Here is a 71,029-nt window from a genome sequence, read left to right as displayed (position 1 = left end):
TTTCACTCTCTTCTCTCTCTCTTTCTCTCTCTCTCTCTCTCTCACCCCAACCGGTCGAGGCAGATGGCCGCCCACCCTGAGCCATGGTTCTGCTCGAGGTTTCTGCCTCTTAAAAGGAAGTTTTTCCTTGCCTCTGTCGCCTAGTGCTTGCTCTTGGTGGGAACTGTTGGGCTTCTGTAAATAGCATCATAGAGTACGGTCTAGACCTGCTCTTTTATGAAAAGCGCTGTGAGATAACTGTTGTTGTGATTTGGCGCTATATAAATAAAATTGAATTGAATTGAATTGAACATACACGACTGGAGATGTACACAGCATCGAACCACACTGGCATGCTAAGTATCCGTGGACAGAAGATCCAGCAACCCTGCCAAACAACAGGAAAGCAGTAGAGGCAACATTCCTCAGAACTGAGAAGCAGCTATCAAAAGAACCTGAGTGGAAGGCGGCCTACGCTGCACAGATCCATGAGATGGTGAACCGCAGGGCCGCAATGAAGCTGTCCAAAGACATTCTGCAGAGTTGGACCGGGCCAGTGTGGTACATAAGTCATCTCATTGCACTAAACCCACACTCAGTCTCCACCCCAGTCAGACTAGTGTGGAACAGCAGCCAAAAGTGCAGAGGTCTCAGTCTGAACGACATCCTCATCAAAGGTCCTGATGTCCTGAACCCAATCCGAGCTGTCTTATTGAGGTTCCGAACTGGTGTCTACGCTGCCCTTGGAGACATCCGGAAGATGTACAACTCTGTCTGGCTGGAAGATCGAGAGGTCCACCTGCACAGATTCCTGTGGCGTGACAGTGAAGATGCCGAAATAGAAGATTTTGCCATAACAAGAGTCAACATCGGAGACAAACCTGCCGGTTGCATAGCCCAAGTCGCCATGCGAGAAACTGCGAACTTACCTTCATTCAGTCACTTCAAGGAAGAGAGACACGTACTGGGAGAAGATGTATACGTCGACGACATCCTGACTTCACATAACGACCTTGACCATCTGAAATGCCTCACAGCCAACATCAAACACATCCTGAAAGCTGGAGGATTCCACATAAAGCCCTGGGTTTACTCCATTCAAGGTGGGAGGAAAGAACCCAAGGATGAGATACCAAAGACTATGATCCTACCAAACCAGCTGACAAAAGACGACAACAAAGCCCTTGGCCTTGGTTACACCATCAATGACGACAAACTCCATGTCATGGTTGCAGTTAACTTCTCAAAGAAAAGGAGAAAGATGCGCCTTGGTCAAAACCTGCTCAGGCAGGAGGTCAGAAATCAAACACCTGATCCACTCACCAGACGAGAGCTGCTAAGCCAGGTTTCTAGCCTGTATGACCCACTCGGCCTTGTGACTCCTGTCAAACAAAAGGGTGCCATCTTGGTCAGGAGAGCTTTTCAAGAAGCCAAGGTAAAATACTGGCTAGAAGACTCGTGGGATGCTGCTTTGTCTGAAGGTCTCAGAGAAGACGCTATAAAGCTATTGGAAGAATATGCTGACCTGAGCCAACTTCGTTTCACCAGATCCCTGACTCCACCAGATCTCTGCGCAGAGCCCAGTGCAATCACATTCTCTGATGGCAGCCAACACGCATATGGCGCAGTGATGTATCTTCGCTGGAGTTGCAGCCGTGGTGTCGTTGTGAGACTGGTCGAATCCAAATCCAAGCTGACCCCCCTTGACCACAAAGGGGATCCTGTAAAAGCTGAGATATGCGGAGCAGTCTTCGCAGCCCGCCTCAAGACCTACTTCCAGAGACACTGCCGACTCCAGGTCAAGAAATGGTATCATCTTGTCGACAGTCAAACAGTCCTGGGTGCAATACAGCGTGAGAGTTATGGCTACCAGACTTTCTTCGCAAATCGCGTTGGTGAGATCCAGAGCAGTACCGACGTCCAAGACTGGTGGTGGATTCCAGGGCCAGCAAACATCGCAGATATCATCACTAGAGGGGCTAGTCCAGATGCCCTAACTGAGGACTCCGAGTGGCAGTCGGGTCCAAAGTTCCTCCAACTTCCTGACGATGAGTGGCCAAAGAAATCCGCCAGAGACGTCGCAGCCCAAGCTCGAGACAAAGTCACAAGGATCCAGAAAAAAACATTCGTAGCACTACTCTCCAGATGTCGCCTGAAAACGGCACAAAATCCAGCCCAGCTAGAGTATGAAAGACCACCAGCAGGAGCAGCAGTCCGGCATCTAGTCGATGGAAAGCGCTTCAGCAACCTGAGAAGGCTGATTGGGACTGTGGCTTAGATCTGGAGAGCAGCTAAAAAGTTCTTAAGTGCCGAAACCAGAGACCAAGAAAAGTGGGAGGCAGTACCATCCTCGGGTATCCTTACAGTCAGAGAGAGACGGGACGTGTTTCGAGACCTTTGCCTAGCAGCACAAGAGGGCGTCAACTTCCCAGGCACCACAACAGACAGATTAGTCGTCTACAGAGACCAAACAAGTGGACTTCTAGTTTGTGGTGGGAGAATCCAGACCTTCAAAGAAGACCGCAGAGCTGTTCCCCTCCTACCTTTCCAAGCCTGGTTATCTACCCTGCTAGCCAGAGAAGCACACAGTAAGGGACATGAAGGTGTGGCGGGAACCCTGCTGCGGATGAGGATAAAGGCGTGGGTCATCAGAGGAAGGGTCATTGCCCAAAAAGTCGTTGACAAGTGTATCGTCTGCAAGAAAGCAAAAGCAAGAACCTGCAAGCAAATAATGGGAAACTTACCTGATGAGAGGTCTAGTCCGGCTGCACCATTCGAGTTTACGTCCGTTGACCTGTTTGGACCTTACCATGTGAAGGATGATGTCAAAAAGAGAGTGACCATGAAAGTGTGGGGCGTCGTGTTTTGCTGTATGTCCAGCCGAGCCATTCATGTCGAGCTGGCAAACACACTATCAACAGAGAGCTTCCTGCTTACCTACCAGAGATTCACCGCTGTCCGAGGCCATCCCCGTAAAATCTGGTCTGATCCTGGTACGAACTTTGTCGGAGCGAGACCTGTCCTAAAAGAGATGTACACTTACCTGAATCAACAGAGCAAAGAGTCACTTGAAGAGTATGCTGCCAAAAATGAGACGACCTGGATGTGGAAAATCCTCCCGGCCGATTCACCTCACCGAAACGGAGCCGCCGAAGCTGCTGTCAGAGTCACCAAGAGGGCCCTCCAAAGCCTTGGCAATGTAGAAGGTCTTACCTTCTGTGAGTTCCTGACAGTGCTCCAGCTAGCTGCTAATCTTGCCAATGAGAGACCCATTGACGCCAGAGTCCAAAGCCGAGAAGAGCGCATCCAGTACATCACGCCGAACAACTTATTGCTTGGTCGAGCTACACAAAGTGGAGACTTCAAAACTGTCGACTACACCACCTACCCATTCAAGAGGCTCAAAGAAGTGCAAACGATAGTAAACAACTTCTGGAAGTCCTGGAGCCAACTTGCTGGCCCGAACCTGTTCATTCGCAGTAAGTGGCATACTGCTGAAAGGAACGTTACCATTGGAGACATAGTTTGGCTCTGCGACCAAAATGCACTGAGAGGGCAGTTCAGGCTTGCAAGAGTCATCGGCGCAAATCCTGATTTCAGAGGTGTCGTTCGAGATGTTCATGTGAGAGTCTCCCCAAGTTCCAGCATCTCTGTGAGAAGCTCAAGACCTGGTGCCGCAGATCCTGGATCAAGTACCATACTGCATCGGGACGTCCGGCGCCTTGTGGTCCTCATACCATGGGAGGATCAAGTCAGAGACCAGCCCACCTGAGAGTACGATCTTTCCGGGCGCCGCCACGTAAAGATCGAGTGGGAGGTGTCGCGCTGATCTGGCAGAGGTGCGCCTGTCTCCCGTGTGCCCGCCTCCTCCTGCATGCCGTCTCACCTGCGTGCCGCCCCGCTCTGCATCGGCAGCCGCGTGTGGCCGTGCGTGCGCGCCCTGGCGCACCCTCGACCAGGTGAATTAGATTGAGCAATCAGAAGCTCGCACACACTTCAATCAGCGGGAGCATATAACGCAGTCATTTGGCTGGTGGAAAGGGACTGACACGACGGAATGAGCAGCACACATCCACTGCGGGGAATGAGACTTTTGATTTTGACGGGCTATCGGGTTTTCACCTATACTGTTCAACTCCTGTTCAATTATTCAAATAAATTATTCTGAGTGAAATCCGAAGTCTGGTCCTTGTCAAGTGTGGACACCTCGCAGTTAAAAGAAACACTTGACAGTCACCAATTAAGTCTGCGTGTCTTTGAATAGCGGGAGGAAGCCGGAGCACCTGGAGAGAACCCACGCAGACAGCTGTGATGCCCTATTAGAATATTACATAAAATTAATACTTTCCTTATTATTTTCCTTATTTTCAAATCCCAGCGTTGACAGGTATGGTTCTCGGGAGCAAGTTTAGCTTAAGAGTATGAAGGATTGACAAACTCTTTGTTTTAAAGATCTGTATGAGGGTGTGAAAGGGGAGTTATGGATCAAGCTCCGCCCACTCTGGTTAAATTTCTTAGGCCCTGTGTGTTAGGGCCTGTCTACACGAACACGGGTATTTTCATAACCGTGACTTTTTTTATACTTTGTTCATACAAACGGAAATGCAGTATCAGGTCACTGAAACTGATCATTTTTGAAAACCCCTGCCAGCGTGAGGATTTTCAGAAACGGCGGTTGTCAGTGTTGTCGTGTGGAAAGTAAAACCAGGGTTTTTGCCTTGCGACTTCAGAGTGTGCGTCGTTATCTGCTGTGTTTGATGTCAGATTGTGCATGACTGCCTGCTTTGTTTACAATTTTATTAGGCTCTGATAGGCCAACGTGGGTTTACAGTTAGGGCCATATCGCAGCCAGGTGGTTTGGCATGCTCTTGACAGCGCTTGATAGAGTGTGTTTGCGTTTTCATGTGGACGGAGATTTTTTTTTAAACAAAGGAGGAAAAACTCTTATACTCTTTAAAATACCCATGACCATGTGGATTAGGCCTTAGAAGAACTTATTTGCAGTTACAAAATTTGGTTTTAAATGTATACATTACGCATGTGACCTTATCTCCTTTCATGAACACACTCATTATAACATGGCAGTTATACATTCAGATGATATCTAGAAAAAAGAAATGTAATTAAGGGAACATATTTTATTAATGAAAATATTCTTAAACAAACCAGTTCTACATATAATTAGGCTATTATTATTATTATCAAACACAAGTCCTAATGATAAAACAAGATAAAAAGAAAAGCTTTATTAAGCAGGTCAATATAAAACACAGATTAAAGTCTTAACTTCAAAATAGTAACAAGAGAAATTGGGAGGAATTTCCACCACTTATCAACCCTAACTACTTCTTGGGGTCAAATATAAATTCTAAAACTATAAAAGAAGAAATGCACAGCAACAACAGTCAGATGTGCGGTAGGTTGTTTTTGATGAAGACTCTTAATAAAAAAAATGGAAAATAAGATCAACTAACTTAAAGCTAAGCTAAACTTAAAGGAAGGTTCACTTCAAATGCGAGAATCTAACATTACAGAACAATGAAGGAATACATTCACAGGCAATAATATTTTAACTAGGATCCATAAAATTTTTCACACGTTTATCAACTTGGGAAAGAAAGATTGGTGAAGACAAGATACAAGAGAAGATTAACTAACACATTAATGCAAACAAATAGATGGGGATGTAGTTCCAGAGTGAATATGAAGCTGGTTGACAGAATTCATAACCTTTTCAATTTTGGCCGTATGAGAACAGAATTTGGACTATCAATATCATAATCAGGGTGTGAATTATACAGTGACAACTGGGGGGGGGTCATCAAGTATTCTAGAGAAAAACTGACAGCAAGTCAGACACACAAGAGCAGACCATCATGACCGCTCAAAACAAACCCACAGAGTGTTGATACAGAACTAAAGACACATAAAATACAGTCTCTCTCTTTTTTTTTTTTTTAGCAAATATCTCCTTTCTTCTTGCTCATGTTGACTGTGAATGATGTAATCTGTGTCCAATAAAGCAGTAGTCTGACAAACACTGTTGTTGGGGATTTGGGAATTTTTGGGAATTCCAGAGTTAAAACAAATGTCATGTTTAATGTGAAAGGACTCACAAAAGACTTTAAATGAAATAATAAACTCTATATTGATGTAAAAATGTACAAATGATGTATATTATTTCTTACTGTGCTACAATTGTAATTGTAAAAATGGTACCTTGAAAATGGGCGGGGTAGCAGTGTATAATGTATTTGTTTTGATAGTTTTGATAGATAGGTTATTCTAGATAATTTTCTATCTTATTTTAGTGTTTATTCACTGCTTGAATCTGCTCCCCTTCTCTTCACCCCACACAGATAAACACACCTGTGGTCTCTCAAGGCAAACACACCGGCTTGCCTAGCCTCTTTCTGTCTCCCTCCCTGTATGAGTCTCTGCTCTGCTCACTTTCTCTATCAGCAGTACTTTTATAAAGTTCCTGCGTTTAATAAACTCAATTCCACAAAACACAATTCCGTTTTCGCCGCATGTGGATTGAAACCAACGTGGTACTGAGCGACATCTGCAGTGCATTCAGTCGCTCTATAATGTAAAATTTCCACTGTGTCTGCTGTAAGGCTATTGCACCATAAACCTTGAAAGACAATAAAATTGTATTGTCTTCCAACTGCGTGTGTCATGTGAATTGTGACAGACTACTTTAATTAACCCAAGATGGAAAATAATAATGATAATGATAATGATAATAATAATGCCCCCCCACCCCCACCCCCATTTAAAAGTGAGTGTATTTTTACCGAGAAAATCGACTTCCAAAGAACATACTGGAATGGAAAGCACAGTGTTACTCTTTGTCAGTATGAGTCTACTGTATTTGTCCAGTTTTTCAACAACAAGCATTCTCAGTGATCCCACACGTCCTCGAAAACCTGAATAACAGTTGACCAATTTTCATGAAAAAACACCTGGAAAATGAGAGAAAAAGTAAAGTGTCCTGTAAAATCTTGTCTTGTCCTTGAAAATTATTTCAACATTATGTTGCAGCATCTTTACATCCTTTAGTCACTTTACAAGGTATCACAGATTGGATGACATTAATTCAAGTTGACATTAATGTAAGTTGTATTATCCTCCTAAGATAAATATCAGTCACTGCTGGCTGGCAACTGTGGTGGTTTTTATTAGGTTTATAAATTAACATTTTCTTCTCAGCTTGTTTTAAACAGTTGAATAATGTTAACCAACATGTTTGGTTGAAATGCCAAAGTTGAGGTGCTTTCCTAGCTTGATTTGCCTACAAAGGTTTAAAGTTTGTGTTTCAACTCTGGCTAGGGGCAATGGTTTCATATATACTAGGTATAGTTGAGAAGAAGAATGACCAGGAAGCTGGGCTCAAAACAATGAATGGGAGCTAATAGCACTTCTTTTACTTCGCTAGCATTGTCTTTTCAAGTACAATGCTACATTATGATAAAATGGACCATAACATGACATGAAACGTTTTAGCCGTAGCTCACAGTGGGTTGTAATTAGCTTAGATAATGAAGGTAACAGTGGTATACATTCCATAACAAAAGCACTTACCAAGTAACACAAAGGGCTTTCCAAAAGAAACAAAAAAACACAATGGCAATACTATAAGAATTAAAAACAATATTAAAAGATTGCATCAAAACAAGGCAAGATCCGGTTGTCACAATTTCTATGCATGTAATAGATGATTTTTTAGATAAATTATAGCCATAGACTGCACGTCTTAAAATCAGACGTCCGCAGTGACATCACATCATATTACTGTATGATGTGATGTCTGTCTGTCATACCAGCTAGATCATCACTGAAAATGTCCTGGAAATGTCCTGTGAAATAATCTAAATGACATTTGACATGACAAATGATAGAAAAGACAAAGAAAAGGTAAAAAGGTTGTACACTGCTCCTCTATGATTTTATCTTGCATGAAATGAGACCAACAAAAAATTGGTCTTGAGGTAAATTTTAATAGAGCTTACCTGGAAAATCTAACCCATAGTGATCTCCTGTGAGTAAGGTTTGAATTTCAGAGATTTACATTCCTCATAGTAGAAAAACATTGCTATTCAGTGACAAATAAGATACCGATTGGCATCAGCTGTTTCATGCATGCTTCACAGTCACTGGCTTATACTCTGTGTGAATGATACACCAAAGCTCCCTCCACCACTGGACCTCCTTTTTATTTTTTTTGGTATTGTTAATTTAACTAAGATTTAGTGTTAATTTAAATTTAAGATTTTTTCTACCAGCATAATCCTCAATGTTCCTTGTGTTGTATTAGACCTCTTTCAAAGTGCAGAGCCTTTTCTGCCAAATCTGTATACCATTATCATTTGTTACAAATGGTAATTTTGTTGACCTAAGTGTTCCTAATCTAGTCACAAAGAATGTCATCAGTTATGTCATCATTGCACATTACGCATTTAGGTTTACCTACATACCTTTTCTCTGGTGGAGGTGGTCTCATTGAGTCATCAGAGCGCTTCCTGTTGGTTAGGAAAAAAATGTCATAAGAACATTTGCTAATAAATGTTTAACTACATTCTGCAATAGACACCTAATAGCATCAATAGCATTGATATTACACACCTGCAGGATTGGCACATAATGAATCGATTTGATTGATTAAGTTTACTCTACCTTTTCCTGTAGATGACCACTCCAAACACTGCAGCCAGGATGATTACAATCAGGAGAGCTGAGACTGGAATGATCACTGGGAGAGAGCTTCTTAACTGGTACATCAGTGATCCTGGTGATGTAGGAACATTTGAGGTATGAAAGTATTAGGGAAAATACACAACCCAATATTTAATATAAAAACAGAAAATAAATTGAGAACACGTAAATTTTGTGTTCTAACCCAGGGGTATTCAATTAGATTTCAAAGAGGTCTAGTTGGAGAAAATTTCCTGAAGCAAAGGTCCGGAACATCAAAACGACGAACTTGCGTTATCATTCAGTACTATAACCTATAGTTGTATCAACACATGTTTTTAGTCAACAACGGACTGTCAAATCAAATAATATTTCAGTGAGGTTTTCACATCAAACTGGAAGGATAATAAATAATAACTATTCAAATAATAAATTCTAAATTTAAGTAAACTAAATTAAAGTGCCTAATTTTTAGAAAAAATTTAATAAAAAGTGTAGCTTGAAGTGATGAAGTGTAGTCTTAACCAATTTTATAATAAACACTCAACACATCATAACAAATTAACATGCTGTTGTGAATTATTTTTGAGCATTATAGCCTAAATTGTTATCATTTATTACTAGAGCAATGGTGGTCTACATTGTCATCATTTAAAGTGTTATTTTATAGTGTAAAGTTTAACTAATGAGTGTTTAACTACTGAGTGTTTAATGAGTGTGTTCAAACTCATATTTTATTCTTATACGCTGTGTGTTTATCATATATTATTCTTATTCTCTGTGAACGTGTGCTTTTTAATGTGCCTACATGAGCAGAGAAGCTGCTCAGGCCGCGCAGGCAAAACCTAGCCAACCGTAACCCACTCAATAGAAGCAAGGCACCTGCAGTAAGTCACGTACGCAAGGGCTGAGATCATCGCGAACTGAATCCAAGAATGAGATCATGACATGTTGTGATTTATGGCGCCTGGTACGGCTAGGTACTGCATGAAACCAAGCTCTGCGCTGCCAAAAGAAAACTTGTATGAGACAAAGCACTCTCATGGTTGGCGTTGTTAAATCATGTATTTGTTCATTGAATCACGTTATATGTTATTCCTTATTAATTCTTTAAAAAAATACGATTGTAAGTGTTTAAGTTTTAATGGTGTCAAACTATGCCTGTATAACTTTTAAAAAAATACAGTGGGACTGAAGTTGAAACATATTGGTGGATTTCTAATCCAGTAATGTAAAAAATATAACGAGAGATAAATGGTAACAATAATTACATGTAATAATAGTTAAAAAGTGGAAATTGTAACATTAATGAAAGGGTTAATTTGGTAAAACAGTACAAGAAGGCCACTAGATGGCAGTAGAGGATAAGAAATCCACCAAAGGGGAGGAATGGTCAGCGAACACCATAGGTGGAGTTAAGGAGTAACGCCCACCTAGAAGGAGGAGATATGGAGGAGTTAAGATGTAACGCCCACCTGAAGGGAGGGACAAGGTGGAGCTTAAGGTGAATATAAGGCGATGTTCGCTGACCACCAACTCGGTTCCATCCTAAGGCCTGCAGGGATGTTGCTCGGGTTTATCGGTCCTTTATTGGAATAAACTCTTTTGCACCGACTCTTGACCGTCTCCAGTGAAGTTTTTGACTACGCAGTTTTTTGACTAAAGAAGAAATCTAATAGAGTAATTTTATTGAGTTTATTACGTTGGTTAGGGTAGGGACCAGGTCTTTTACTGGCCCGGCCGGTCCTTATTTCCGACCCGACAATGCCTCCTCTTCTCTTTCATTTCCTCTTACAGAGCTACCACTTTCCTACTTTCTGTTGTTCAGTGAGAAACGTGAGCTCCAGCTAGCATATTGGAGATCTATGAGATATTCTGGTTTTGAACTACCCGTGGGAGGAATGTACATGTAAAAATCTGTACATTCTTGATTAAAAGTCATGTGAAATCTCTTTTATCTTTCGTCTCCTCAATTCGGGTGTGTTTCCAAAACGTCTCTGGTGAATCTCGCGGACTCGACTCGCAAGCATCGGTAACAGAAAGTAGGAAAGTGGTAGCTCTGTAAGAGGAAATGAAGGAGAAGAGGAGGCATTACAGCTGTTAGTTTGTTATGATGTGTTGAATGTTTATTATAAAATTGGTTACATTTTATGTAACGTATTGACTACACTTCATCACTTCAAGCTACACTTTTTATTAAATTTTTTCTAAAAATTAGGCACTTTAATTTAGTTTACTTAAATTTAGAATTTATTTTTTAGATTAGTTATTATTTATTATCCTTCCAGTTTGATGTGAAAACCTCACTGAAATATTATTTGATTTGACAGTCCGTTGTTGACTAAAAACATGTGTTGATACAACTATAGGTTATAGTACTGAATGATAACGCAAGTTCGTCGTTTTGATGTTCCGGACCTTTGCTTCAGGAAATTTTCTCCAACTAGACCTCTTTGAAATCTAATTGAATACCCCTGCTATAGAGTTTTAACACTGTGATCCTAACTTTACACTATAAAATAACACTGACAATGTAGACCACCATTGCTCTAGTAATTAATGATAACAATTTAGGCTATAATGCTCCAAAATAATTCACAACAAGAGATTCACAGACTCACAAAAGAACGGTCAAAATCATTGTATTGTATTGATTGCTAATCAGTCCTCTTTAAATTGTCAAAGTCAAAAACTTTTCCTTGCAAGTCAGAAAGTTTTGCAGGTTACTAAGTTTTGCAAGTGAAATAGTTTTGCAAGTCGAAATGTTTTGTCAAAAATGGTCGAGATAAGAGTTTCTATTGGTGGGTTTGACCCACCAATCATGAATTTGGATCGACCACATGGCCACACCCACAAGCCACATTTATCATGTTTGAAGCACATTCATGTACACAAGGGTTCAGACACACGACTCCACGCAATTGCAAACCTGCACCCTTTGATCATCACCATGGAGTGCAGATCTTACAGCCTGCCCTGGACTCAAACCTGCTGTTTCCGACTATCAAAAAAAACATAGCTAATGCCAACACAGTAACAAATCAACACAAAGTAGCTGACACAGTATGTAAATAACCACAGAACAAATAGCAATCAAGAAAAGGACAACAACTCATAATGCCAACACAGTATGTATGACTGGATGAAGGCATTCGGTCACGATCCACGTGGCAATTGTGAGCCCTTGTAATCAGCTGGGCCCTGGTAAATTGCACCTCTTGCGCCGTAAGGTTCTTACGACACTGCCTGTGCACAAGGAAGAACACCTGCCAATAATGTGTACACTATTCCAGTGATCTACAGGTGGCAGTAACACAGCAAGATTTGCAGTAATGCCCCAACAAAGGCAGGAAAGATGACGAGTAGTTGCTTGTGAACATGGATGGAAACAGCTTTGGGAGTGTTACCAGAGAAAAGAAGTGCATTCACATTTGTTAGGTTTCTTTTTGGTGAGTAATGTCATGTGACATGGTGACGTTTTGCAGAAAGTCAGAAACAATTTCTTACTAGCATGCCTTATGTTGAGTCCAGCATTCATCACGTTAAGTCAGGGCTGCGTAGCGGCGTAGTCAAATGCACCTAATGACTATAATTCATGTGTGATGGGTAGGCTTTTGCCTAGTAATGCCACCATCTAGTTTCTTCCTCTCTGGGAAGCTCCACTCTCTGCCTCTCCATTAGCAGGCGCACACCTGGAGAATACTGTCTCATTTAGAACTGATATACAGGGAGCAAGGGTCTCTCTCTTCTAGGGAACCTAGTAGTTCATGCAATTTTATTCACATGTAGGTGTGTGTGTGTTTGTACATTGCCTGTGATAACATTGGTTTACATTGCAGTTGCCTTAAATGTTTCGTTGTTGCATGAGGTGGAGTCAGATCTTTGTTGTTTATGTTCTGCATTGTTTGAGGTAAATAATAACTGTAAGGTATTTAGCAGATATATTTTGTAGTGTCTGTCTTTGTAGTGTCTGTCTGACTAGCTGATTTTAGAGTTGTAAAGCCACTGCTGTTTTGCCTGCCTGATCATCTGCTGCTATTTGTGCCCTGATTTTATGTGGATTTTCATTAGAACCAGATGGATTTGTTAAAGGTACTGCAAGTTCTTTGGGCTGCATGACCTCAGGCCTTTTCCCCTCTTTTTCTAGTGTTCTGCCAGACAGACAGGATGGTGGACTGTGGGAGCCCCTCTCCCCTTCACTGCATGTGATAGCTGTGTGCGCACATTCAATTCTGCCTTATTATGTGGTTTTTGTGTGAGTGATTTGCTGTGTTTAGGTGACGGCGCACCAGTATATGAGTATGGCGGTTTCAGGTCATCCTGGGCCCTGTTTCAGAAAGCGGGATTAGTTATAATTAGAATGTTCAGCTCAAGATGAGGGAAGCTCTGGGTTTTCTGTTTCAACAAATGCTGAGTTTCTCTCTTACTCCTCCCCTCCTGCAAAGCCTGAAGCTGCCTGACACACTGTTTCATTTTCTCATTCATACACTACTGATATCAAAGCGAACACTGGACTGCCTTTACATCTTTAGAAGCACTGAAATCCCGGTAAGAGCCTATTAGTTATTTACCCAGACATCTTGAACATGACCGCTTTTAGGATCAATCTGCCACTGATGAGAGTTATCTTTGGACATTGTGGATTTATCCTCAGCACAGAATAAATCTATAGGCTACACTGTCATTCTTTATAACACTGTGACTCTATGGACACAAGGCAACTTGGAAGGTTGGCAACAGTTGTACTGAAACACTTACCATGGGCTATATTTAAGAGTGGGCGATATGGCAAAAATATCATATCACGATTAGTTTTAGGCAAGATCACGATTCACAATCTTATCACGATTAATTTTCATGTTGGCTTTAAGAATGTTTTGCAAGTTATTGGTTTAAAAGAGAAAAATAACACTTTATTAATCGTATAAAATGTAGCCTAATGATTCATTCACAATAAATAACTGATTCATTTTGTTCTTATAACATTTTAAAGATTTTAGTATACATTTATTGATTTGATTTCAGGAATGATCAGGAATGTGCTGTTTTCTATGGAACATCCAAAGTGTCAGAACTGAATGAAAGAATAAATACATAAATGGGGAAATATATGTAAGAAAGTCCCTGGAAGAGTGTTATGATTGGTAGAAAGTTTAGAAGGAGTTATGCTGTTTTCGAGAGCACTCAGAACAGGTATCTTTCCCAGTTGAAACTGCCGACTTCCTACATCAAAGCGTTCCAGGTTCATGGTGGTGAATGACGCCAAAAGTGAACGAAAACCATGGCTAACTGTGACAACGTGTACACACAGCTGTACCCTCAGAAGTGTTTTAGGTGTGAATTAAAAGGATGGCAGTTTGACTGCAACAACTTAATATAACATAAATAGCCTATAGTTACTAGTTAAATGTTCAGCGTGTAATATTTCTGAGGATCTATTGACAGAAATGCAATTTAATATCCATAACTATGTTTTCAGTGGTGTATAAAGACCTTGCATAATGAACCCTTATGGTTTTATTACCTTAGAATGAGCTATTTATTGCTACATACACTGCTGGCACCCCCTGCTGGTTGACATATTGTGTCATCATGTTTCTACCGTAGCCGACAGCAAACAAACAGCGCTACAGAGCAGAAGAAGTTAGCGGGAGCAGCAGCAGCAGCAGAAGAAGAAGTTGTAAGTTTCTAACTACTAGGTAGTAGTAGAAGCTCTCCTTTATTAGTGGTGGAATTTTGGACAAATAGAGGACCACAGCTATTATTTAGCACAAGAGCCGACGGAGGATGAATCTGCTTCGAAGAAGCGAAAGCATGATGAAGCCAGACTTATACGGGAGCGACGCAGGCAGAAATCACAGGTAAACATTGGTGTGGCTTTTCCCAGATAGAAGGGTCTAATGAGGGAAAAATTTTTTCAAAGCGACGCCGAAGTTGCCTGTTTTCTGATGGACAGGTAAGGTATTCCAACTTCAGCATTGCAAATTAAAACTTGTTTGATAATGTTACCATGGACACCGTGAGAAGTGACTTTCCCCTTGTCAGCGGTGTAAAATATGTAGTTGGATAGTTTCATGTGGTTCTTCTCCCTCGCTGTGTTATGGCTTTGCTATGTGGGGATAAATGTGCTGGTTATGTTTGTGAGACAATCAGCTGATTGGTATTATTGAAACCATAAGTTAGCCTACAGCATAACAACTCCTATTAGCCAGCTAAACTTTTACTACCCTGTTAGAAGAAATATGTAAAGTTAGTTGGATTGTTATTTCGCGCTTCGGCTTCGTTTAGTGGACAGAAATGTGTCTTTTGTGTTTGTCAGACAATCAGCTGATTATTACAATTAGCTAAAAAAACGTAACATTGCATGGAGCATGGTGGCTCAGATTAGCAAACTAAATTTTTACTGCCCTGGTGGAAGACATTTATTTTTACTGCTAACAGCATTACGATAACAACACTGTGTGCCTATCAAGTGACTAATTATGCTTATTGTCAGAATTTACATTAGAAACAACATATTTGTTTGTATTGCTTCTACGGTGCATACAAAGGTTACCACAAGCTCAAATTATGGCACTCAGTACTTATATGTGTTATATTGTAGAGCACCCTTGATCCTCACCTGACTATGGCTTTGTAAACTTACCCATGATGTGGTTTATAATGGACTGTGGTACAGAAACAGTGACATTTTTACACACTCTTGGCTTACGTTTTCCATGTTGTCTGTCGGTGATCATACTTACACTAGATGTGATAGTTTTTGGGATGTTCAATTTATTAGGCCAGATGAGCAAACCCTACCAAGATGTAATACATTGTGGATTACAGTACAGTAATGTATTACAGTCATATGCGACTGTGTCATGTAGCACTTCATTTATTGATGCTGCTGTTTCTCCAGCTACAAGACAGGTCCTGCAACATCGACACCCTTGAAGAGAAAACCTTTGCAAATCCCAGCTCCAGCATTGTCTAGCATTGGTACTTCTAGTGGAACAGACCGGTAAGTCATGCATAACAATATATTAATTTTGTCCTAATAGCTTTGATTAGAAACATGAACTTTATGATTAGTGTGTAATTTTATTTTATTTGTGGTCTATATCTACTGTGGAATGAGCATGTGTGGGATATACACAACTTACTCTGGTTATTCTTTACAGAGATGAGCATCTTGATGTCATTCCAGAAGCCACAGAAATTTAGGGCCTTGAACAAAGGTAACATGTACACATCATAACTTTTAGCCCTGTATTGCTTTTCTCCAAATGTTCATAATATATATTTGTAATATGTTTTTTGCAGCTTACATGACATGAGCATTGTTGAGGAGGACTTGGAGGAAAATGTTTTCAATGACCCAATGAACAGTGTGTAAGTAGTACTTCCTAATTACATGTTTTATATTTCAGTGATATTATTTGAGAACTTGTTTTAATCTGAAAGTTGTCATTATGTAAAGAATTGATTGGGCAGATGAAGCTTCCCCTTACTCCCTTGAAAGAGATGATGGTTTCAGCTCTGATGAAGAGGATCTTCCACCGATTTCTATATGGTGTGTTATTTTTCATTCTCAATTTGAAATTGTTTTGTGGTGTTTGTTTACTACAGATTTTTGTGCTACAACAGAATGGGTGGAGCACTGAAGAAAGCACACTCTATCGATGGACTTCCTTGCCTGCACATGAAGACCCTCCTGGGGGGGGTTGAACATTTATATTTTCACCTCTACACTCAGACTATAGTTGAATGCCTGTATTTTACAGTAATTCTTTTTCTCTTTTCAAGGCAGCAAAGATGAAAGGATAGTCCATCCTCTTCAACTGGCTGAAGGACATAGTCAACCATTTTCGGTGGTGTTGCAAGACTGCCGACACACGTGGGCAGTTTCTTGTAAGCACACAATTTTGTTATATCTTTGAGTAATTTCATTAATTGCTATATTAAGGACATATTTATAGTGCATTTTTATGTTTTGCAGGCATTATGGGTTGGCATCCTTCACTATGTCTGCAACATTCACACCTGGACTATGGGAAATTGCTAACACGGGCACCTTGAATCGGAGCAAATGCGGGGAAAGTGGATCCAGAGAGACTCCCAGTGCCACAAAGCTTTAGTGGATATAGTTCTCAATAAGAGGTGGCAGAAAGATGTTCACAACTATCTGCGATTCAGGTAGTGTGGCTATACTTTTTCACACTGATGTATATTAGTAATATTTAGTAATAATTAGTAATATTTATGCTTACTGCTCATGAGGCAGGTTTGTGAGTATTTGTGTGAAACTGTATGACCATGCCAGAGGGCCTGGAAGGAAATTCACAGTCCAGGAATAAAACCCGTGTAGTGTCCTTGAGGATCAGGGAACTTGTCTCTGATCCTCCAAACACAACAACTAGGGATGACAAGTTGGTTTCCCTGGCCTAAAGCTCCATGTTGCCAAGAGATGAAGTGTCTATAGGCACCATAGCGGGACTCCCTGTTGTCATCCCCAGGCTCCCTGATGTTGCCTAATCCCATAATGTCCTCCCGGTACTGCCTGTGAATGCGAATAAAGCCTTCTTCAAGGCAGTACTGGGAGATGTGTGGCAGTAGGCTCACACAGTTCGCTTTTTCCTGGCCACAGCATTTCCCTACAGTTACCACAAGTACACCAAGGTGCTCCTGCCACTCCGGCAGAAGGTGGGGCACCATGTCTGCGCTGTTGTTTTATATTTTTATGTTGTCAGTTTATATATTTATATGTACACAATTCTCTTCCGTTACGTTACTGCACAGCACAGACCCAGAATAATGCACATGTATATATCTGCAATGTTGTTCTTCAATTCCATATTTATATATTTCCACATTTATTTATTTATGTTGACTGTATGTTTGTCTACGTGTAGCACCTTATCACCACACCATATTCCTCATATGTGTAAAACACTACTTGGCAATAAAGCTCCTTCTGATTCTGATGCATCATCAAGGCATCAAAGACCAGGCCTGGCTGCCTCTCCAGCAGAAGGATGGAGAGCTCTCTGTGTTCTTCAAGGGTCATCTCCTGAAGAAGTCTCTGAAGAAAGAGGACACGGAAAAATACTCAATATGCAATATTCTCTGCTTCAATACTCTGGTTACTCTGTCTCGATGTTGTTTTTAAGATTGTATCGATTCCAAATGAAATATACTGGTACTCATTATTACTGTTAGTATTTAATGCACTACTACTATTTATCATTACACTTCTGTTGATGCTGTAAATTACTTTACATGTCCACATTACCTACATTTAGATTTAGATTTTATAATTTGTATATTTAATTGACATGCAAGCTTAGCAATTGTGACCAAGAATTTCCCCTTGGGTATCAATAAAGAATTTGGGATTCTGATAAAATAAGGCTTTATAAGTTGCATGACATTATGTTGGCAACTTGGTACTGCATATTAGGGTTTGCAGGCTGGCCAGTGTTTGCTCAACTTGTTTAACATGGCTTCATATAATCATTGTTGCCCAGTAAATGACATGTTACTACTATCTAACGTTACAGTAACAAGGGTACATGTGCACAGAGCTGCTATGTAAATAACGTTATCACTGTGTGCTGAGGTCTGTCATAAAGTGCGAACAGTTCAGAATATGATAACGTTACAACAACCTTATAAATACAAACCTCGGTAACAGCCCTCGGGTTCCTTTGGAGGGCTTCCACTCTTTCTTCGTCCTCTATTGAGCCATCACTCTAGGTAGGTCCTCTGCCTCTCCTTGCCCTGACTGCACCTCCAACACCTCTGCCTCTCCCTCTCTCTCTTCCAGTTATCTCCGGTAAATGGACTTCTGCATTTAGATCACATTGACATGTGCTGGGGTTCTGTCTAACATTAGCTTCTTCTTCCTTCCTTCTTCTTCTTCTTCTTCCTTGTGCTTTTATTGTCAGTTGGCAAACAACGAATTAGTGCATTATCACCACCAACTGGTATGGAGTGTGTGTCAGACCTTTATATATCTCTGATCATGGAGAGAAATACTTCTGTGAGTGATTAGTTGAACTTAGTGGGTGGGCCACAACACGTTGATTGGCAGTTAAGGAAGAGGAAGGAAAAAGCAATAACAATAGGTCTCTAAGGGAAAAGCAATGACATTAGGTCTCTAAGGGGAAAGGCAAAAGCAATTCATTCATTCTTTCTTTGATATATTTCTGCATTTATTTATTTATTCTTTTATTCATTCATTCTTTACTTGATATATTTCCCCATTTATTTACCTATTATTTTGTTCATTTATTCTTTCTTTGATATACTTCCCCATTTATTTATTTATTCTTTCCTTCAGTTCTGATACTTTGGATGTTCCAACATGCTTCTGCATATTTGAAAACACAAAGACAGGGAGGGACTTGCAGATACTGACTGGTGTTTACAGTAGCCAATAGGCTGAATCCAGACTCTGTGCAGATGGGTTCAGCTCTCACTGCATGAACACCATAGACGCTAAGGCTGGACCGGGACCCAACACAGCTTCCGAGACAGACAGAGGCCAGTTTAACGACAGGGAACACAGGACCTAGGTGTTTTTCTTGCCGGGTTTGGCTCTTTGGCACCCCGGGGCTGAGCCAGCTAGGGAGTTTTCCTGGATGATGTGGTCGTTTGGGGCGCTACAAGGGCAGAAAACTGAGAAAAGTGATTGCACAAGCACGAAAATCTGGGCTGAGACTGAACAAACAAAAGTGTCAGTTTGGGGTGAGTGAAATTACTTACCTGGGAAACAGACTCTCTGCTGCAGGGATACAGCCAGACCCTGAAAAGGTAAGGGCTATAACAGAAATGCCACCACCAAAAGAAAAGACTGAGCTGCAACATGCACTAGGCTTAGTCAACTATGTGGGAAGATTCATCCCCAATCTGTCGGCTAACAGAAAGGCACTGCGCTGCTTGCTGGAAAGTGGAACTGAGTGGCGGTGGGAGCACGAACATGTGGCTGAATGGGACATGCTCAAGAACAGCCTAGTTGAAGAACCAGTGCTGAAATTCTTTGACCCAGAGCTTCCAGTGAAAGTATCTACTGATGTTTCAAAAGATGGACTTGGAGCAGTTCTACTTCAAAAACATGACTTGGCATGGTTTCCAGTGGCCCATGCATCATGAACGATGAACGGGGTGGAACAAACTATGCACAAATTGAAAAAGAGACACTAGGAGCAGTTTTCGGATGTGAAAAGTTCCATGAATACATCTGTGGAAGAGAAGTGGTATTGGAGACTGATCACAAGGAAACAGGATGGATACAGATTGCCGAAGCAGCGGCAGACGACCGTGAGCTGCAAGCTGTAATGGACAAAATCCACCTGCCAAGAGACCAGAAGCTGACAATTCCATATCAGAGCTGTAAAGACGAGCTGTCCGTTGTGTGTGGTGTACTCCTGAGAGGTAAACGTATTGTCATACCTACCTCCATGCGCTCACAAATGGCAAAACTCACACATGAGGGACACTTAGGCATTGAGAAATGCAAGAGATGTGCAAGAGCTCTGATGTATTGGCCACACATGAATAGGGACATTGAGGTACTGGTGCAGCGCTGCGAGACATGTCAGCGGCACAGGTACCAGCAACCTAAGGAGACAGTTAAAATCTGATTTTGTCAGCTCAGACTGCCGAAGAGCTGTGTCATTTGTTCCGACATGGACTATCACTCTTGTGATGGAGGATGGGAGCGACGGCATCAGGTCCTGGTGTTTTTTTAAAATGTCAGCTGTGGTGACACCGGGGAAGCAGTGAGTGGTAGCGTTAAAGAAACGGATGTTTCTGGTTATGGAGTCACCAATTATTAGTGTGGTTGGGGAGAAAAGAGGATGAGGAGATGCCGGTTGTGGGGATCCAGAGCAGGACTGAGCAGAATCTGCTTCAACACTGTGTGCGGACTGAGGATGGAGTGTGCGAGCTGCCGAGTGTTGTGTTGGAGTAGCAGTAACAGACCTGAGAGAAGGGCTACCCGACGGTGCAGGGTAGAGACGGCCTCCGGAGCGTCTGAGCACAGCCTCCTTCAGGATCCTAGGTCGGGAAGAGGAGGTTTTTGACCGGGATGACGGCCGCCGATCAGGCCCAGCGACATACCGGCGGCCCAGCGCGGGAGATGTAGCCGGTGGAGGAGATGTAGCCGGCGGAGGAGATGTAGCCGGTGGAGGAGATGCAACAGTGTCGGCAGGCACTGTGCGCCGAAAGAGATCCGTATCAGGGAGACTCGAAGCCGCAGGTGCATCTGCTGGTTGGACCAGAGTGTCGTTAGACAAGGCTGCATAGCGGTTGGAGAGGCCGATGTGCGGAGGAGAGGCAGCCCCATCCGAGCCTCTCTTAAAGCCACGGACCACCACTTCAGCCCAGGTTGACTGATGCTTCGGAGTCGAGCAGGATGAAAGCCTGGGAAGGCTAGAGGGGTCCCAAAACACGGTGTCCTGGATGTTAGCGGTTGCGCTAAGAGAAACAATCTGTTTGGCTTGTACTGAAGCCACATCCATAAAGCCAGTCAGCAGGGAATCTTTCTCTTTGAGTTCCTCTGAAAGTCGTTGGATGTCTTCCATAAGGTCAGCAATCTTCTTGTTCGCTTTCTTAAGGAGTGTGCAGTCCTCATGGGGCAGAGTTATTTCGGCTAGCATAGTCACCGGAGCTTTGTTGCGATCAGTAGTGTTGATCGCGTTTTTACGGTCATCTAGCTTAAAATCCATGTCGGATGACTAAAATCCTTAACCCACGTAAAACTTAAGTTAAAAACTTAAGTTAAATAAAAAGGAAATGTAATGAAAAAAGACGGAGCTTCCGACAGGTGGCTACAGACGCCAACGCATGCGCAGAGTGCAGATTACGTCAGCGATCTTGTGACAAGATGATGCAAGATGTTTTACTTTTGCTGTTGCTATGAGTAGGTGCTGTTAAGGTTGCAAGGCCTTGTTTCAGTTAGGGTTCTATATTACTAAAGTAATCACTGTTATCTGTATTTGCTGATCAATGAACAGTAGGCTAATCTTTCATATTGAAGTCACACTGATTGGAACCTTCCTATTGTAGTTATCTGGTTGGATATGATGTGAATATTTCTGAGTGAGGATGACTGTGGTGCAGCTGAAACAAATAGGCCTAAATGTAGTTTAAAAGTAAGTTTTTCATTAGTCTATTAGCTGCAGTCTGGATGCGTTTTGACAGCATTTCATAAAATACGAAATGAGCAAGATTTTATTAATGTAAAATAGACATCAGTTTGTCAGTTTGAATCTAGGCATATAGACACATAATCCACTGCAATAGGCTAGATTGCTGTGTCAGACTGTGACTTTAAAATCACACGTCCATGAGTAAACTGTCTTATATTTGATCCATATTTTCATCTTCAGGTAGTCGATTGCCACCATCATTTTGTCCTGTCAGGTTACAGCTGAATAAATTTAATGTAGCCTTTTAGGCCAATAGGAGGATTCCAGCGCTTTATCAACCATTAAGGAAATTCCAGTCTGTTATATGATGAATGAGCAACGCTGAATAAGATGTAATAATCTATTGTTAACGTAATGACTCCTTCATCCACTCCTGCATTTTAACATAGGCTTAATAGCCTATCATGGTCCGCGATGGCATGCATTCTTATTTCTAGTGGCCCCCAAATAAAAGATAGGCTCTGCTCAAATTTACCTGTTGCCAAAATTCTGAGTAATTAAGCCTGAGATGAGGGAAACTCTGGGTTTTCTGTTTCAGAGACCTAGATCAGATAAACCCTAGATCAGTAACTCTGGCAACTGATGCTGTAAAACTCACCTCCCCATAAAAGCTTTGGTCATGGACAACATGGACATCTGACATTGTAAAATTATAAAAATGCCAGAAAACATGAAAAATCTTAATAGGTTCCCTTTAACCAAGTAGTTTTGTTGCTTAAAATTAACCAAGTACTTTTTGTGCCTACACCTAACCAAAGTGCAACGTTTCAAAACTTTAATAGCGTGCCATTTCAAAAATGTGATGTTTTTTATTGGGCCTTGACCAAGCGTCAATATGTGACGAGTCAGGAGTGAGAATGTGTTGTTTTTTTAGAAACTGGCCACAGTCCTTATTCAGTCATGTCCGCCAGATGGTGATGCGTGGTTCTCACCAAATCCATAGCTTAAGTTGAAGCATGTAGCAGAAGATAAGGGAGGTTTTAGCTGTGGATAAAACGTGGGGGGTTATTCTCATCAAAATCAGCTAGAAGTTAATATAATAAATGTTCTTGATCAATACAATTGATATGAATCTCTCTTGTTGGCAAGCGATTGTCATACCACCCCCTTCCCCAGGACTTAGAACAGAATAAATAGGCTACACCTTTCCTCTCCTCTATTCTGTGCAACAATAATATAATAGAACCTACTTACTTAGGTTATTACATGAAAAGCGCAGTATTTTCTTATTGATATGAAACTTAATATGAAAATTGTTCTCACCTCAGATTACAGTGCCATGCATGTCGTGAGCAAAATGACTTCAGACAGTGAGTTGCACTTGTGACAAGCTGCCCCGCTCTCCCCTACTGTTCCACTAAGTCCTCCAGATGTCCGTTACTTTGCCTGGAATCAGAAAGGAAGGGTGGGGTGCAAACATTCCCTGAAAGAGAGGGAAAGAAAGTGAAACTTTTTCTGTTAACTAGTGGCTTTACTGATAGTCCTCTTAAATGTTAGTTTACTAGCTGTATAGCTGTTGATGTTATTGAGATCATATTAAATAGCTTACTGTGGACACTGCAGCTGTTGTTGTTGCAGTGTGTTGTTGACATAGACACAATAAACAGAGGACAGAGACAATCCAATCCATTACTAATGCAGACAAGCACAGTTTGAAACTGTCCAGACACATGCACCCAAACATATTTTCAAGTGTAATAGGCTAAGTAAAGCTAAAATATTAAGAAAATATCAAATGCCATAAGTGATATATCAAAATGAACAGCAGAGAATGTTGTGAATGTTAACCAAATTCTTAGAAGTATTAAGTGTTGGAAATAAGATTAGACCAGTTTTAGGTATAATAAATGCAAATTATCAGAGACAAACTGACCAGATAACGGGAGAATCTCTCACTGCCGTGTCAGAAATGATCTGAAAAGCCCTCCCTCTTGGTTCCCTAACATATCCCTGGATGAAATTTGAGTCATGCAATTCACAATAATGCATTTGAATTAAATACTGCGCCACAGTTCTGGGAAAATGGTCACTAAGGTTGTTTCCCTGGAAAATTTTAAACAGAACGATCAACCTTCCAACAAGAGAAATTACATAAACCTCTGGTATTTCCTTTCCCAAGAAGCCCAGTATTTTTAACTGTTTTTATTTGGTTTAATTCATAGATTTTAACGTGTTATTAAATCCTACTTATTTTTAAATTCAATTTCAAATTCAATGCCCTTGTTTAATAAAACAAGTTAATTTCACTCACAATAATTAGAAACAATATGTGTAATTTAATTTCCACATACTGTCCGGTCTGCGTATGTGCAGACACATGCCGCCAATTTGTTCTGAACGTAGTGATTGCGCGTTATGCCCTCTTTAGTAGCTCCTTGAATGCTGTATAGCTCCTCATTTTCAGTAAGCAATTTATAACCACTGGTGTGTTTATTTTTTTTACTTAAACAGGGTTCTGTTTACACTTCAAAACATTTAATAGAAAAAAATGTTTGTGTTTTGAGAAATTAACATTTGCTAACATTACAGCGACTAGCTTAGTTGTGTAGTAAGTTCACTTAGATTAAGTGTAACATAGATATATGGTTAATATTATAAATACTCTATAGCTCTAAAGTTAAATGCGTGGTGAATTCAGTTTTTGACTTTTTAGATGTATTTATTATTTTATGGACACTGAAATAATACTGAAAGAATAAAAGCAAAACAGGTTTACAAATGTTAGTTGACAGTTAAATTGTAGCTTTGCCTTCCCTGCTGTCTCGGCTTGTAGACTATCCTAACCTACTGTATTCCTGACTAGCTGTAGGCATGTTTTTTAATCTTGTCAATGTGTTAACACAGTGTGTTTGCCAGGTGCGGGAAAATAAATCCCGGACTGTGCTTCATGAGGTAACAATAAATAAAAGTCGTTGGTTGGTGTGAGCAGACCTTGATATTGTGGGTGTTTAATATCCTCGTTTAAGTTTTACTCAGGTCCTCCCCTTTATCGTTTCTATAAAAGTATCTATTTTTCCACCTGTATTCCATGAAGACCCGCCGCTCCTCTGCCTAAGATTGGCTCTGACCGTGACATTTTTCAAAGCTCATGTCACTCCCTTTGCCCGTTATGTTGTGGAGCAGTCACGTCAACACCTACATCAGCACTTCAGGTGGAAGTTGGAGAAATGCTACTGATACTAAGAAGAAAACAGTTGAGGGCCAATTATTTAGCAAATTTACAAACTCAAAAGGATTCACATCCTACAAAAAGGGATATGAATGAATGTTGGGAAAGCAGCAAAATTGACGAGTATCTTGCAATGTAATCATCAGATATAACAAAGAAATTATTCAATGATTGGATTACAAGTCCAACTGCTTAATGCCAGCTGTTCTACCACGGTAACTTCCTCAGCCTATAGATGATTTTTCTTTACTGAAACAAGTACATTCAAGTAAGAATGTGTTGACAGTGTATGTGAACACTATGCTGCATGAGAGATATGGGTATTATGTACATTTATTTACAGATGGCTGTAAAATCCAGATAATGGACAATTAAGCTGTACTTTTTATATTACAGAATTTAAAATGAAAGTGTCTAAAAGATTAAGCGATCATTTATAGGTGTATGCAGCAGAAATGATGGCAATCTTGTTTGCATTACAGTGGATAGAGGAAGTCAAACCAATGAGAATGCTTATGTGTTCAGACTCAAGTACAGCTCTGGCTAGTCTCAAGAATACTACATCAAAATGTAGTGAGGGCATTATGTTTTAAATTTTTATATAGATTAAGTAGACTGGACCTTCAGTTTTTATGGGTCCCAGCACACACAGGCATCCAAGGGAACAAGAACACTTTAGCTAAAAATGGGTTGAAAGTAAATAGGGTAGAGGTGGCAGTAAGCCAACTAGAGATCAAAGCTTATGCATGGAACAGAATTAAGATGCAGTGGCAGTCTATGGCATAATGATAATAAAGGAAGACATTTATAGAAGATGGGGGAAGTACAGTCACTGGGGAAGAGCAGGAGAGAACAATCTGCTTAGAAGAATTAGACTTGGTCACAAAAAGTTAAATGGACAGTCAAATGGACATTAAGACTGTTGGTTGTTAAAATATCTTAAGTTTTTTAAAACAAAAACTGAACACAAGAATTTAAGAGATGGGTACCTAGGGTACAGTCAGGGGTGGGCTGGTAATCAGGCATACTGGGCAAATGTCCCACGCACCTTTGGGCCGTTGAGACATAGATTATAATTAGGGTTAATGCAGTTTTTATTTTATTATTAGTTTGAAAGTCCCTTCCTCACTGGCTCTGAATACACAGTCAAACCATGGGTGTGGAGGGGCGGGATGTTGATCAGCCTGCAAATCACCCACCCAAAGCAGCAGAGGGAGGCTTTGGCAGACTACACTGTCATCTTTTTTCCATATTTTTCCACCCACGATCCGTTATCATGGCAGCAAGTGAGCCGCTTGCTTGTTAATGACGCAGCCTATCAAACAACTCAAACAGCCGAAACCAACATCTGCACCATGTTCAATGTTGCTTTAACGTTACCTGGTCTAAGCTTGTAAAATATCCACCGCGACCTGTCACGTAATTTAAAGTTTTTAACCGAGTGAAGTCTATGCGAGTGAACAAACGCACCGACCCCGCAACACCACCACCCCCATGCCATCATCCATCACCGACGTTTCAATGTAGTTTTGTAGACATCTTCCCAACCCCACAGACTGTTTCTGCTATTCCCTGATAAAAGATACCTGATGCTGATACCTGTTCAGAAAACAAACAAACAAGAAAATTGGACTCTGATAGTAACTTATTTTAACAAGCTAGATAGATAGCTTTGGTTTAGTATTTGATTTGATTACATTAATGTTTAAGTTGAGATTTACAAGAAATATTTTATTGCTACTGTGTAAAGGGAATACTGCTGGTAAAAAGCACCTTATTTGTTTAAAGTGTTTGCAAATCACATGTTATTACACTTTTGTGTATATAGCAGTACATTTAAATTAAAATTGCACAATACACTACTTTAGAATTCATTATTCAATTTTACATGTATCAATGCGATTAATTGCAAGAAAATCATGCAATTAATCGCAATTAAAAACTTTAATCGTTGCCCAGCACTAATTATAATATAACTGCCAACGATTGGCCCATAAAGCACGGACAGCGGCCCATTGGGTTATTTTCTATACTGACACTGGTCCAGTCACATCTCTTACTAGAACTACTAGGAACTTGTGAAATGTGAACTTTGTTTAATAACTTATTAAATCAACATGTGCAAAACCTACTAATTATAAACAGGCTAAAACAAAGACTGTTGCAAAGGATTTATCATGAACATCATGAACATCAGTGGATTAGAAGTAGTAGGCCTTGTGTGCAGTATTGGAGGATATTATGTATGTATGTTGATGGACAGGGAGAGAATGTCCTAATGAACTTGAGTAATTGTAAAGGGTGGTGTGAACACAGATTTTGGCTAAAATATTTGTCATTGTTTGCAGTAACACCATCCAAACAATCAAAGCAGACATAAATAACCTTTCCACAAACATTTGGTCAGTAAATATATTTATGTATTTATTTGATCAGTTTTTATTCAGCCTATTGTTAATTTTATAGTATTGAAGGATATAGATTGGTTAAGCATAACACATAGTTGTTTATATTCTCCACTTAGGCACTTTGATAATTTGATAATTAAATGTGTATTAAATAGCCTATATCTCTCTCCCTTGTCTCTTATTAAATTCATGCATATGTGTCTGACTGTATAGCCTATCTCAACTTGAAAAAACAAAACATACCATAATGTGGACATTCATTTGCATTGTAACAATATTTCTTAACAAATAGCCAGAGGACATTTGTGAAAACAGCCACAAGATCCAGGAAGAACATCTAACCCTAACCCTACCCCTAACCAATAGGCATGCAAAGCACTGCCAAGTAGCACTTCTCGATAGGCAGCATAAATCGACAGAACACCAGCAGAGACAGAGTAGGGAGAAGATCTGTGCTAATTTTTTTATCCATGCGTGTGCATATAGTTGTTTATCAAACTCACTTCTTGTGAACTGACCAATCACAGCCTGGATGGGGCGGAACATTAAAAAAGGCTGATGTGGTGCTACAGCAAACTCAAAATTGAGAACTCGTTCTGCATGAATGGTTATGATTAGTGACATGTTGGCACTAAGCATTTACAAATCAGAGACTAACCTCCATGTAGGCCATTTTTCTTACACAAGGATTTAATGAGTTTATACACTTAAATTTACTTTTAGGAGGAAGAGGAAAGTTTTTAAAGGAGGAAAGGAAGACTTATTAAATTATTTTAAAGTACATCCACTCATTTGGCAGTCACTTTTATCTCTGCAAAACAATGTAAAGTAATTGGTCATGACTTGGATTTGAACCGGGAACCTACTGCATGAAAAACAACTAACAAACTAAAGCGTGGTTAACTTCAAATGCAAGAATATAACATTACAGGACAATAAAGAAATACCTTCACAAAAGGCAATAATATTTTAACTAGCATTCAACTATTTAGTTGTCACACTTTTATCAGTTTGGGAAAGAAAGATTGGTTAAGACAAGATACAAGAGAAGACAAATTAATGCAAACACATAGATGGTGATGTAGTTGCAGAGTGAATAAGAAGCTGATTCACAGAGTTCATAATTTTCTCAATTATGGCTGTATGAGAATAGAACTATTAATATCATAATTACATTTCACAGATGAACGTTCAGTTGTTATTTTGTTTACATTTTGATTAGGGTGATTTGAAAACAGTGTAGAGTGTCCTTACTCTGGTGATTGTACACATTAGGATGAGACAAGAAGGGGGGGGGGGAAGGGGGTCCAGATTGGCTGTTTGTGTGTGTGGAATAAACTGCAGGAGAAGAATCAGCTTAGTCCTGGGTTTGGTTACCATGGCAACTTCATAATTCATCAGAGATTTTGAAGAGAGTTGTCTCTCTGGAAAGTGTCCCAGTTGGCACTTAAATGGTCCCATGTGGCAAAAGCAATGTCTAAAAGCTGGGAAAGTTAGTTTGTAATGTTATTTCAAACTCCTTCAAAAACTCTTTTGGTTCTTCCTGTGAAGCACCAGCGTCCGTACTTTCTTCCCCCCTCTGGCTGGGTGAGGTTCAGCTTTGGGTCAGGCAGCATCTCTGCCTTTTTGGGTCAACAACTCACCTCCTTTATGGATATAATAGTTTGTGATGTCACTGTTCCTCTGGTCATTACATACCCACTAGAACTGTAAAGATAAAATACATTTTAAAAGGTTGTTCTAAAATCTGTGATGATGTTATTGATTTAATGTCTTTTTCTTAATGGTTAGTTGTAAAACACGAGATAACCTTTGATTTGGGCATTACCACTCATCACAGCACTACTCACCTCATGCCTCTGTCTCCGGTTACTAGATCAAACAGAAATATAAACAGAAGCGTATAATTAATGCCCAAACTAAATATAAAACAATGGAACATCATTTAAGGAACAGCTGTGTTAGTAAAACTCACTCCTTCGGGGATGGAAAGCGTTGTTTGGAGATTTGATTGCCACAGGTTACAGTGTGAGTGTTGTTTCTTTAGGAGGAATAGGGAATTACAGAATGTCATTTTTTGGCTGTGCCTGCTATTACGGGTTTGTGATGTTGTAGAGGAACATTCAGAAACACTTACAAATAGCCAACACTGACGTCTGCAGTATTGCCTTGGTGTCTGCAAGGGTAATAAAAAATGTATTTATATTCATTGATATTTTCAAATGATGCATATATTATTTCTTCCTGTGTCTATGAAGATTCTCAGTCATCCAGGTCATAGTTATCCAACGAAGGTTAAAATCAAGGGCAACTGGACTTGGTTGAAGATACTAGAAGACGTTTCGTCCCTCATCCAAAGGACTTCTCTGCAGAATTCTGACTGACAACTTTGTGATTCCGTACGTGTCTGGAGTATCAGAGAAACTCAGGAGGATTTTCAACAAACATAACATCCCTGTGTTTTTTAAACCCAAGAACACACTAAGACAGATGCTGGTACACCCCAAAGACCGCACACCCAAACACAAGAAAAGCAATCTAGTGTATGCGGTCCAATGCAGTGAGGAATGCACAGACCTGTATATTGGGGAGACTAAACAACCACTACACAAACGCATGGCTCAACACAGAAGGGCCAACTCCTCAGGTCAAGACTCTGCAGTCTACTTACATCTGAAGGACAGAGGACACTCGTTTGAGGACCACCAGGTGCACATTTTAGACAGAGAAGATGGATGGTTTGAAAGAGGTATCAAGGAAGCCATCTACACCAGGGTTGAGAAGCCGTCATTGAACAGGGGAGGGGGTCTACGCCACCACTTATCCCCCACTTACAATGCTGTCCTTTCATCACTTCCCAGGAAACTCAACAAACGTAACCTATTGGCCTCAGGTGAAGATACCAACGATGGTCGTTCAGTCTTGGCCACAGGTAGTCTTGACGACTGTAACGACTGTCGTCACAGCAACCAGGAACACTAACGAACCAGCGGTATCGATGACCCGGGCCAACGACCCCACTGAGGTTAAATAGCTGAGTTTCTCTGCCAGTCAGTCAGAACTGAAGAAGTCCTTTGGATGAGGGACGAAACGTCTTCCAGTATCTTCAACCAAGTCCAGTTGCCCTTGATTTTAACCTTCGTTGGATATTTCTTCCTGTGCTAAAATTGAAAATGGTACCTTGAAAATCTGTTCCAGAATGACCTCCTATAAGAATAACATCAATAAATATTAAAGTGTTAGATACAAACAGTGAGAGTGGTCTAAAACCAACAGTACTGAAGGACACCTACTTTGGTCTCCTCTCATTTTGCCACCCGACGCGCCCATCGTCTGCTCTACTGGAAAGGGTAAAAATGGATGTAAGACACTTCATCTTGGGATTAAAGGTGAGTGTTTTCTCTTTGGTGTTCTTACCGAGAAATTCTGTTCCAAAAGGACATCCTGTAATGTAAAGCCCAATGTTACTCCTTGTCAGGATAGGTCTACAGTATTTGTTAAATTTTTAAAACAAGCATTTTGCTGACATACCGTTTTTCAGGCCTTGGAGGTCTCTCCCTGTCTTCAGGGTATCTCCTGAACATTTCCATGAAAATAAATTATTTAAAATAGATTAAAAGGCTGTACATAGCTCCTCTGTTATTTTATCCTGCATGATATGAGATATGGGGCAATTTTTAACAGAGCTTACCTGGAAAATCTATCCCATAGTGATCTCCTGTGAGTGAGGTTTGAATCGCAGAGAAAAAGATTTACTCTTTGGTGGAAGTACTGGATGCATGGTGACAAATAAGATACCAATTGGAATCGGCTGTTTCATATATGCTTCACAATCATTGGCTCATACTGTGTGGATGTTTACTAACTTCAGGTCATATACGTGCTTACAGTGCAATCATGATCTAACTTTTCTCACAATTACTCTGCTGATAAGACAAAGCTCCCTCCATATCAGACCTCCTTCTTATGTGTCGGTTTTGGTATTGTTGATATAGAGGTTCAGTGTGTGAGTTTTAGTGGCATAGTGGTGAGGGTTGCAAATTGCAACCAGTGGCTCACGGTACATTCACATGCTCCTCATATGGTCCCATTTCCCAAGTAGTGAAGTTGTTTTTCCGACTTCAGTGTGTGTTGATGTGCTCTTAACAATCAACATGGATGCTACTACAAAGATGTGTTGGATTATTCATTACCAGAGCATATAAACAACACACAGACATCTAGTTCACTCTAGTTCACAGCTGTTATAACCATATTACAAATTACATGTTTACAAAATATGTACAATGCAATAAGTGGTTTCATACAAGTCAAAGTTTAGTAAAGTTCTTGTCCCATGTACACTTTATTTCTCTTTGTGCAATAAAGATTTTAGGAGGAAGAAATTATTCTGATTATTCCGACACCACATGAATGCACCATCAGTCACCGTACACCCCTCCATTTCCAAGCATGCAGAAGAAGCTACGGTGGCCCGCATGTATTATTTACATTTAGAAGCACGGTGGCTGTATACATGTATAATACACGCCTCCATTTGTCCAAATTTCTCTTTTTTTCTTACTTCTAATAAACCACTCGACAACTATTACTACTAACATTACTTCTTATTATTATTCTTAATGAGTACATATTCAATGTACTGATGAAATGTGCTCTGTAGAGAAGTTTGTTCATTCTGGCTACAAACTGGTGGCACAAAATGCTGATGTCCTGTAATGTAGATAGAAATGGCTCATTCAAAGGTAATAAAAACATTTATACACCACTAAAAACATAGTTATGTATGTTATCTTGTATTGTCAATACATCCTTCTAAATATTACACACTGAACCTTCAACTAAGATTTTATATTAATAATTTTGTTCGGCCAGCATAATCCTCAAGGCTCCTTTTGTTCTATTAGACCTCTTTCAAAGAACAGAGCCTTTGCTGCCTAATTTGCGTACAATTATAATTTGTTATGAAAGGTAATTTCATTGACGTACGTGTTCTTGACTTTAATCTAGTCATCAATTGTGTCATCAGTTATGTCATCAATGTCCATTATGCATTTAGTTTGACCAGCATACCTTTTCTCTGGTCGAGGTGGTGGTCTCAGCGAGTCATCAGAACGCTTCCTGTTGGTTGGGGGAAAAAATGCCATAGGAACATTTGCTAATAAATGTTGACATTTTACATTCTACAATAGACACCTAATAGTATCAATAGTAATTGATATTACACACCCACAGTATTGACACATTTTGGATTGATTTGATTGGATTTACTCTACCTTTTCCTGTAGATGACCACTCCAAACACTGCAGCCAGGATGATTACAATGAGGAGAGCTGAGACTGGAATGATCACTGGGAGAGAGCTTCTTAACTGGTACATCAGTGATCCTGGTGATGTAGGAACATTTACGGCTCATGCTAATGTTTTAGGTAAAATACACAACCCAATATATAATATAAAAACAGAAAATAAATAGAGAACAGATAAATATTGTGTTCTAACCCTTCACAGTCAGCTTGACTGTGTTAGCTTGTTGCTTTCCACGCCAGGAGATGGCAGTGCAGGTCAGGTTTCTGTCCCCGTCTCCTCCAGAGGCCATGAAAGTGATAGTGGAGGAGGTCTCCCAGATGCCCCGCTGCGTCCAGGAGTGCCTGACCTCACTGGTGAGGTTAGGGACACTCCATGAGAACTCTGGAGGATGTGATGGACATGTGTGCGTCACAGAACATGAGACAGTAATCGTTGAGCCAGCATCAACTTCTGTTGGAACTTGGGTCATCACCGGTTTTTCTGGGGAAGCTGAGCAGGTAAAACACAAAGCAGTGTATTTTCATTGATTAGAAAGCAAACAGGTTACATAGCTTTGCACATTTAAATAAGATGAAGAGTAAGTATTGATTCCAGACCTTTCATAACAATAAAAACACAGCTGTTGTTGAATCTGTATTTGTCATTTCCTTTCTCTGCATAGAAACAAAAAGGCCCGTTGTCAAAGGGCTTGATGTCATCAATCTCTAATGAGCAGTTTCCCTCATGCAGTTCTCCTAAAATTCTGGTGCGGTCTTTGAAATGGTCAAGTACTTGGCTCCGGGCGTTATGATAGACAATGCCCCCAGTTTTTTTGGACCAGATGCCACGTGTGAGAGGCTCATCTTCCTGGTACTGGAAGCTGCAGGGAATCACCACACAGGAGCGGGTCAGGGCCCTGAATCTGAAAGGAACGTCAGCCGCCAGAACGTAGGACACTGTGAAGAGTGAAACAAGCCATGATGGTATGCCTATAGAAATCAGTCCATTTATGGCAGCAACATGAGTTTTGAGGAAACTGAGCAAAACACCTACTGTCATTTTCATGTGGATCTATTTCTTCAAGTGGTTTGTTATATTCTAGAAGAAAAGTACAGCAAGGAATAATCAATTAAATCTAAATGTATAGAGCAAATGTTTGCCATTTTGGGACACATTATTTTACGCATTTTGGAACTCACTTTTTATATGAAGAGTTGCAGAGTCTGAGGTCTCCCCAGTAGTGAACTGAGCGGTGCAGGTCAAATATTTACCGTCATCCCCAAGAGAGCCAATAAAGGTCAGATTTGACACTGTAGTATAGGTATTGCTGGAACTCTTGTTGGTGTGTAATGAACTCTGCATGTCTTCGTAGTTCCACAGAATAGTTGGTTTATTTTTCTTGCACTTGTAGGAAACAGAACAAATGACACTCTTGGCCACACCCTCTATTGCCTCGCCTGGCTTCTCAATCGTGATTCTTTCATATGGGCCTGAACAGAAATATGAAAGTCAGGCTTCAATCCAAACAGTAGCATTTTCATTTTAATTAAAAAAAACATGGTCTCACATTGTACTCACATTCAACATTCAGCCTGAGCTCACTTGTGGCTTCCTGACCACCATGGTAGCGAACGGTACACTTCACGCTCTGGTCCTCTTCTTTTACAACCCAGCTTCGCTCTACTGTCCTTTCCCAAATCCCATCAGATACCAGAGTATCCATAATGCTGTCTGTTCCAGATATACCACTTAGAGTCAGGGTGGGGGGAGCAGAGATACATGTGTGGTGCACATTGCAGGACACTCTGCCCTGCTCTCCCACCCTGGGAACACCCATGATGCTAAGCTGCGGTTCCTGTGCACGGTCTATAAAATCAAAGCAAATATCGTCATTTGGAGAATAGATTTTTTGGGAATTTGGATTCAATTGATAAAAAGGGGGAATAAATGTGTCCAGATGCTTACCTGAGACAATGAGTTCAGAGGTTTTTTCATAAAATGTGGAATCTAAGGTGTGGAAGGAGGTAATAGCATTCTTGTCTACCCATGGGTAAAGTCTGTCCTGGTTGTGCGACATTTCCAGCCTCTCAATCTTGAGACTACAATTCCCTTCCCCCACAGATCCAATCAAGCTGGTTATACCTCTAAACTTACTAATAACAGTCTGTCTTTGGTCAAATACAGGAGGGTATTCATTGTTCTTGAACAAGTACCATATAACTCGGAGGTCAGCAGGCTGGGAGGTACTGTAGTTAAAACTGCAAGGAATGATGATACATGAGCCTCTCATGCCTGTGGTGCTGCGAGGGGTGGTGAAGGACCAACCACGATTAAGCATATTTCCTGCAAAAACAAGAAACATTTGAATCAAATATTTTGATCAACCAGGAGTTCACAACCTTTCTGACTTGCAGGGCAAGAAGTATACGGTGGCTTTTCAAAGTTGTGGGCCAGAAAATCTAAATAATGAGCTTAAAGAAGCTAAAAAGCCCGATGGACCTGAGGGAACTACAAGCAACATCATCTACTACACACAGTAGTTTTATCCATTGTTCATCTAAAAATACTGATCATAGCTTCTTTAATGTCGACATGAGTTACACACAGTTCATCAAAAGAGATTTCACTCAGATTATTATTATTTCTACTCACTCTTTACCCGTAGGGTGATGCTCACTGTCTGCCTCTCACCCCCAGTGAATCGTGCAGAGCATGTCAGAGATTTTCCATGATCCCTGGCTGATGCTTTGAATGTCAGTGTGGAGACAGTCCTCCACTCAGCATTTACAATCTTGTCAGTATTACTTGAGGCTGGCATGCTAACATAGTTCCATGTGAGAGTTGGTATATGTTTTGGACATGTGTATAAGGCAGTGCAGGTTACTTTGCTTTCCTGTCCCTCAAGAAACTCATTCGATGTAGGCTGGATAGTCAAAGGTGAATAGGAGCCTGAAATAAAAATGGTAAATGTTAAAATTTCTAGGTAAAAGAAAACTGGTTTATTTCTTGCATGTCCATCACATACGTACATTCTGCATTTAAGGTTTTGGAGGCTGTTGCAGTGAGACCGCCATAGTGTCGGACAGAGCACTCAACAGTTTGGTGGTCGTTGTCTATGTTTAATGTGGTCATCATGGTAGTTTTGGATGTGCCATCAGACATTGGGCTATGAGTTATTTTGGGGTTTTGCAGTGGAATGTTAAGACTCAGAGTGGGTGCATTAGAGGGACAGGTATGATAAACAGTGCATTGCACTGTCACGGACTGTCCAACCTTCATGTTTCCAAAGATCGTAATATCCGGTTTCTCTGGTTTTCCTTTACAAAGGAAATGTAAAGAATCAATAATGACACATGAATAAACATCAATCTAACAGTGTATTTTTTCCCAAGCTCATCATAATAACTTACCCACTACATCAATTGTTACAGTTGTATCAAAGAATCGATAGGTGCTTCTCCCAACATTCTCTGGATCTACCCAGGGGTAAATCTTTTGTCTGTGGTGAGACCAGCTCACTGGGGAGATTTGTAGACTGCATATCTTCCTGTGTTTAGAAGTCAATACACGTGTTCTTCCTTTAAATATGTTAATGACCTCATTTGGGTTCCAGTCGTCATATACTAAAGGATATCCACGGCTCACATACTGGTACCAAACCACACGATCTGGATTGTGAGGTGGATACTGAATGTAGTCAAAACTGCACGGGATGACAAGGCAGGAACCCACCAGTCCTTTGATGTTGCTTGGCATCTTTACATACCAAGCGGTGGAACAGCAGAAAAAGTATCCTGCAAGAGGACCAATATGCAAAAGGAAATTAAAAATGAGAAAAAGAATAAATGAAAATCTAATAGTACAAAAAAGTAATACCTAAAATGCAGAAGGTTAGGAGACATCTTCGAAATCCAGACATCTTATGAATGGTACCACACAACTGAAATAAAATAAGGAAAGTGAACATACAGCAATGTACAAAAATGGGGGGGGGGGGGACACAGAATACATATGTTTTTTTCATATTTATCAAAAGTATCACCTCTAGAAAATTCAAATTTTACCATAAAACAATATTTAAAAATCTGATCTACCTTACAGTTTCAATGTTAAAGGGGCACTCATGCAATTTAGTATGCATTTCCATAAAGTTGAGGGACTCGCATAGGAGAGATTCACAGACTCACAAAGAATGCCCAAAATCAAAACAGCAGAGGGCAACATTTCATTGTCTTGTATGTTTTAAGAAAGTCTACTTTCAAGTGAATCTAGTTGGGTTGAGTATCACTACACTAAAGGTATCACCCATATCTGCTGAAAACTTATAGACTATTCAAGCAGAACAGGTTTTCTGGGGGGAACAAAAACAGTTAGTGCAAAAAGATGCAGTAGTACACATATGCATGTTCCATGACAGTGTCAGTCACACCGTATACATGTACAAAAATGTCACATTCAGTCTCTTTCAGTGTTTTTTTTTATTAAATAGTGAAACCTAATTTTAAAAACAGTGGCAAAAATAGGCAGCAGTAACAGAGCTGAGTTGCAGCATAAAATACATACAGATTACATAATGAGATTTTTTCAGTCACAGAAATACCACAGATGCAAATAAGAACATAAACTGGAAGCTGTTAAAACAAACTGCATTATGTTTTTTAGAACCTGAAGTAAAGAAAAACTCTAAATTTGAAATGTTCTAAACTTCTACCAGTCAGTGTTAAAACCTCCAGAAATCTCCTGAGACAGCCTAATGCTAACGAGCAAAATGATCTCAGCCTTTTGCATGTTGTTGTCATATTTTGGATTTCTTTACCACGGGTATCATGATTTATATTTTACTCTAAATTGGACAATGGAGACAAATATTTTTGAAACAGACAAGAGTTGTTTCCTGTACTAAAATGTCTAAACTGTCACAGATATGTAATAAAAAATTCTGACTGAAAATCAACAACTACAATATAAATTAAGCCATTATGTCACAATAGAGTTACATCAATCTTTGCTTACAAATGAATTTAAATTCAGTATTTGAACACATAAACTAATACTAACATAGACTGTCAAATGTAAAGATTATTTTATAAAAACAAAATCTTTTTTATTTTTTTACTTTTTTTTATTTCAGTCCTCTCAACATCAACAACAAAATCCAAACACAAAACAAAGGAGAGAGGCACAAGGCTACCTTCACACACATAGAAAAAAATACATTTATTCTTAAAGATCTGAATGACTTACCTCCAGAGGTAAATGGTCATGAAGATATTTACCACCTTTGACAAAAGTCCCTACATGTGCTTCTTAAGAAACCTCTCCCTTATATGTGGGCGGAGTCAGAGGGTGCACTAACCACAAGATCCTGTTTTCTCTAAAGGACCATCAGACTCTTCTTTAAAAAACAAATGATTCTCAAAAAACTCAAAATCTTCAATAAAATCAGTTGACCTCATCAAACTGGGTTCATACATTCTGCTTTTCACCTGGGTCTAGAAACAGGAAAATCTTTTCTCGCAGTAGATGTCTTATTTACAGAAAATTCGATCTAGGTTTATGTCATTTTTCTATATACGTCATTGAAATATCAATTACACCAGCACTGTATATGAGTTTATGTCAAAGCATTTGAGTGTAAATTCTATATACTATAAACAACAACAATAAAAAATACGGTAATATTTATTTATTGCCAAAAGTGAGATGAAAGAATTTATACCACTTTCATGTCTGAACTAGCAGATGTTTGGCTTAGCTCAACATAAAGACTTGAAACCGAGGGGAAACAGCTAGCCTGGCTCAGCTCATAGGTAACAAACCTGCTGAAAACTCTTAAATTTGCCAATTTACATGTTATCATTTGTTGTTAATTAGTGAGGTGCTGGTTACCGTTGAACAGAGCAAGGCTTGCTGTTTCCCTGTTTCAAGCGTTTATACCAAGCTGCTGGCTGTAACCTTATATTTAATGGGGAGAGTGGTGTTGCTCTTCTCATCTCCGCTCTCAGCTAAAGAGTGAATACGCACATTTCCCATAATGTCATACTATTCCATTCAGTTCTTATCCCTCCTTGTTTTCTTTGTTTATTACCTTTGGGATCAAGTTGTTTTATTTAATTCAATCTCATAAAGGCATTTACATTTATGTTTCAGGCCAAACGATGTTGACACCATGCCCAAACACACACATACACTGGCTGAACAGACTTGCATACTTACTGGTACTTACTAAATAATATAATAATATAATCATCAATGGTATTAATTAATAGAAATGAATATGATCATGATAAGAGTTGTCTTCTTTGATCACAAATTCTCTCTTTGGAAGGAAATATTTCTTTTCAGATGTTTCCGTAGACGTTGAGGTCCTCAGTGTTAACATAATCGTCACCATCATCAAGGTCCTGTGAGAGATTTAGGCCATTATTGTCACAGATGTTGATAGTGCCAGTGTATGGTATGTAAGTCTCGGCAATAAATTATCAGCAATTTAATAATACCTCTTTGTAATTACAGGATTTTGGCTGGCTGAGGCCCATTAACATAAAACAGCAATAACAAGAAGACAGAGAAAAAGAATGACATAAGACATTGCAGTACTACATTATATGATATCTATATTTTTTAACTGGTGTAGTAGGAGTAACCAAGTACCTTTTCGGGGACGGGAAACGAGCCTTTGCGAATTTCTGATCGGCACAGGATTTTGAATTATCATTATTGGGCCTGTGGATTAAGATTCACGTCACTACACAGTTGCGAAAACTAGCTACTTAACTTTTTTTCACATTTAACAGACTTACATATGACTGGAACTCATGTCCCCTTTAGGCCTTCTGTTATAGAAAAAATATATATACTGTAATATAAATCATTAACATTTTAAAGCAGAAAATTAAACACTGTGGTGTGCTAGCTTCATTGTAACAAAAATGCACTCTCAAAGGTTATGTTTGCTAAACTGTGAAACCAGTGTGTTTGGACTGTGAAAATCAAGTGATAAAAAACTTGTGAAACTTATTAGTGAAGGATGCAACTATCAGTGGCTTACCTCGAAAATCTGCTCCAAACAGACCTTCTGGACAAAAAAGAAGAACAGAAACCATGCAAATGTTGGGAGGCATAAAAATAAAAGCGTATCTTATCTTATCAAAAACAACACAAAAAGTGCTATACTTCTGCATAAATATGCAAAGTAGGGAGAGTACAGAACTAGTCACTAAAATGACACTAAAAAAGCCTCTTGCCTTTGATCAGAACGAGATGGTCCTGGGCCATCAGAACGAATCCTGAAATTTTCACAGTATAAATTACACATCAATATAATTAAAGCGTCTAAGGTAACATTATTTTATTTTGCAATTACTCCACGATGAGAAAGGAAAATGAATCAAAACACATTTCTTTTTTCTCACCTGCGAGACATCCTGGACAGCCGGTTCCACATGCTAAATGTTAAGAAAATGACATGACCATATGAAACATTTTTGAAATCCTGTGAGATCAGTGTAGCACTATATGAACTTAATCAGCTTTACAACAGTTTTACCTTCCATCCTGACTTTGGAGCTCTGAAATGCGTGTCCTTGAGCAGAAAAAAAAAACAATGTAGTTTTATTAAAGAGCACATACTGTACAGAAATGTGTTGAAAATGGGGATGTGTGCAGGAAAATAAATATTTTTTTTCACAAATGTTATTGCTCATCTGATGTGCTGTGTCAACCAGTTAATGTCAGTGTATTACTTACTTGTATTTTTTTACCATGAAACTGCAGAAGACTCCAAAGATCACAGTGATACCAATCCCCACCACTGAGGGAATGATGATGTGGTTGTAATTTTCTTTACCTGCAAACAGGATTTATATAGGAGCCCTCTCCCTTAATATTGCACAGATGTAAAAGAGACAACATCTAGTATACAAATTTTAAAATAAAAGATTCCTTAAAGTTCAACAACAGAGTGAAAAGATCTCACGTTTTACATAGAGTGTCAGTGTTGAATAGGACCTCTTCTGGCCGTAAAATTGTGATGTGCAGGTAAGCTCACTGTGGTCATCCTTCTCCTCAGGAATGAACGTCAGGATGGACCCTGCCTCCCAGTGGCCAGCATGAGTTTGTTTGTGGACCTCAATGACATCAGTTTCTTTGACTGCCCTACTCCATGTGAGTTTAGGCACATGAGAGGGGCAGGTATGGGTGACTGAACAGGTGACAGTGTAAGGATGATCTTGAATGGCTGTCTTTGCGTGAATCAGTGTAGGTTTTGGAGGTTCATCTATAAATGAAAAAAGACAGAGTAGAATACGAGGCAAATCACTGTAACATAGAAAATCTGTATATAGATTTATGTAATCTTGAGAGGTTGGTGACATACTGAGCATTGTGAACTCAACACAATCTTCAACAAAGGAGAACTTGTCAATGGTGGATGTATCACCCGGTGTCCGTGCTAGTTCAATCCGGAAACAGAAAGGGCCATTGTCATGGTCTTTAATTTCAGTTATTTCTAAGGTGCAGTTATTAGCACTCCTTTCCTCCACCAACCGTGTGCGCCCCCTAAAGTTTTCCAGGATTAGTGTGGAATCTTCATGGTAGATGCGTTGATCTCGTTCTTTTGAACGATGCCAGATCTTTCTGAGTTTGGAGGCTGGCAGGTTCTCTTTAGGATGGGTGAATGAACAGGGTATCACAACACAGGATGAAACCAGGACGTCAAGGTGTTTTACAACAGTGGCCTTCCATTCTTCACTAAACACAGGGCTAATAGCTGAAAGAGAGAACAACAAGTGACAAAGAAAGACATTACTTCTAGGAGTTCTCTTTGATTCATTCATTGACAAGATGTAATGAAATTTGAGATAGGAAACAAAGAGGTGACTTTATTATGTTACCTGCTAAGAGCAGACAGCATATCATCATCTTTCCCTCTTTGTCCATGCTTCAGAGGTTTTGTTGGGATATTTCTGTGTTAAAACAAAATTAAATAAAATCTAAAATTATAAACACTACCAACTACTATTACATGCAAATTACAACACAGTTGTGAAAGGGGAACTTATACTTTTTAAATACTCATTTAAAAGCCATTTTACATAGCAAATACTGGCATTGTTATGTTATGTTGTCATATGGAATATACACAGCTGAAACACCACATAACACCATTAGCCATCATTTCAATTTTCTCAACAAAGGAAAAAATAATATCTGTCCAATATTAATTGTTATGTCTTATCTTCATTCTCATGATTATTTTTATTTTAAGTTACACACACTTTATGATGATGGTCAACCCAATAAATCTAGAATTGCTAAGCTACATTATTCCTGAACCTAGCAGTATATTTACTATAATGTTTCAAAATGAAATATTCAAAGAAAATGTGAACCGGCATTCATTAGATTTATACTATAATCAGTTATAATGTACAGTTACCAGAATCTTACCTGATGAAGCCGCTGGTTGATCTGAAGTGTCTGTTCCTACTAAATATATCTCTTGACAATGATATGCGGTGTGCCTTTTTGCAGTTGAGCTGACAAAGATATGAACTCTACAGGCAACAGAAAAAACTGCAGGCCAAATTCGAAAACAATGTTGAGGCTAAAGCTGCAGAGTTAATGATGTAGAAAAGAGGGAGTGGTCTCTTAACTATGTGCATGATATTATAGTTATAGACCTCTGTTTTTGAGGGAGTTTACATCCACATCACAGGAACAGGAAACAGAATAAGGAACAGAAAGTAGCATGTCAAAAACTAAACTCATCCCTTTCTGATATGTACACTTCTTCCCTGATCATGCTCTGCCAGGCCTGTCCTGCAGCCTTCTTCACTTCTTGCTCCTTTTTGGGGTTTCAGACAGCAAGGTGCTCCAGTTTAGGCAATCGTATGGAGTGTACCAAAAGAAAGCCAGGTGACTCTCATACTCACGTCAATGGTATCATTATAAGGAGATTAGATTAAAAAAACTAAACAAAAAAACTATCCATGACCAGGTGTGTAGCTTGAAATAAAGGGATATTGCCCTTCTTAAGTGATAAAGAGCAGCACTACAATTACTGAGGATGAGGCCTGAATACCTCCAGCATCTCTGCCTAGGCCTACTATATATATATATATATATGCTTTACCATATTGTTGTACCAATGAAAAATGTTAAATAACTGAAAATGCTGTGTCCATATGAGGACACAGGGTCTCAGGAGGCTCTGAAAGGTTTATTTGCACAATAAGAAAACATGCAATGCAATGTAAACATAGAAGAAACAAATGTGCCTTGTCCAAAATAAGTAACTTAAGCTAAATTAATAAGCTACTGATTACTGCATTATATTTTTACATTTTGAATTATCACCTGTTGGCGGAATTTTGTGTTTCCTTTTACATTTACACCATTCATGCAGAATATTTCTCTAGAAGTCAGGAAATTAAGTGTTTAATGCTCAAAAATGTCTGGAGAAGGACACCCAGACTCCCCACTTAAATATTTCAGCATTGAATATTACTTCTCTTGAACACAGAATTGTGCATCATGCATCATCACATCTCGTGAGTCAAGTGTATTGTCACACCCCTAATCTGAGCCCTTATGTCCCCACCCCTATTCAACAAAAAGTTACTTACTTTTCGCTGTTTTATTACTGTGCCCATGTTACTTTTATTTTCTTTATTTTATCTTCTTTACATTTTATGGTCTTTTATTTCACGTAAACCTCCTTGCTGTTGCTCCCTGTGGGAGTATGGTTAGTATGGTGTGTAAAGTATGGTGCACGCATCAGCTTCTATATCTGTCTATCTGTCTATCTATCTATCTATATATATGGCGGCACGGTGGTACAGTGGTTTGCACTGAAGGTCATGGGTGAAACCCTGGTTGCCTGGCCTTTCTGTGTGGAGTTTGCATGTTCTTCCCGTGTCTGAGTGGACTCTCTCTGTGTGCTCGGGCTTCCTCCCACCGTCCAAAGACATGCGGACTAGGTTAATTGGTGACCCTAAATTGACCTTCAGTGTGAGTGTGAGTGTGAGCGTGAGTGGTTGTTTGTCTATGTGTGTCCCTGCAATGGACTGGTGACCTGTCCAGGGTGTACCCCTTTCACCCGATGTCAGCTGGGATTGGTTCCAGCCCCCCGCGACCCTGTACACAGGATAAGTGGTTGACGATGGATATATATATATATATATATATATATATATAATGACCTCTATGATCATGATAAAGAACCATGAATGGTAACAGTATAATTATGTTACAGTTAATACAGTTTCCTTTAAGAGTAGTGATATTTTTAGCTACTTACTCCATTGCCATGCTTTTTCTCACTGTTTTAATACTGCAGCGGTGTTTCTGTCTTTCTTTTTTTATATTATGTGCATTTTTTATCATAAACCTTTTTATTTGCTGTTACTCACTGTGTGTATAGTATGCTGCATACGTCTTTTCCATTTCAGCATCAATAAATCTGTGATGGACTGTCACCTTGTGGTCTCGAAGAAAGCTGTGGACATGCATTTATCTGAATTACTTAAACCTGGCTTGACATAGTCGCTCCTACTGTGAAACAGCCCTCTGTTTTAGTTGGCCTCTGTGTTTTTGTAATCTGAGTCTTGAGGGCTGTTTCACAAAAGCAGAATTTAGATATCCAGGATAAGAGATAAAGCTAGGCTTGACCTAGTGTGATCAGTGCATCCTGGCTTTATCGGTTTCACGAAGGCCAAACCAGGCTCAGGAGGAGCGGCTATGTCAAGCCAGGTATAAGTAAGTCAGATAAATGCAACTCAACAACTTTCTTCAAGAGATCACACGGTCAATCACAGATTCATTGATGCTGAAATGGAAAAGACGTGTGCAGCATACTTTATGCGCTTTTACTCGCTGTGTGTAAAGAAGGTATATGATGAAAAAATTCACATAATATAAAAAAAAGAAAGAAAGAAACACGGCTGCAGTATTAAAACAGCGAGAAAAAGCATGGCAGACAATAGAGGACTGACATAATAAGTAAGTATATATATATATATAAGAGATAAAAATACTAAAATATTCACAATCCTCACTGAGACACAGAACTGTCTGATTTTAACCAAAAGAAAATCAAAAGTATTTTAGTGTAGTTTTAGTCATTAACCATCATTTTAGTGTTTTCTAACTCAGTAGTATAATATTGAATAGCATTTTGGTCAATCTGCTCTAACCAAATTTGAGATATGATTTGACTGTTAGCTTTGTTCTCATTTTTATTGCAAAGGAGACATTAAGATACCTCAATTCCCAGGTGGTTAACCTTGGCTTAGCCATATGCCGCTTCAAGTTCATAGTGTTTTTTCCAAAAATCTTATAACCACATCAGTGTGCGAACTATAGGCTGCATAGCTTTCGGGGGAGCTCAGTTTTTTTCCCCCGGGGACATGGAGGAGGGGGACCAACTGTGATTCTTACTGCTGAATCATTAATAGCTGCAAGCATGTAGGCCTGGGGCTGACTGTGAAAGTATCAGGCACGTTTGTCTTATGATAATAATAATAATAATAATTATTATTATTATTATCATCATATGTAGCCGTTTTGCTATAATTACGCTTCACACAACAGCTGCAGCTAACCGGAGCTAGCTGGCTAACTATTCCTGACAGCCCCCCGAAGTATATTCCTCTTACCCTAAGCATCACAGGGTGTGTGCCTAAATTTATTGATTGTATGCATGTCAACCGGTTAACGTTAACCCTACAGTGGCACACATCGGCCGCTAACAGATATGGCTAACCTCCATTGTGTTACTGTGCAGCCTCCGCTAACATTACTGCAGTTATATATTGACACCCACTGGCACCATGGTCGGCACTTGTCAACTCCGAAAACATTTGAACACATTTTCGATTCGCCGTCAATTTTCGTCATACTGCCGATATTCGACTTCTACGCAGTTTATTTCTCACCTCAAAACTTCTCAGAAGTGTATTTAAAGTTTTGTTGTTGGCCTCTAAAGAATAAAACGGTTAACATTAGGATCTATAATGTACGTGAGCCGAGATTAACGTCATCACGTTTTGTGTGCGGTGTCTTCTGGGACAAACCATATTTGGAAGTTCAACTTCCGTCAACTTCCATCAGGTCTGCGGGCTGCAGCTGTATATACTTGGGTTTGTCTGCCCATTTTTAAAAGAATTAAAAAATTAAATAATTTACGTTACATCTGCCTCAAAAGTGCTTCGGCCCACCAAGCTTTTACCCAGTATGCCAGATTAATCTATCCAGGGCTGGACTGGGACAAAAAAAGCGGACCTGGCATTTTTGGCCTAGGCAGCCCACCAAAATCGGTCAGTCCATTGATCCATTTAGGGGGTCAGATTAGGGGTATGATGAAACACTGAGACGTAACATTTGCACAACTTTGGTGTGCATGACTACTAGTCAAGAATATATTGTAATAGACTTAGTCTTTAGAAAAACAAATTTATAGATAAAATATCTGAAGATTTTTAGCAATAAACAAACAATAAACACTTAACTTCCTGCATTCTGGAGACATTTTCTGCACCACATTATGGTGGAAAATTCTTTATTTTTATAAATGGAAGCACAACATTTAGGTGGCAAGTGACAATTCACAATATAAAATATAATAAAAATTGAATGCAGTAATCAGTAGCTTATTATTATTTTTTGTTTATGTGGCAGTATGCCCGCATGCCCACTGGTAAGTATACGTCACGCACCGGAGCCTTTAAAAGGAGGTCTCCTCACCTGAATTGACACTTTCTGCCTGTCTCAGACGTCACACGTGTGTGGAAGCAGTGCTTGGGAGCGGTGCACGCGTCTGCCCGGCCTGAGCTGCTCCAAACTCAAACAGATCACGGTGTAGGCCCTAAGCCCGATGATCTGCACCCATCTTGCGTGTTCCATTGGTGGGTACAGAGAAAATAAACCGTACTTTCATTCATCATCTCGTGTGTAATCGTTGCGTCTTGGTTTGTAGACACCTGGCACATCGGTGCATACACAGTCAACAGGGGTATCTCCCAGCTCGTGCTGTGAACATTGTAAAACATTCAAACGGTGAGTAGCTTAACTGCCTGTCATTGCGTGGTATTTTATTTAGAAAATTGTTCCACACTAATCTATTTATTCTTTTGGACCTCCAGTGCGCAGCGTGCATGCACGGCGCGGGTGCACGGGGCTCAGCATTGTATTTCCCAGCCTGGTTCAATGTCCATTCTAAAATTGGTAAGCGTTCGTGTTATTGGTTTTTGCAGTTCATAAAGTGTAATTTTTATTACTTGTAGCGTGCGGCGGCTAGGCTGAGGCCTTAGTTGGTGCGCGCTCGTCTCCAGCGCGTGTGTGCGCATTCATTCTCAACTGCGGTGTGTATTTCTGTTTCTCCTTTCTCTTTCTTGCTACATATGACTGGGACATTCCTTACATTATATTGTTTTCCAATTTATAGGCATTGACGTTGAACTTTTTTCTCGCGGGTTCCCCCTTCTTTGATGGTCCTTACAAGTCTGACGGCCTTCTTTCTTCTCGTAATCCACCAAAGTGACTTCATCAGCTCATCATCCGGTTGGGATGCATAAACTGGGAATATACTAACGGGTAGGACTGATTGTACCCATATTGGAACGGTTTTGCTGCTGCTCTTATTGGGACTGATACAGTCTACAGGTATTGGTTCTGTTAATACCTCATGTGGTTTTATGTGAATGGATGAGAGTGTGTGTGTGTGAGGCCTATGTTTTATGCATTTAAAATAGATGAAGTATTTTGGCAAATTGAAAATGATAAATTAAGCTTTATATTTGTGGATGCATGTCTCTGTTCACTCAGTTCTAGGACCTGTTACACTGTCCTGTAGGATAGTGTTGGCGTAGTTATTCTTGCTTATTTGGTTCCCTAATAATAAAGGTATTTTTAGTTCATTTCAGTTTGTAGGGACCTAATTCTAGTTTTGTTTATATATAACCCCACCCTCGAGTCGCTACACTTACAGAGGCTACGCCGTGATTGGTCGACTGGGTAACCTCGCAATGCCTCTTAGCCGACCGGAAGTACCCCGTTCTTTGAAGTAACATTTACTAGCGGCCAAAACGACGGCTGTAACATAGTGAATCAATATATGACTCGTTTCGCTATCAGAATGTGATCCATTCGGTCGGTAACATTTGAAAAGGCTACACCAGCCACTCTTATACAATTTTACCCCCATTTACAGGTGCATATAGGTTATACAGGTCATAAGTAGAATATCATCAAAAAGTTGATTTATTTCAGTAATTCCTTTCAAAAAGTGAAACTTGCATATTATATTCCTTCATTACACACAGACTGATATATTTCAAATGTTTATTTCATTTAATTGTGATTATTAAAACCGAGAACTACTGAAAATCCCAAATTCAGTATCTCTGAAAATTAAGATATTACTTAAGACCAATACAAAAAAGGATTTTTAGAAATGTTGGGCCAGCTGAAAAGTGTGAACATGAAAAGTATGAGCATGTACAGCACTCAATAATTAGTTGAGGCCCCTTTTGCCTGAATTACTGCAGCAATGTGGCGTGGCATGGAGTCAGTCTGTGGCACTGCTCAGGTGTTGAGAGCCCAGGTGGCTCTGATAGTGGCCTTCAGCTCTTCTGCATTGTTGGGTCTGGCGTATCACATCTTCCTTTTCACAATACCCCATAGATTTTCTATAGGGTTAAGGTCAGGTGAGTTTGCTGGCCAATTAAGAACAGGGATACCATGGTCCTTAAACCAGGTACTGGTGGCTTTCGCACTGTGTGCAGGTGCCAAGTCCTGTTGGAAAATGAAATCTGCATCTCTATAGTTGGTCAGCAGCAGGACGCATGAAGTACTCTAAAACTCCCTGGTAGATGGCTGCGTTGACCTTGGACCTGAGAAAACACAGTGGACCAACACTAGCAGATGACATGGCACCCCAAACCATCACTGACTGTGGAAACTTTACACAGGACTTCAAGCAACATGAATTCTGTGCCTCTCCTCTCTTCCTCCAGACTCTGGGACTTTGATTTCCAAAGGAAATGCAAAATTTACTTTCATCAGAGAACATAACTTTGGACCACTCAGCAGCAGTCCAGTCCTTTCTGTCTTTAGCCCAGGCGAGATGCTTCTGACGCTGTGTCTTGTTCAAGAGTGGCTTGACAAGGGATTTTGATGATATTCTAATTATATGACCAGCACCTGTATGTTAGCGGAGTGCTAAACCGGACACACAATATGTCCATGCAATTGCAAACCTGCAGCCTTTGATCGTCACCACTGACTGATCTTACAGGCTGCCCTCAACTCAAACCTGCTGTCTCCAACTATCAAACAATCAAAATAGCTTTAACCAGCCTACAGTAACAAACACAAGTAACATCACAAAGTAGCTGACACAGCGTGTCAATAACCACAGAATTTAATAATTAATAATCCATGATGAAATAATGAATTATTTAAAATGCATGGTGTACCTGCACATTAAGGGTGAACAGAAACCATTATTAGCTACCAAATACAACAGTAAATAAGGAAATCAACTAGACTTATCCTATTAGGCTTATGAAATCTTGGATTTTATTTGTTTAGAAGGGCAGTGCAGTGACGGAGCGCACTTTAAAGGTGCCGGAGTGCAAAAGGCTTAATCTCAAAGGTACCGGAGCGGGGCTCAGGCCAGCTCTGGCACAAATTAAGCACTGGTGGCTTGTGAACATGGATGGAAACAGAAATCAGCTTTGGGAGTGTTATATGAGAAAACAAGTGCATTCACATTTATTAGATCTCAAGGATACACACACTGTAACTCGGAATTTGTTTACAAAAAAACTTCACAGGGCACCTTTGCCTCCATGGGCTGTGTCACAGGTGCATCTCCAACTGCTGAATGTGTTAAGCAGACCAAATCAGCAAGCCAAACTACTATGACCATAATTCATGTGTGAAGGGTAGGCTTTTGGGCTAGAAATGCAATCTAGTTTGTCCCTCTAAAGGAAGCTCCACCCTAAGGCTTCTCCATTAGCAGGCACACACCTGGACTCTCAATTATAAAAATGTCCATAGGAAAGACTCCTATAGGTTGCGTACTTACAAAACACAGCTACAACCCACGAAGTTTTATTCAATTAACGTAACACTGGGTTTGAGAGTCTGCGGGGTGTGCAGACTTACATTAGGCTAGTTAATAAGATGTCATTAGTTGCATTTCACATTACATGGTTGTGCTCTTTAGTGAAAAACGGGTTACAATTACAGAATCCTTTATAGCTATGCAGTGTTATAAGCAGCCTGGATTGAACGCAGCAGGGGATACAACATTCATCATAACCACAACTTGAGATTTGACTTGGACTCAAAGACTTACTCCTATGCCAATATCCTTTTATAAATCACAATGCCCACAGTTGCCTATAATTGGTCAGTGAAACGCCCCTCATTAATATTAATACGTACTGACTACATGAAAATAAGGACGACAAATTCTGACAGAAAAGCTAAAAAAAGTAATTTAACCCAGTGTGACACTGATATTATTTTGGTGGGGGTGAAGCAAGAAACATCATGTTTGGTGGGTATTTGCACACACACTGTGCTCAACCCCCTTGATAACCGATAGGCAGGAAAGCGCATACCTCCTGAGTAGTGACGGTGGTGTAGGGGGACACATACAAGATGCACCTGATGACCCAGGTACATAATTTGGATTCCCTCGTTTGAAAAGGGTTAACCAAATGCATTCCACTTGTGTTTAAATGTTTATTTAGACTACACAAACACTCCACTCAATAAACAAGGCTGCAGATGAGTTAAAAAAAAAAAGGCTTGTTTTACGTGTTAAGTTCTGATAAATGAAAGATTAACTTAATAAATAGCATTATATTTTTTCTATACAAGCAACGCATCACATCCACATGCTGGCACAGCGTTTGGCTCAAATACCTTAAGACAACGAACATCTGATAACAATATATATGAAGCTATGCACTCGTATTGGCTTGACTGAGGCATCGAAAACAGCATCAATTTAAATGTAATTTGTCCTACTGTACACCTTTTATTTATGAGATTAAATTGCACTGCGTTCTTTTGCAAAAACTGATATTTCCATTTGTGTTTATTATCTTAAATCATGTTTCTTTTTGTGTGCACTGCAAATGATCTTAAAAGATGTTTTTTATTGTGTACTTAAGGGAAAATCAATCAAATGGGTGTTTGTTTAGTCTGAAAGCCTTTCATCTGTTTGGCAAATGAACTAATAATATTAAATTTATCTTAAGTTTATTAGCCTATCATACTCAGAGGTAACCTTTTGTAGTATCCATTTCAAACATTTCATGAGTCGCTGTGTCTCATATCTCTAGTTTATGTGTGTATGCATGCCTCAGTTTGAGTTAGTTTTTTATAGATCACAACCTTTGCATAGGAAGTGGCGTACACGTTTCCAGCCCTGTTTTGTGCAAATGCACCATTTATAAAAAAGACCCAAGGAGACTATTGTCTGTTGTCCTGTCATAGTGTCACTGCTTTGTTTGAGGTAAATAACATGAACTGTAAGGTATTTAGCAGAGATATAGATATATATATCTTGCAAGGAAGGGGCTACCTGAGAAATACAACAAGCTGTCGATACCCGAGGCTCTGGAGACTGCCAAACAAAGACTTACCGCTCTGGCTACCCGCCTAAAGAGATACAAGGGAGAAGCAGAAGCCAGGAGAATAAACCAGATGTTCTCCACCGAACCATCCAAAGTCTACTCTCAGTGGCAGGGTAATAACACAAGATCAGATCCACCCAGGGCTGAGACTGAACAATACTGGAAGAACCTATGGGGGAAAGAGGCATCCCACAACACCAATGCTAGTGGCTAGTGGATCTAAGAATAGATCACCGCAATCTCCCAGAAAAGGATGTAGTAACCATTACAACGGCAGACATCCAAGAAAGAGTGGCAGGTATGAAGAGCTGGACAGCACCAGGCCCTGACATGATCCACACCTACTGGCTGAAGAAAATAACTGCACTGGATGAACGCCTGGCAGCACAAATGAACCAACTGCTGATGGATGGGACCCACCCAGAATGGTTAACCCAAGGATGGACAGTCCTGATCATGAAGGATCCCCAGAAGGGAACAATCCCATCCAACTACCAGCCAATAACCTGCCTCTGCACAACATGGAAGTTCCTGTCAGGCAACATAGCGGCTAAGATGAGTAGGCACATGGCTCAATACATGGACATGGCCCAGAAGGGAATGGGCAGTAATACCAGTGGAGCCAAGCACCAGCTACTTGTTGATAGAGCAGTCACTCGAGACTGCAAGACCAGGCAGACCAATCTGTGCACCGCCTGGATTGACTACAAGAAAGCCTATGACTCAATGCTACATACATGGATACTGGAATGCTTGGAAATGTACAAGATCAAAAGGACACTAATAACCTTCAAGAACTCAATAGGGCTGTGGAAAACAAGTCTGGAAGCCAACTCAAAGCCAATTGCACAAGTCACCATCAAGTGCGGCACATACCAAGGCGATGCACTATCCCCGCTGCTGTTCTTCATAGGCCTGAACCCCCTCAGCCAGATCATCACAAAGACTGGCTACGGATACCAGTTCCAAAGTGGAACAACCATCAGTCACCACCTCTACATAGAGGACATCAAGCTGTATGCCAGAAATGAGCGAGACATCGACTCACTGACCCATGCTACCAGGATCTACAGCAACGACATTGGAATGTCGTTCGGACTGGACAAGTGTGGTCACATGGTATCAAACAGGGGGTTGAACTACCAGAAGGCCACATTACAGATGTTCCGGACAGCTAAAAATACCTTGGGGTGCCGCAGGCTAATGGAAACCATGAAGAGGCAGCAAGGAAGTCCGCCACAGCCAAATACCTACAGAGAGTAAGGCAGGTCCTGAAAAGTCAGCTGAATGGGAAGAACAAGATCCGAGCCATCAACACAGTCATCAGAAAGCCCGCTGGTATAATAAACTGGCCAAAGGAGGAGATAGAAGCCACTGACATCAAGACAAGAAAACTCCTCACAATGCATGTAGTTTCATCCCAAATCCAGCACGCTGAGACTGTACACCAAGCGTAGTGAGGGAGGCCAAGGGCTAGTGAGTGTCAAGACCACTGTCCAGGATGAAACAACAAAGATCCAGGAGTACATCAGGAAGATGGCCCCCACAGATGAAGGGCTTAGTGAATACCTCAGGCAGCAGAAACCAGAGGGTGAGGACAAGGAAGACAAAGAACATTCATGGAGAGACAAGCCGCTGCACGGCATGTACCACAGACAAATAGAAGAAGTGGCTGATATCAAGAAATCCTACCAGTGGCTGGAAAAGGCTGGACTAAATGACAGAAGCTGGAAGTCCCAAGGTCAAAATGGAAGACACCTCCTAAGGTAGTTGAGAATGACAGAGCTAAGATCCTGTGGGACTTCAAGATCCAGACTGACAACCTGGTGATGGCTAAACCAACCAGACATCGTGTTGATCGAGAAACGGCAAAAGAAGGCTGCAGTGATAGATGTGGCAATCCCAAGCGACAGCAACATCAAGAAGGAACACGAGAAGCTTGAGAAATACCAAGGGCTGAAAGAGGAGCTAGAAAAGATGTGGAAAGTAAGAGCAACAGTGGTGCCAGTGGTAATCGGAGCACTGGGGGCTGTGACCCCCAAACTGAGAGAATGGTGACAGCAGATTCCAAGTAAAACATCAGAGGTCTCTGTCCAGAAGAATGCAGTCCTAGGAACAGCTAAGATACTGCGCAGAACCCTCAAACTCCCAGGCCTCTGGTAGAGGACCCAAGCTTGAGGATGACACGTACCACCCCGCAAGGGTGAGAGGGGGATTTTATATATATGTGTGTGTGTGAGAAGAGTCCTGGGCCTGATAACATTCCTGGCTGTGTACTAAAAACCTGTGCCAATCAGTTAGTTGATGTAATCTGTAATCTCTTCACGCTGTACACCCACGACTACATCCCTGACATACACTCCTGTCTACATCAGTGGAGCTGAGGTGGAGCAGGTGAACAGTTTCAGGTTCCTGGGAATCAGCATCACAGAAAACCTGACATGTCATCTCACATCTCCACGCTGGTGAAGAAAGCTCAGAAACGACTATGTCTTGAGGAAGCTTAAGAAGGCCAAATTCAAGTTCTTGTCAGCTTTTACAGCGGAGCAATAGAAAGCATCCTGACTGAAAACATCACAAACTGCTCAGAAGATCATTGGTACCCATCTCCTGACCATCAGTGATATCAGTGAGGTGCTTGCGTTGAGCCCAAATTATACTAAAGGACAGTACCCACCCCAGCTGCAGCCTGTTCACCCTGCTGCCTTCTGGGAAGAGATATAGAGGGGGACCACCAGACTGCAGAGCAGCTTTTCCCCCAAGCTATCAGACTTTAAAGCTCAAATTCATCCTCAGCACTGCTCCATTGATTATCGTTAACATCTTGTTCTGGGTTAGTATTGCTTAAACTTTTGTCCTGTTGTAGTAAATAAAACTGTCTGAAAACCTGATTTTTAATATTGATGATCAATAAATTACCCTTCCAGTCTCTTTATTATGTGTGAGGAACCTATGGCAACATTTAATTAGCTGCTTGGTGATTTGGACACCTCACCACTTGCCTCGGTTACACATGCATCTGTGTCTTATCTATGTAACTCATTATCTCATGTCTCTCCCTCCACCCAGTGTAAATCTCCCCAGGGAGGCACGCCTCTATTTCAAAACCTCTGTTCTAAACAGTTACTTGGTTTGTTGTATTACGGCACAATGCAACAGCGCTACAAATCCAAATTTCTTAAACTTAAAATGCAGCGTCTTGTTTTAAACCTTTTATGACCTGCTTGACTTGGCTTCTCCAATTTGTTGTTGTACCATACCACTTTTTAAAAAAGCAGCTAACACCAATCTGGCCCCTATAGCTTAAATGGGTCAGAACCACTGCCCTTAAATGCTATTAAAGCTAAAAGTCAGCAATTCAACTCAAGTTACCGGTCCATTTTAAATCCTATGTGTCAAAGACACACTAACAACAGAAGGAATAGCGTCATGTACAATGCATTTTTACACATAGACATACATAGGGAAGAGACCTCCCACTGCTCTCACCCTCACACCCCATAAAAGGAAAAAAGGGGAACAATTTTTGTAGTTTTCCCTGCTGTGCCTTCTGTTGCCCCTACAGTTAATGTCTTATTGAACTGAACTTCAGGACAGCAGACTGAGATCAGCCGCAAAATCAGGTAAGATTCTGATAACTAAATACTTAAAAAAATAAAATAAAAAAAAAATAGAATATCTAATATGTGGCTCACTACATCTGAACATTTTGTTTGAGACTGATGACTGATGTACTGTACTGCTTGGCAATTTTGAACATTTTGGTTTAATTAAAGGCCCTTCCACAGGGTACTGTGGGGCACGTTAATGCGTTATTATCGTGTTAACGCATTACTTAACGCTTAACTTATTTTATTTCACGTTAACGCGGTTTTTATTATTATTTTCAAAGTCCGTTTGTCACTGGCTCTGAATACACGTACAGTCAAACCATGGGTCACAGAAGGGGTGGGATCTTGGTCAGCCTGCAAATCACCCACTCAAACAAGCAGTGGAGGGAGGCTTCAGCAGACTACTTGGATGCAGCGTGTGGAAGAAATAGATAAACAAAAGCAAGACAAGACAACAATTAAATGCCATAGCGAAGTGGATAGCTGCACACTGCATGATGATTAGTATTGGGGAAGATGTCAACGTTCTTAAAATCCCAACATAGTCACTTGGCCCCGCGGGGCTGCTCTTTCCTCAGGTGAACAGAAAGGGAGACAAGCGCTCCACGAGTAAACGGCAGGGGCTCTGTGGAGAGTAACCATGGCAATGGCTTCTGTGCGCTACACAGCTGTAGCCTATTTAACTTAATTTAAAATGATAGGCTACTTAACTTTACCTGATAGGCCTTCATCTAGTTTTGTGGGGATGCTCTGCCATGTGAATTCCCTCCTGTTAATATACTGATAACTATTCAGTAAACTGTAATAGATTCAGGAAACTCAACAAACAGTGAGGATCAGTCTCTCTTTTAATTATTTGTGCTGAGCGTAGTGTACAAAAAGTTCAAGACAATTCAATTTCGGCAGCGGATGGGCATGTGGGTGAGGCGAGCACAATTGCGACAGTTTCACGGGAACGCACCCGCTTGTCGGTGCACCTTGCTTGACCACTTTACCTCACTCTAACAGGGAAACCTGCTACTGAACATAGGCCCTAGACTGTTTATGCTGCTCTCTGATAAAAGAAAAATGTTTCTGCTGATACCTATTCAGAAAAAAAGAAAACTGGACTCTAATTGTAACTTGCTTTAACAAGCTAGATAAAAAGTAATGCCCTGGCAGTGGCAAATAGCTTTAGTTTAATATTTGATTTGATTACATTAATGTTTAATTTGAGATTTAAAAGAAATACATTTATTGCTACTGTGTAAAGGGTAAAGGGAATACTGCTGGTAAAAAGCACATTATTTGTTTAAAGTGTTTGGAAACCACGTTATTGCATTTGTGTATATATCAGTAAAATTAAAAGTGAGCAATACACTACTTTATAATTCATAATAAATTATGCGCATAGGAATGTGATTAATCGCAAGAAAATCAAGTGGTAAACTGCGATTAAAATTTATCAATGCCCAGCACTAACTGTATCATAACGGTTTGTCAACCTAGATTCATTCATTTAGTTTTGTCTTAATCTCTGTCATTGAATAGCATGAAAGGATGGGAAAAGAGTGAGCTGTTCACGTCATCAAATATATTGTATATGATCTCACATTAATTTGTCATATAATACACTTTCAAGTTGTTTAACCTGTGCAATTATATTAATTATTCTATATAATTGTTTTCCCACTTTTATTTCATTTTGTTTAAACACCACAGTATTACACCAGGAAAAACCTCAGAAATATGCACAAAGATAGAAAAATGATGATATTCTGTCTGCTCTTGGCAGGTAATATGGTTACATCACCTCTTTAACTTCCAATCACATATCTAAATACACTTAAAAAATCAAAGACACCACTTAGAAGTGACGTCTTTCTTCTGTCACTTCCCGTTGTCTATTTCAGCTATTAGCAGCCCTGTGTTTAGTGAAGAATGGAAGGCCACTGTTGTAAAACAACTTGAGGTCCTGGTTTCATCCTGTGTTGTGGTACCCTGTTCATTCACCCATCCTAAAGAGAACCTGCCAGCCTCCAAACTCAGAAAGATCTGGCATTCTTCAAAAGGGCGAGATCAACGCATCTATCATGAAGATTCCACAGAAATCTCGGAAAACTTCAGGGGGCGCACAAGGTTGCTGGAGGAAAAGAGTGCTAGCAACTGCACTTTAGAAATAACTGAAATTAAAGACCATGACAATGGCCCTTTCTGTTTCCGGATTGAACTAGCACGGACACCGGGTGATACATCCACCATCGACAAGTTCTCCTTTGTTGAAGATTGTGTTGAGTTCACAATGCTCAGTATGTCACCAACCTTTTAAGATCATATAAACACAGATTTTCTGTTATAGCGATTTACCTCTTACTTTATCTTTGCCTTTTTCATTTGTAGATGAACCTCCAAAACCTACACTGATTCACCCAAAGACAGCCATTCAAGATCGTCCCTACACTGTCATGTGTTCAGTAATCCATACCTGCCCCTCCAATGTGCCTAAACTCACATGGAGTAGGGCAACCACAGACACTGATGTCATTGAGGTCCACAGACAAATTTATGTTGGCTACTGGGAGACACTATCCATCCTGACGTTTATTCCTGAGGAGAAGGATGACCACAGAGAGGTCACCTGCACATCACAATTTTACGGCCCAAAGACTTCCTATTCAACACTGACACTTGATGTAAAATGTGAGATCTTTTCTTTTATTCTGTTAATTACTGCAGTAAAAATTTATATTTTATTAGTAGTAGTAGAGTATCAAGTGAGGAAGTAAGGAAAATCGGTTTATTGTGCATGACACTGATATCAGTTCCAGTGTAGTTTTCAAAATACAACATGTAGTCTTGTATTAACATTACCTGCAGAGAATTTTGTATGGACAGGATGTCCATAAAGTCATGTATGTAATACAGTGGAAGAATGGCTCTTATGTAAATTCTGTCCGTTTGCAGGTACAGAAACCTTTAACCACATCATCATTCCCACAGCAGTGGGGATTGGTACCGCTGTGATCTTTGCACTCTTCTGCATTTTCATGGTGAAAAAATACAAGTGAGTTCTATACATAACATAACAGAAAACAAAAGATCAGTTATTAACCGTGACTGTATTGAGTGAATGTATTTTTGTGTTATCTGGTCTTATTTTTAAGTGTTTTCTGTGCTTATCAATAAGTTGTTTTTTTTTCTTTATGCTTAAGGAATCGCATTGCAGAGCTCCAACAACAAGAAGGCAGGCAAGTAGAAAAATAGATCAGTGCCCATATTTATCAAGCTTCTCAGAATTACTCATAAAAACACTGCTAAGAACTGACTTAAGAGTAAAAAAAATTCTTGGCTCAAAGCTGTGCTTAAAAGTTAGTTATCAAGCATCATAGTCCTAATTTGAGTGAAGTGTAGGACTAAATCTTAAGTGTCAGTCTTGGTGCTGATTTACGACACTTTGCTGTGCCGCAAACAGGATTTTGGATGTCGATGTTGCCAAGGACCAATCACTGAATAGATTTCCTTATTTAAGAATATTCTCAGATAAATTCACATTGAATGGTGAAATTCCTAAGAGGAGTTTATATTCAACACACATTTAACAATAAAGAATTTTCAAGATAATACATTATGACATGGGCCTACACGTTAATAAATTAACGTAAAAAAAAAGTTTATCTTTAGATGAGCGCCATCAAATGCGCCTCCTGTATTGCCGGCTATTTGCATGAACTGTGTTTGCTTCTGTTGGATTACGGGCGGTGTTGTTGGGAAGTCGATGAAACGCGTGACAGTGTGGGGAGCTGTAGCCTAATGGCAAATAAACGAAGCGTCATCACAACCTTCAATTTAACAGAAAACGCATTACTGTCAGTGGCGAGATGACGTCCCTCAACAACTTGCTGAAAAAGTTTATGCCTGGGCTGTCCGACCCCATCTTATTAACTGCGCGTCGTCATTATTCTCCCTCTCCTCTCCGCATGTCTCTGTCTCCACAGTGCCATCACAAGCCCCTACTGGCAACTCCTAACCACCTCTCGAGCTGTCTTAAATAACTGGGAGAGTAAGAGTGATTCTCAGCTTTGAGAAATTTGATAACTTGCTTTTATTCTTAAGTTTAAAAGTAGGAGTAAATTTCATGAATTCTCAGCCCTTAAGACTAAAATGGCACTTTGAGAAGCTTGATAAATACCGGCCCAGATTAAGTTTGTTGTGCTACACTGAAAGACAGGGCTGGACTGGGACAAAAAATCGTCCCACCATAATCAGGCAGAAGTATACCAGTGCAAGTGGATCAGTGTACTCATTTACTGACTCCCTGGTGATCAGAGGTGGCCATGGAGTACACAACTCATATTCAAGTAATTTTCAAAGAAAAAAACTCTGCTAGATGTCACAGTATCATTTCAAATTATTATTAGGTCCAGAATGGTTGGAATTCCCTGTCAAAGCTGTACAGTTTTAATAAAAACATACTGGGAATGAGAAAATAGCTGTTTATTCAATTAATGCATGACATGACAGGCCCTATTACACAGTCACATCTTTATCAACGGAACCCTTTGCCTAATAATCTTCAAGGTTCAGCGTGTAATATTTAGGAGGATCTATTGACAGAAATGCAATATAATATACATAACTATGTTTTCTGTGGTGTATAAAGACCTTACATAATGAACCGTTACGTTTTTATTACCTCAGAATGAGCCATTTCTATCTACATTCACCGCAGGCCCTTACATGGAAGTTTCCATGTTGTTTCTACAGTAGCCCAAATGGACAAACTGCTCTACAGAGCGTGTTTTGTCAATACATTGAATGAAAACGGAAGAAGTAGTAGTAGTGGTCTGTTTTATTAGAAGTAAGAAGAGAAATTGAATTTGGACAAATGGAGGACCACACTTATTATTTACCACAAGAGCCGACCGAGTGTGTCCCGTAGTTTCTCCTACACGCTTGCAATGTGAGGGGTGAGCAGTGAGTAAGCCGTTGGTTGCAATTTGCAACTCTCACCACTAGATGCCACTAAAACTTAGACACTGAACCTTTAATGATTTTATCATATTACATATGGACCAAGGTCACTCACAGCAACATTGGCTTAGCCAAAGCGATGCTGACAAAATAACCTATGGCAGCACAATGTCGTGTACTGCAGCTGATGTTATAGCTACTGCAGCCCCTGTAGCAAATGTCGATTATTGTGGCCAATTAGAACCAAATGGACCGCTGTCTGTGATGTATGGGCAAGTCGTTGACCAGCATTTGCCTAGTCTGCCAGATTACGAATACACCCCTGCAGATAGGCATTTTGAATTGTTTCCGTTTTATGAAAATGTGATTCATGTATTTATAATCTTTTTTCTTTTTTTTTTTTATTGGTCACATTTAGTGTGTGGAACCGGCTTTCCAGACTGTCTCGCAGGTGAGGAAACTGGTAATTTTGGAGTTGGGGAGCATGAGATACTACAGATATACATTTTGTCCCCAAAATGTCTGGAATCTCTGAGAGTATAGGCATACAGATTGTCAAGGATTATATTTTTATAGCAATAAACAGAACAAAAACTAATATTACTGTGGGCCATTCTGTTAAAGTTGAGCGGCATTTGAAGGGTTTCTGTCTTTACATATATTATATTTTAGTGAGTAGTCCTGTACTGTTCCAACTTTCACAGACCAGTGCATCACTGATCTCACAGTCATTTCACATATCTCTGCAGAAGTGTTATTTTACTAGTGTTGCTGAAACAATCTATGCTTATATTTATATATAAAATGACAAGATGGTATTTTCTGTTCTCCTTTTTCTGTGTTCTAATCAGGAACAGAGTCTGAAGATGAGAAGTGGAAAAAAAAACTTCCAAGAAATATGTAAGACCACACATTTTTCTTTAGTTGTTTTGTTCTCACAGTGAAACTACAACTACCTCAAAAATGTATTTATAGCTGAGGGGTGGTGATCGCGCATAGATAAGATGCTTGCCTTTGGTGTGGGAGACCTGGGTTCAATTCCCACTGTTAGACATCCACCATGTGTCCCTGAGCAAGACACTTAACCCCTAGCTGCTCCATAGGCGTGCGACCTCTGACATGTATAGCAATTGTAAATCACTTTGGATAAAAGCGAGATTAAATGAGAGATTTTTGGCCACAAAGGGGCACAGAAAATCCAAACTCAATATTAGCAGACACAAAGCAACACTAATGTACACTACGTAAATATATCTAATTGATTTTCCTGTTCTTTCAGATTGTCAGAGGGAATCTCAAGTCTGCTGTTTATTCCTGTTTGCCAAAGTGCTGCCTTTAAAGTGTCAATACAATACCGTTTTTAAATGACATTAATTCAGAGGCAAATAATTTACTGGAGGGTTGAATCTATTAGTTTGACAAGCTTGCTTCCATGTTATTCACATATTGGCTTTAAAGAAATGGCATAAGCTTAATAGCTTCTTAAAACAATAGAACATAAAAAAACAAGACAGAACGTTCTGTTGAATGTTTTTGCAGCCTTAATCCCTGAAAAGCAACAATTTGTACTGTTTCATCATGTTCACTTTGGTTTGGTTTGTCAACACATAAGTTTATGAGGAGAAAAAAAACTTATTCTTTATTCACCATCTACTGGCATGTGATATTAGAGGCAGTTTGTTGGTTTTCTAACTTGAACCAGTGGAAACACTGTGTGGATGTGTGATTTCGATTAATAATTTAAACTCATCTTTTATAAAGCTTGGCACCAAATCTAAAAGCGTTTTAGATATTTCTTAAAACAGTTTCTCCATCAAAATACCAAAGAAAATCAAATATTAATTTACATACAATCACCAATTCTTGTTGTCTGAACAGATGTATCACTGATGTAAGTTTTTTCTTTGCACATTAAAGTTTTATTTATAGTCAGCCTGATTTGATTATGTCATCATTGCTCAGTTGGTAATGCTTTTGTCCTCCACAGATGGATTGTGTTCAAACCTTCTTTATTTTGTATACTTTTGAGTGAGGGCTATACTATAGGTTTCATGATAAAGTAATGGTCTGAGACATCCACCAAAGTGTCCTTGAGCAAGACACCGTAATTCAAAAATGAAACTTTCATAAATTCTAGATTCATTACAAAAAAAGTGTAACATTTCAGGCCATTTTTGTTTGAATCTTGATGATTACAGCTTATGGTAATTCAAAATCCACATCTCAGAATATTAGAATAAGAATAAAGAATGTAAAACACAAACGACCTGAGAAGAACCTTTAATCTCTCAGTCTGGTTCAGTACACACAACCACAATCATAAGGAAAAGTTATGAGTTGTCCAGAAGACATTCATTGACACCCTCCACAAGGAAGGTAAGCCACAGAAGGTCATTGCTAAAAGGGCTGGCTGTTTGCAGAGTGCTGTATCAAAGCATATTCATGGAAAGTTAAAGTATGGTAGGAAAAGGTGTACAAGCAACAGGGATGACCACAGCTTTGAGAGGACTGTCAAGAAAGCAGATTCAAGAACATGAGGGAGCTTCACAAGGGCTGTGCATCAAAATGCACCACGCACAGATGTGTGCAGTAAATGAACTACAAGTGTCGCATTCCTAGTGTCAGGTCAGGCCACTTCTGAACCAGAGATAGCAGAAGAAGCGTCTTACCTGGGCTAAGGAGAAAAATCACAGGACTATTGCTCAGTGGTCCAAAATTATAATAAACTTTTTAATAAAAATAAATTTTGCATTTACTCATTTAGCTGACACTTTTTTTCAAAAGTGACTTACAATTGTAATACGTATCAGAGGTCACACACCTCTGGAGCAATTTGGGGTGAAGTGTCTTGCTCAGGGACACGTTGGTGTATGCGTCTCAGTGGGAATTGAACCCATGTCTCTCACAACAGGACACAAAGGCATGTGTCTTATCCACTTATTCATCGCCACCCAATTTCCTTTGGAAACCAAGGTCCCAGAGTCTGGAGGACGAGTGGAGAGACACAGAATCTAAGTCGCTTTAAGTCCAGTGTGAAGTTTCCACAGTCAGTGATGATTTGGGGTGCCGTGTCATCTTAGTCAAATGTTAGTTTGTCTGAAAGCACTGAGACAACTTGCGCCAGAGTGACTATTAGCTATAATGCTGCGTTCCATTTACCTCGGAAGTCAGAGCTGGGAATGATGTCACACCCGAGTTGACGGCGTTCCAGTTAACAAGTCGGAAAACCACAGCTTTTACTAACTGTTGATACCCCGACAGCCATCTTGGATCACAAAGTCGGGGTAGTGCGGTTCTCCCGACTTCGCAAGTCGGGATTCCAACTTAATGGGGCGTTCCCTTTGAAATTTTGGTCTTTGTACTCAGAAATTCCGACTTCCCATGTCAACTGGAACGCACCATAACACAAGCAACTTGAGTACAGGGACTTCAGTTTAGGTGTTAAAATACACCTTCTCTCTCTCTCTCTATTCTGTTTAGTGTGGGAAAGCTGTTTTCTGGCTCATGTGAATATGGGAGATAATGAGGCATATTTTCCTAGAATGTAGAAAGTATAGGTCAGAAAGAGAGGCATTCTCTTAGATTGGCAGGATATGGAGTTTGGTCTTTTCTGTGTAGTGAACCAGGCAGTGTTGGTTTAATTATTTTATGCCAAAAGGAAGAGCCCAGCATCAAATTCCTTTGTCTTTCCCTATGAGAAGGGGGGCGAATTATCACCCCTCAAATAGACAGGCTGACTCCCCAAAAGAGGTGGGCGTGAAAGGTCTAACACATCAAAAACACTTCTTATTTCCACTGTTGGGGAAGTTTCGACCATAAAACCTACCACCTCCGGTGAAGCTGAGATAACAGACTCTATGCATGACTGTTAAAATGACAATATTAACCTTGCCCAGAGACGTAACCTCAACCTGAACCAGGCTGTGAGGACTTCAATGGCCATAAACTAAGGGATTCTAATTGCATCACACACACACAAAGGCTGCCCCTCCCTATTCACACTGAGTTGTGAAACTGATAAGGAAAACCAGACACCAGAGGGAGGAGACTCCCTTTTTGTGGACAAAGAAATGTGGACTCCATGTAAATTTGCCTTAATTACCTTGTTTGAATTAAATAATCTTTGTTAGGTTACTTAGTGGCATGCCACTTCAATTTGAGTAGTTTTTTTACCATGTTCTTGTTAGAAACTATGTTGAAAAGAAGGAACCATAAAGAAAGTTAATTTAAAGTGCTTTTTATATACTTTCTTAGAAATTATATGCTACCGAAATATTATCATGTGTCAATTTTCCCAGCTCCTGAGCCAAGGACTGAGTTAACTATAAGAAGATAGTCAGAGGATTCTCAGGTCCTGTCATGTAACCAGTGTCCCCCCAGAGGACAAAAGAAATATTACTTGTCTTTGTCCTTTAATGCCTTTCCTTGTGTTTCATTTATCTTACCCTGTATTTTATTGTTTGTAATTTGATGCCATGTTCTTATAACTTCCTTTGGGGGTGGCAGTTGCTCAGTCCGTAAGGATTAGGCTGGGAACCGGAGGGTTGCCTCTTCAAATCCAGCTTGGACCAGAGTAGCATGGATTGGTAGCTGGAGAGGTGCCAGTTCACATCCTGGGCAATGCCGAAGGAGGCCTTGAGCAAGCCCCTGAACCTCCAACTGCTCAGGACGCCACATTGAGTGGCAGCCCCCTCACTCTGACATCTCTCCGTGTGTTACTATGGGTCTTGTTTGTGCATGTGAGACCTGTGTCTACATAACAGAGTGAAAACATCCCCTTAAATAAAGTATATCTTCTTCTTATATATTTGCTAAGGTTTAGTTAAGATGTTCTTCCCAACTGCTATGATCCCTATGAAATGTTTTAACTGGTAACTATTCTAAATGTTTAACGATTGACAATAACTTCCTTTCCTTTTATCAAATACTTAAAACTAAGAACTGCATAATGGTTTAGGATGGAAATTCAGGTGGTGCCCCAAAATGAGTGCTTATGAATAATATTTCAGAATATTATTATTCATAACTTTATTAACAGTAAGAGTAGTTCTGCTACATCTGTTACATCTTTGTTTGGACAAATTGAAAAGCATAAATTGATCTCCAAGGCAGTTCTTCAGTTTCTGCATGACCCATGATTGTATATGTAAGAATTTAGTTCAAACATTGACCTGTGAAAGGCAGTACTGTACTTAGCAGCATCTACACTGCCAGAGTAATACAAGAAGAAAAGGAAGAAGATCACTCTTGATGCATTTTGGTCCAGTGTGGCTAGGTAACATTTTAGTCTCCTGGAAGGTATGTATCAAAGCTTACTTTGTTTTAACTTTTGGGTTTTTTTTAACTGTTTTTATTGCAGGCATTTTAGGCCACCTGTCGGTCAGACCCTGTAAAGTGCACGACCTGTTTTTATGCTAGAGTTCCCTGCAGGGATGGCATTGGAAGTTGATACCCTGAGGTAAAATGTTTCTACATAGAAGTTCAGCTACGCAATTTTACACATATGTATGTGTGTGTGATTGTAAATTGCCTGGCAACGCTGTTGCCTTAAACATCCTGTGCATGAAGTGGAGTCAGATCTGGGTTTATTATGTACTGCATTGTTTGAGGTAAATAATATGAACTGTAAGGTATTTAGCAGCTATTTGTTTTGTAGTGTATTTATTAACTGATATAAATTCTTGTCATTGTAGGGTTGTATAACCACTGCTGTTTTGCATGCCTGATCAACTTTTGCTATTTGTGCTGTGACTTTATATATAGACCCAGCTACAGATGAATGGGCCTTGTAAATGTTCTTGCCAAATGCATGCAAATGCTAAGCTTTGCTAAGGCTATTGCAAGTTTTATTTGGGGGGCTGCATGATTTACCTCAGCCCTCAGGCCCCTTTCCCTCTTTTTCTAGTGTTCTGCTAGACGGACAGGGTGGTAGACTGTGGAAGCCCCTCTCCCCTTTGCTGCATGTGGTGGTGTGTGCGTGAAAGCTGCATTTACCTCGGCCTTATTGTATGGTTTTGTTGTATGTGTGAAATTTGTCAGGTGTCAGGGAATCCTGGTGGCTCAGGTAACCACCTGCATGTCTGGCTTATCCTTTAGCATCTCCGGTTTAGTATTGCTTGAACTTTTGTCCAGTTGTAGTGAATAAAACTGCCCAAAACCTGATTTTTAATAATGATGTTCCATAAATAACCCTTCATGTCAAAACCCATGTCTCTGTACTTTATTATTTGTGGGGAATTAGCTGCTTGGGGATTTGAACCCCTCACCACTTGCCTCAGTTACACATGCATCTGTGTCTTATCTATGTAACTCTCCCTCCAAACTGTGTAAATCTCCACAGGGAGGCACGCCTCTGTTCTAAACAGTTATTTGGTTTGTTGATGCAATGCAACAGTGCTACAAATCCAAATTTCTTAAACTTAAAATGACGGTGTCCTGCTGAAAACCTTTAAGACCTGCCTGACTTGGCTCCTCCACAAATTGTAATTGAACCATATCACTTTTTAAACAGCTGGCACCAGTCTCGCCCCTATAGCTGAAATGAGTCAGAATCACTGCCCTTAAATGGCATTAAATCTAAAAGTCAGCAATTCAACTCAAGTCTGTGGTCCATTTTAAATCCTATGTGTCAAAGACACTCAAACAACAAAATAAGGGGTAGGAGGTGTCAAGTCTAACTGTTTTTTCATGAACATGGTGAAAAGAACACCCCCTACTTTCAATACCATGAACTCTGCCACTGCTTAAACTATAGCTGCTCTCACTTTCACACCACGCAAAAAAACAAAAGGGGAACTCTTTTGTAGTTTTGTCTGCAGTGCCTTCTGTTGCCCCTAAAGTTAATGTTTTACTGAACTGAACTCCAGGATAGCAGGCACAAACAGCTGAGATCAGCGGCAAAATCAGGTAAGATTCTGATAACTAAATACTTGAAAGTAGAATATCTAATATGTGGCTGAGTACATCAGAACATTGAATCATGACGGTTTGTCAATCTAAATACTTCTTGTCTTAAATGTCTTAATTTATGTCATTGAATAGAAAGAAAGGGAAGAAAAAAGAGTGTGGGTAGTTCACAAAATGAATATTTTCACTTTTGTTTGTTAAAATATATTGTACTTGATGACATTAATGTCATATAAATACACTTTCAAATTGTTTTACTTTTGCAATTATATTATAATTTGCATGTGGTCTTGCATGTAATTTCACCCCCTCTTTTATTTAATTTAATTTAAACACACCACAGTAATACACCAGCAAAACTTCAGAAGTATGCACAAGGAGAGAAAGATGATGATATTCTGTCTGCTGTTGGCAGGTAATTCTAATCTCATATCTAAATACATCCCAATTAATTAATCAAAGACACCACTTAGAAGTGACGTCTTTCTTCTGTCACTTCCCGTTGTCTATTTCAGCTATTAGCAGCCCTGTGTTTAGTGAAGAATGGAAGGCCACTGTTGTAAAACATCTTGAGGTCCTGGTTTCATCCTGTGTTGTGGTACCCTGTTCATTCACCCATCCTAAAGAGAACCTGCCAGCCTCCAAACTCAGAAAGATCTGGCATTCTTCAAAAGGGCGAGATCAACGCATCTATCATGAAGATTCCACAGAAATCTCGGAAAACTTCAGGGGGCGCACAAGGTTGCTGGAGGAAAAGAGTGCTAGCAACTGCACTTTAGAAATAACTGAAATTAAAGACCATGACAATGGCCCTTTCTGTTTCCGGATTGAACTAGCACGGACACCGGGTGATACATCCACCATCGACAAGTTCTCCTTTGTTGAAGATTGTGTTGAGTTCACAATGCTCAGTATGTCACCAACCTTTTAAGATCATATAAACACAGATTTTCTGTTATAGCGATTTACCTCTTACTTTATCTCTGCCTTTTTCATTTGTAGATGAACCTCCAAAACCTACACTGATTCACCCAAAGACAGCCATTCAAGATCGTCCCTACACTGTCATGTGTTCAGTAATCCATACCTGCCCCTCCAATGTGCCTAAACTCACATGGAGTAGGGCAACCACAGACACTGATGTCATTGAAGTCCACAGACAAATTTATGTTGGCTACTGGGAGACACTATCCATCCTGACGTTTATTCCTGAGGAGAAGGATGACCACAGAGAGGTCACCTGCACATCACAATTTTACGGCCCAAAGACTTCCTATTCAACACTGACACTTGATGTAAAACGTGAGATCTTTTCTCTCTGTTGGTCATTTATTCTGTTAGTTACTGCAGTAAAAATTATATTTTTTGCCAAAGTCTTTACTTAATACTGGGACTATCAAGGGAGGAATCACCATTTGTTTATTAAGCATGACACTGAAATCAGTTCCAGTGTGGTTTGTCTTAATATCATCTTATAGTCTTGTATTAACATTACCTGCAGAGAATTTTGAGAGGATGTCCATCCACTTCAAAGTCATGTATGTAATATAATGGAAGAATAATGGGATGATGGCAGAAGGGCTATTATGTAAATTCTCTCCGTTTGCAGGTACAGAAAACTTTAACCACATCATCATTCCCACAGCAGTGGGCATTGGTACCGCTGTGATCTTTGCACTCTTCTGCATTTTCATGGTGAAAAAATACAAGTGAGTTCAAAATGATCAGTTAACCTTGACAAAGAGGGAATGTATTTCCTGTTTTCTTTACCCTTTTCCTGCGCTTGTCAATAAAAGTACTTTTTTTCTTTGTCTGCTTAAGGAATCGCATTGCAGAGCTCCAACAACAAGAAGGCAGGCGAGTAGAAAAATAGATCAAATTCAGTTTATAGTGCTGACTGATAGGCATTTTGAATTCTTTCAGTTTTATGAGAATGTGATTCATGTTTGTTTTTTTGCACTTATTGGTCACATGTAGTGTGTGGAACCGGCTTTCCCGAATGTCTCGCAGGTGAGAAAAACTGGTAATTTTTGGAAGGTGGGGAGTATGAGATACTACGTTATACATACTATATACATTTTGTCCTCAAAAATGTCTGGAATGTCTGACAATAGAGAGGGATAGAGAAGGATTACATTTTCTGTCTTTATAGATATTATAGTTTAGTGAGTAATTATGTACTTTTCCAACAGTAAACTTTCACACCCCAGTACATCACTGATATCACTCTCACTCTGCAGAAGTGACATGTTTATTTTTATTGCTGTTGCTGATAAGATCTATGTTGACATTTATATTTAAAATGACAAGATGGTATTTTCTGTTCTCCTTTTTCTGTGTTCTAATCAGGAACAGAGTCTGAAGATGAAAAGTGGAAAAAAACTAGAAAGAAATATGTAAGACCACACATTTTTCTTTAGTTGTTTTGTTCTCACAGTGAAACTGCAACTACCTCAAAAATGTATTTAAAGCTGCATTAATAGATTTTTGGCCACAAGAGAGAAAGTAAGAGAAAATCCAAACTTGTTCGCACATAATTGCACCAGACACAAAGCAACACTAGTGTACACTACGTAAATATATCTAATTGATTCAAATGCTTCTTTTCCTGTTCTTTCAGATTATCAGAGGGAATTTCAAGTCTGCTGTTTATTCCTGTTTGCCAAAGTGCTGCCTTTAAAGTGTCAATACAATACTGTTTTTAAATGACATTAATTCAGAGGCAAATAATTTACTGGAGGGTTGAATCTATTAGTTTGACAAGCTTGCTTCCATGTTATTCATCTATTAGCTTTAAAGAAATGACATAACTTTAATAGCTTCTTTAAACAATAGAACATAAAAAAACAAGACAGAAATTTCTGTTAAAAGCTTGAATGTTTTCGCAGCCTGATTCCCTGAAAAGCAACAGTTTGTATTGACAACTGATTTAGAAGTCAGTGTAGAAGTGGCTAATAATCATTTCATCATGTTCACGTTGGTTTGTTTTGTCCACACAAAGTTTATGAGGAGAAAATAACCTTTTTAGCTGTCAAACTCATTTTTATCTTTATTCACCATCTACTGGCATGTGATATTAGAGGCAGTGTCTTTGGTTTTCTCAGTTAAGCCAGTGGGTACACTGTGTGGTGTCTGAATGTGTGATTTCTATCAATAATTTAACCTGAACTTTTACAAAGCTTAGCACCAAATCTAAAAGTGTTTTAATCTCAATTTGAAGACAAATATGATAAAACTGTTTCTCCATCTCTATACCAAAGAGAATTTAATTTAAACATGAAAACATTCACCACTTCCTGTTGTCTGAACAGATGTATCAGTAATGTATTTTTTTTTCTTTCTACATTAAACTTTTCTTTGTACTCCTGATTTCTTTTTATCATCATTTCTCAATTGGTACTGCCTGTCATGGGCAGCTGAGTGCAGAAGCTGAGAACTGAGGTGTGGCCCCAAATGCAGATGCAAATGTTGAAACCTTATACATTTTGTATACTTTTGAGTGAGGGCTATACTCAAGCTTCATGAAATGTAACAATCTGAAATTTTAGGCACTTACATTTTTATTCAACTACTTTCAGCTGGAGCAAAATCTGGAGCTCCTACACCACACATGTCTGAGAAACCTGACATGGATTTTTTGTAGAAACTGGCCACTCTCATTATCAGTTAGCAGTGGCGTGGGGTAGGGTAGATTTTTGGGGAAGCCAAGTGAGAGGGGATGTCCTTCTTGGAGGGCAATTATGTAATGTTTTGTCCTATTACAGTGCAGTGTATAATTTTACACAAAACTGAATCATACTTCAAATCAAACTATCTGTTATCAATACACACGCAGTAGCACTTACCGACACGTACACTCTCTCTCTCTCTGTCACTCTCTCTCAGCCCAAATAGCATACATAGCCCACTGCTTATAGTGCACAGTACAAATAGGCTAGGTTTAAGAATAAAAGAAGCTTTCACAAGCTCAATCAGACAACGATGGAAGTTTACATTTGTATAGTAGCAGTGGTGCATGTATCAAATAGGCCTACATACTTCTTATTGCTTGGCTAAATGTTCATAACCCAACATCACTCAAGACTAACAACCAAGTACCAGACAGAGTAAAAACAATTATTCAGGTAGCCGCAGTAAAAACAATAAGATTACTTCAGCGGACTA

At 39.9% G+C, this 71,029-nt stretch overlaps 4 protein-coding genes and 2 long non-coding RNA genes across 11 annotated transcripts; 4 read left to right on the top strand and 2 right to left on the bottom strand.

The window, feature by feature from the left end:
• Positions 1-15,892: 15,892 nt before the first annotated feature.
• On the top strand, positions 15,893-17,210 carry LOC119898344. Its single transcript, XR_005443527.1, has 3 exons — positions 15,893-16,234; positions 16,309-16,572; positions 16,661-17,210. It is a non-coding gene; the product is annotated as an uncharacterized LOC119898344 (long non-coding RNA).
• A 10,914-nt stretch (positions 17,211-28,124) lies between these two features.
• Positions 28,125-38,043, bottom strand: LOC119898299. Of its 5 annotated transcripts, none has more exons than XM_038712486.1 (22): positions 37,987-38,043; positions 36,619-36,682; positions 36,153-36,536; positions 35,772-36,059; positions 35,395-35,691; positions 34,708-35,085; positions 34,321-34,608; positions 33,942-34,232; positions 33,796-33,840; positions 33,360-33,698; positions 32,956-33,252; positions 32,729-32,840; positions 32,526-32,573; positions 31,144-31,170; positions 30,984-31,028; positions 30,870-30,896; positions 30,746-30,793; positions 30,633-30,659; positions 29,590-29,628; positions 29,428-29,493; positions 29,303-29,324; positions 28,125-29,159 (listed from the first exon to the last, which is right to left on the bottom strand). In XM_038712486.1, exons 2-22 carry the CDS (start codon positions 36,659-36,661, stop codon positions 29,154-29,156), a joined length of 3,117 nt encoding a protein of 1,038 aa, XP_038568414.1. In that variant the 5' UTR covers positions 36,662-36,682; positions 37,987-38,043; the 3' UTR covers positions 28,125-29,153. The 5 variants fall into 5 exon arrangements, 4 of the variants coding, with proteins under 4 accessions (XP_038568414.1, XP_038568415.1, XP_038568416.1 ...); XM_038712487.1 differs by having other exon boundaries at positions 30,746-30,790; XM_038712488.1 differs by lacking the exon at positions 30,633-30,659.
• A 116-nt stretch (positions 38,044-38,159) lies between these two features.
• On the bottom strand, positions 38,160-42,361 carry LOC119898321. 2 transcript variants are annotated; one of them, XM_038712527.1, is made up of 13 exons: positions 42,193-42,361; positions 41,637-41,708; positions 41,120-41,512; positions 40,721-41,020; positions 40,492-40,591; positions 40,292-40,327; positions 40,158-40,190; positions 39,990-40,031; positions 39,794-39,817; positions 39,546-39,578; positions 39,397-39,468; positions 39,243-39,270; positions 38,160-39,146 (listed from the first exon to the last, which is right to left on the bottom strand). In XM_038712527.1, the coding sequence occupies exons 2-13, from the start codon at positions 41,680-41,682 to the stop codon at positions 39,084-39,086; spliced, it is 1,170 nt and encodes a 389-aa protein (XP_038568455.1). In that variant the 5' UTR covers positions 41,683-41,708; positions 42,193-42,361; the 3' UTR covers positions 38,160-39,083. The 2 variants fall into 2 exon arrangements, with proteins under 2 accessions (XP_038568455.1, XP_038568454.1); XM_038712526.1 differs by having other exon boundaries at positions 39,794-39,820; positions 42,193-42,360.
• Positions 42,362-56,713: 14,352 nt separating this feature from the next.
• On the top strand, positions 56,714-58,252 carry LOC119898286 (Schwann cell myelin protein-like). The gene is made up of 5 exons (XM_038712473.1): positions 56,714-56,783; positions 56,902-57,297; positions 57,389-57,688; positions 57,953-58,052; positions 58,201-58,252. The coding sequence occupies exons 1-5, from the start codon at positions 56,738-56,740 to the stop codon at positions 58,250-58,252; spliced, it is 894 nt and encodes a 297-aa protein (XP_038568401.1). The 5' UTR covers positions 56,714-56,737.
• A 2,104-nt stretch (positions 58,253-60,356) lies between these two features.
• LOC119898347 lies at positions 60,357-61,794 on the top strand. Its single transcript, XR_005443530.1, has 3 exons — positions 60,357-60,410; positions 60,811-60,859; positions 61,239-61,794. It is a non-coding gene; the product is annotated as an uncharacterized LOC119898347 (long non-coding RNA).
• A 4,943-nt stretch (positions 61,795-66,737) lies between these two features.
• LOC119898329 (Schwann cell myelin protein-like) lies at positions 66,738-70,234 on the top strand. The gene is made up of 9 exons (XM_038712538.1): positions 66,738-66,865; positions 67,209-67,280; positions 67,381-67,776; positions 67,868-68,167; positions 68,475-68,574; positions 68,687-68,722; positions 68,843-68,875; positions 69,215-69,261; positions 69,486-70,234. Exons 2-8 carry the CDS (start codon positions 67,235-67,237, stop codon positions 69,225-69,227), a joined length of 924 nt encoding a protein of 307 aa, XP_038568466.1. The 5' UTR covers positions 66,738-66,865; positions 67,209-67,234; the 3' UTR covers positions 69,228-69,261; positions 69,486-70,234.
• Positions 70,235-71,029: the final 795 nt, after the last annotated feature.

This window comes from Micropterus salmoides, unplaced genomic scaffold (assembly GCF_014851395.1).
Source record: "Micropterus salmoides isolate LMB-PRFRI ecotype aquatic unplaced genomic scaffold, ASM1485139v1 Ms_hic_scaffold_11, whole genome shotgun sequence".
Lineage (NCBI taxonomy): Eukaryota > Metazoa > Chordata > Actinopteri > Centrarchiformes > Centrarchidae > Micropterus > Micropterus salmoides.
This window is presented reverse-complemented; position numbering and strand designations above follow the sequence as displayed.

What these genes read in the sequence shown, in the direction of transcription:
- LOC119898299 (XM_038712486.1), bottom strand. Translation starts at nt 36,661, where the DNA reads ATGTCTGGATTTCGAAGATGTCTCCTAACCTTCTGCATTTTAG. An exon ending in CCTAACCTTCTGCATTTTAG is followed by an intron (nt 36,537 to 36,618) that starts GTATTACTTTTT and finishes GTCCTCTTGCAG; the next exon opens with GATACTTTTTCTGCTGTTCC. An exon ending in TTTTGGAACAGAATTTCTCG is followed by an intron (nt 30,794 to 30,869) that starts GTAAGAACACCA and finishes TACCCTTTCCAG; the next exon opens with TAGAGCAGACGATGGGCGCG.
- LOC119898321 (XM_038712526.1), bottom strand. Translation starts at nt 41,682, where the DNA reads ATGGACAAAGAGGGAAAGATGATGATATGCTGTCTGCTCTTAGCAG. An exon ending in ATGCTGTCTGCTCTTAGCAG is followed by an intron (nt 41,513 to 41,636) that starts GTAACATAATAA and finishes TCTCTCTTTCAG; the next exon opens with CTATTAGCCCTGTGTTTAGT. An exon ending in GTTTGGAGCAGATTTTCGAG is followed by an intron (nt 39,579 to 39,793) that starts GTAAGCCACTGA and finishes TTTCTATAACAG; the next exon opens with AAGGCCTAAAGGGGACATGA.
- LOC119898286 (XM_038712473.1), top strand. Translation starts at nt 56,738, where the DNA reads ATGCACAAAGATAGAAAAATGATGATATTCTGTCTGCTCTTGGCAG. An exon ending in ATTCTGTCTGCTCTTGGCAG is followed by an intron (nt 56,784 to 56,901) that starts GTAATATGGTTA and finishes TGTCTATTTCAG; the next exon opens with CTATTAGCAGCCCTGTGTTT. An exon ending in ACTGACACTTGATGTAAAAT is followed by an intron (nt 57,689 to 57,952) that starts GTGAGATCTTTT and finishes GTCCGTTTGCAG; the next exon opens with GTACAGAAACCTTTAACCAC.
- LOC119898329 (XM_038712538.1), top strand. Translation starts at nt 67,235, where the DNA reads ATGCACAAGGAGAGAAAGATGATGATATTCTGTCTGCTGTTGGCAG. An exon ending in TTCATGGTGAAAAAATACAA is followed by an intron (nt 68,575 to 68,686) that starts GTGAGTTCAAAA and finishes TGTCTGCTTAAG; the next exon opens with GAATCGCATTGCAGAGCTCC. An exon ending in CTCCAACAACAAGAAGGCAG is followed by an intron (nt 68,723 to 68,842) that starts GCGAGTAGAAAA and finishes GGTCACATGTAG; the next exon opens with TGTGTGGAACCGGCTTTCCC.